The sequence below is a fragment of the Oncorhynchus clarkii genome, chromosome 2 (assembly GCF_045791955.1).
Source record: "Oncorhynchus clarkii lewisi isolate Uvic-CL-2024 chromosome 2, UVic_Ocla_1.0, whole genome shotgun sequence".
In the NCBI taxonomy this organism is placed as follows: Eukaryota; Metazoa; Chordata; class Actinopteri; order Salmoniformes; family Salmonidae; genus Oncorhynchus; species Oncorhynchus clarkii.
Window position 1 is genome coordinate 52,235,593 of NC_092148.1, and position 72,089 is coordinate 52,307,681.

Sequence of the window (72,089 nt, forward strand, 5' to 3'; positions counted from 1 at the left end):
CGTGTTCCAACTGCATGCATGCCTGAGAATGTTGTTTATTGTTTATTGATGGGGATGACTATCAACATTATTTTTCATACCTGGAGGCAATTATTCAGTCACCATCATGTCCTTTGCTACAGCCCTCACATTCGTGTGAGGTAGGTGATCTGCAATTCAAATCAATTAGACAATTAGAAGATGCTCAAATGCACAACAATGATTGAGCATTGTCGCATCTGCAAAACGTCACAATAATATGCTTGGTCTCAACTGTGTCTACGGGCAACAAATTCCCCTTTTATAGTTGAAGGGAGAGATTTTGAAAAATAATTCCTCTCTTTTTATAGTGCAAATTTATAATTGCAGGCCATCTGACAAAGATCCACACATTTATAGGTAATTTGTGTGTGGGCAATTATCAATTACCATGACAAAACCTTAGCTCACATGAAAACCCACATGTTTCCCAGCTAGCACATAATGTCCTGAGAACCATGTTTCTTAGAGCTTGGTGAGAATGTTGTTGTCCTATTGTTATTTGTATATAACCTTCCCACAACTTTCTGGGAATGGTGCAGGATAGTTGCTTGGCTTAGGAACATTCCAAGCACATTTAAGGAACTTGACAGTTTTTTTTTTTTTTTTTACATTGGATAAAAGCAGAGACACAGTGCTACAATATGGTATATCATACACTGCATTTGAGGAACAATGGGAAAGTAATTCTGCTTTGAAAGTTGATAAACATGAAAACTCACTTTTGAGATAATGGCCTTTGAAAGTTTTGGTACCTAGTGGAGAGCTCCTATTTGTCTACACCCATTCAGCATCATTCACACTCTCTTAAGATTTACTCTCACTCATCTCTTTAAGGGTTGATACAAGCACTCTGTCCTACAACAACAGTTATGCACCCAAGCTAACTGGCTAACATTGGCTAGCCGTCTAGCTACCTCCAGACATAAATGAGAGAACAGCTCACTAACCATTTTACTCACCATAGCATAGCTGGTTAGGCTGTTTTTATGTTATCCAGAGCGTTGGCGACTGAAAATGTGCTGCTGGCAACAATTTACACTTTTTTGCCAATGTTTACTGACACTGGCCATATTCAATGGGTGTTGAGCGTTCGTAAATTCGCCAGGTATTCTGCGGTTTGGTACACTGATACCAGAGTGCTCTTAAATCAGAGTAGATAGCCAGAGCGAATTTACCAGCTACTTCTATCAACAGTTATCGCAGTGACATTCTATTGAAATGGTTACTTGCATAGTGGAGTATTTTGTTTAGACACATAGCTAGCTAGGTAAACAATGAACAATAATCCCAACTCATGGCGTTACTACCCTGCATGAATCTGCAGGTAGCTAACCAACCAGATTACATTTTATAAAGCTAACGTTAGGCTATAACCAGCAAAGCAAATGGCACTGAGATACAAATAATAAGACCATATACATAACATGAGCCAGCCAGCTAACGTTAGCTAGCTAGCTAACAGTACACTTTAACTTGAAATGAAAATTACTTTCTGTCAGAATTAGAAATGTGTAATATCTGAAAATGTAGCTAGATAGACTTCTCCCTGTCATGGATGCCATGGTTTCCCTTAGTTTGAAGATGTAATCCGGAGACAGGTGTTTTCTCCATCTCCTTAGATATCATACTCGCTGATTTCAAAACTCGGTCCTCCAGAAAGTAGAGAGCAACACTTACACAATACATTAAAAAAGCTGCGTTAGACAGGATTATCTACACATACTGACTGACCAGCTCAAATATACAGAACTGTGCTATATGGCAGACCAATCCGAACTCATCTCTTGGCATGTCCAGCCAACTCATTATCTCAGCCAATCATGGCTAGCCGGAAGGTTGGTTTCTTTTCTGTCTAAACCAACTAGTCTCATAATTGAACAATTCTATTCGTATTTACAGGTGGCATACAAGTTTGTTTTTAAGACACATGAAAGTTCACATGTTCCAGAAGACATTTCTGCCAAAAAGGCATTTTGACACAAAAATAAGATTTACGTTCAAATGGCTCTCCTGTGAAGTAGTGACCCACAACATACGTCTAGTTTCCCGAAACGAGTCACATATATTGAAATGGCTTGCATTGAGCGGTATATCTGGTACCCAAGAGCACAGGAGTATATCGCTTCCACCTGTGTGAAGTAGGATGTGAAATCTGACACCACTTAGCATCTGCTGAGTCCCCAACACCTGGATGTTCCAGTTTTCAGGGGACATGGAAAGAGAGCCTGTGACTCAACTTCCACTTTTGGAACATAAGAAGGCTACACTCCATTTTAACTCCTCCACATCTACTGTATTGGTTGAACAGTGCAGATGAGAACCTCCACCAACAGTTTTTTTTATTCTTGTAAAGACCATTCTCTTGTCATTCACATATCTAATGTGAAACCAACGACATACTTTCCCACAACTTCAAAGGGACCAAATGTGCAAACTAGGTTGCACCTGAAATGAACAAACCTAAAGGTATCAGAAAAAAACACATGAAGAGATCTATTTTTACCATGCTTAGACAAAACTGGCAAAATGAGAAACATCACATCCACCACTATCTTCATCAATAAATTAAATTATTGATAAGTTATTGACATAAGCATATTCTAATTTTGTTTTCCCACAAGGCAATTGCATGTATCTGCTGTTGTTGATGCTAAATGTGTTCCAATTGTCATTATCTACTCATGGTTAGAAAGTCACTTGAATACAACTGTATGTTTTCGTGGTTTATCCATTACTGAATAAGCAACATAGATATACTTGCCTATCTCTCAACGTCTTCCTCATCTGTGCGAGGTGTGATTTTGTATGACTGAAAACGGTCTCTGTGCAACATTGAGGACCAAATGGTGTTTGGAATGTTTTTAAATCTACTCCCGTCTCCCCAATAGTGTAATAATGCCACTCTGGGGGTGACATCTTTCTGAAGTTTCTCTTCTCACTATCCCAGAGAGCAGAGTTTTATAAGTACTGCATGTGAGGGAGAAACTTAAAGCAGTGCTGTTTCCATACTGTTCCTTCTTGACATTGTGCCTGGTTGTTATCATTTGCCGTAATTCAGGGAGAGTAGCTGCATTAAAGGCCCAGTTGAGCAGTCCTCATTTCTGGGTAACAATACTGTTACTTACTATAATTGTTTTCAGTCTACATTGTAATAAAAATAATGTAACATTTTTGGGGGGCAAGCCATCATTTCTCCATGACTGTTAGAGGATGAATACTGTATATGTTGGGTGGGGCAGGAGTGGGGAGGGGAAACAATTGTCTATTTCGCTTACATAAATTGTGGACAACTAAGTTTCAGACAGCCCTGGTATAGAAGAAACAACGTTTGTAATTTTCACTGACAAATCTATAATTCACTTTTCTATGTGAATTTGGTCTGGTCACGAACAAAGCTACTTATTGCACCTTTAAACAACACCTTATGTTAAAGCAATTCTCAGCAAATTATGGGCTGCAGCCATTTTTCTGTCAATGTCAAATGTGCAAGGGAAAATTCACTTCATAACACTTTATCTTTCTGTTTTGTGACAGCATATATCATATCACATGAAGACAAATCAGTCGTTCATCTAAATGACTGTGGGAATTGCATTTGTTGTTTTATATCATCTTGTAAAATCTACGCAAGTGAAACACATAATTTAAAACACACACAGTATCTTCTAAGTGCTCAGGGATTATATGTGTGAAACAGCACGATTTGAAAAAGTAATTTCATGCATGGAGAGAAAGGGGAATTCAGGAGAATTGAGCAAGACTTGGCTCTCAATCTGTCATGGGGGAGTTGGGTATACTCTGCTAAAAGAGTCAGCGAGGTATTGTCCTGTCCTACTGCTAATGCCAGGGGCATCTTTGGGACTGTGTGTTGAATCCTAACCTGCCCTTCAGGCAGTAGCTCTGACCCAGTCATAAATCATCTGCAGGCAGCATTCCTCTGTGGACTGGTGAAGTCATCCCCACTGCTATCATCATGTCCATGGAGACCTTGTCCATTGTAACACCTGTCCACCTCAATCCCGGGGGGAGCCACACATTTCGACTCCAACTTTACCAAAAGTCACAGTCATTCAGGGACACAGAAACCTCATCCTTTCCTCATATAGTACACCTGACCTCACCCTTCCTATCACTTTATTATATCACCTATGGTAAAGACATGCGCAAACAGGAGACTCCCATACACAGCCACGTATTTACACATTCACATACAGTATACTATATGAATCATCTACAAAGTTTTGAGAATGACACAAATATTAATTTAATTAATTAAGTCTGCTGCCTCAGTTTGTATGATGGCAATTTGCATATACTCCAGAATTTTATGAGGAGTGATCAGATGAATTGCAATTAATTGCAAAGTCCCTCTTTGCAACACAAATGAACTGAATCCCTCCAAAAAAACATTTCCACTGCATTTCAGCCCTGCCACAAAAGGACCAGCTGACACCATGTCAGTGATTCTCTCGTTGATGAGGACAAGGATGGAGATTACTCTGTCATGCTGATTGAGTTTAAATAACAGACTGGACGCTTCAAAAGGAGGGTGGTGCTTGGAATCATTGTTCTTCCTCTACCGTCTCTTAAAGTTGATTCAGCTGTGGGATCGGGGCACCACCAGTACAGAGCTTGCTCAGGAATGGCAGCAGGCAGGCGTGAGTGCATCTACACGCACAGTGAGGCAAAGACTTTTGGAGGATGGCCTGGTGTCAAGAAGGGCAGCAAAGAAGACACTCTCTCCAGGAAAAACATCAGGGACAGACTGATATTCTACAAAAGTACAGGGATTGGACTGCTGAGGACTGGGGTAAAGTCATTTTCTCTGATGAATCCCTTTCCGATTGTTTGGGGCATCCGGAAAACGGCTTGTCCGGAGAAGACAGGTGAGCTCTACCATCAGTCCTGTGTCATGCCAACAGTAAAGCATCCTGAGACCAATCATGTGTGGGGTTGATTCTCAGACAAGGGAGTGGGCTCACTCACAATTATGCCTAAGAACACGGCCATGAATAAAGAATGGTACCAACACATCCTCCGAGCAACTTCTCCCAACCATCCAGGAACAATTTGGTGATGAAGCACCTTGCCATAAGGCAAAAGTGATAACAAAGTGTCTTGTGGAAAAAAACATTGATATTTTGGGTCCATGATCAGGAAAATCCCCAGACCTTAATCCCATTGAGAACTTGTGGTCAATCCTCAAGAGGTGGGTGGACAAACAAAACCCACAAATTCTGACAAACTCCAAGAATTGAATTTGCAAGAATGGGCTGCCATCAGTCAGGATGTGGCCCAGAAGTTAATTGACAGCATACCGGGGCGGATTCCAGAGGTCTTGAAAAAGAAGGGTCTACACTGCAAATATTGACTCTTTGCATCAACTTCATGTAATTGTCAATCAAATCCTTTGACACTTATGAAATGCTTGTAATTATACTTCAGTATTCCATAGTAACATCTGACAAAAATATCTAAAGACACTGACGCAGCAGACTTTGTGAAAATTAATATTTGTGTCATTCTCAAAACTTCTGGCCACGCCTGTACAGTGCCTTTTATAAAGTATTCACACCCCTTGACTTTCCACATTTTGTTGTGTTATGTCCTAAATTTAAAATGGATTAAATTGAGATATTTAGTCACTGGCCTGCACACAGTACCCCATGACGTCATAGTGGAATTATGTTTTTCAAAATGTTTACATGTTAATAAAGAATGAAAAGATGTCTTCAGTAAATAAGTAATGTCAAGCCTAAATAAGTTCAGGAACAGAAATTGCTTAACAAGTCACATAATAAATTGCATGTGTGCCATAATAACTTTTAACATAATTTTTGAATGACTACCTCATTGCTGTACCCTACACATACAATGATCTATAAGGTCCTTCAGTCGAGCAGTGCATTTCCAACACAAATTCTACCACACAGACCAGGGTTTTCCAATGTCTCGCAAAGAAAGGCACCTATTGGTGGATGGGTAAGAATAAAAAAACAGACATGGGATATACAGTACCAGTCAAAAGTTTGGACAAAGCCACTGATTCACGGGTTTTCTTAATTTTAAACTATTTTCTACATTGTAGAATAATAGTGAAGACATCAAAATTATGAAATAACAAATTTGCTTTCATGTAGTAAGAAAAAAAGTGTAAACATATAGTTTATATTTGAGATTCTTCAAAGTAGCGACCTTTTGCCTTGATGACAGCTTTGCACACTCTTGGCATTCTCTCAACCAGCTTCACCTGGAATTATTTTGCAACAGTCATGAAAGAGTTCCTACATATGCTGAGCACTTGTTGTCTGCTTTTCCTTCATTCTGCTGTCAATTCGGTTGGGTGATTGTGGAGGCCAGGTCATGCAGCACTACATCATTCTCATTCTTGGTCAAATACAGTGCCTTGCGAAAGTATTCGGCCCCCTTGAACTTTGCGACCTTTTGCCACATTTCAGGCTTCAAACATAAAGATATAAAACTGTATTTTTTTGTGAAGAATCAACAACAAATGGGACACAATCATGAAGTGGAACGACATTTATTGGATATTTCAAACTTTTTTAACAAATCAAAAACTGAAAAATTGGGCGTGCAAAATTATTCAGCCCCTTTACTTTCAGTGCAGCAAACTCTCTCCAGAAGTTCAGTGAGGATCTCTGAATGATCCAATGTTGACCTAAATGACTAATGATGATAAATACAATCCACCTGTGTGTAATCAAGTCTCCGTATAAATGCACCTGCACTGTGATAGTCTCAGAGGTCTGTTAAAAGCGCAGAGAGCATCATGAAGAACAAGGAACACACCAGGCAGGTCCGAGATACTGTTGTGAAGAAGTTTAAAGCCGGATTTGGATACAAAAAGATTTCCCAAGCTTTAAACATCCCAAGGAGCACTGTGCAAGCAATAATATTGAAATGGAAGGAGTATCAGACCACTGCAAATCTACCAAGACCTGGCCGTCCCTCTAAACTTTCAGCTCATACAAGGAGAAGACTGATCAGCGATGCAGCCAAGAGGCCCATGATCACTCTGGATGAACTGCAGAGATCTACAGCTGAGGTGGGAGACTCTGTCCATAGGACAACAATCAGTCGTATATTGCACAAATCTGGCCTTTATGGAAGAGTGGCAAGAAGAAAGCCATTCTTAAAGATATCCATAAAAAGTGTTGTTTAAAGTTTGCCACAAGCCACCTGGGAGACACACCAAACATGTGGAAGAAGGTGCTCTGGTCAGATGAAATCAAAATTGAACTTTTTGGCAACAATGCAAGACGTTATGTTTGGCGTAAAAGCAACACAGCTCATCACCCTGAACACACCATCCCCACTGTCAAACATGGTGGTGGCAGCATCATGGTTTGGGCCTGCTTTTCTTCAGCAGGGACAGGGAAGATGGTTAAAATTGATGGGAAGATGGATGGAGCCAAATACAGGACCATTCTGGAAGAAAACCTGATGGAGTCTGCAAAAGACCTGAGACTGGGACGGAGATTTGTCTTCCAACAAGACAATGATCCAAAACATAAAGCAAAATCTACAATGGAATGTTTCAAAAATAAACATATCCATGTGTTAGAATGGCCAAGTCAAAGTCCAGACCTGAATCCAATCGAGAATCTGTGGAAAGAACTGAAAACTGCTGTTCACAAATGCTCTCCATCCAACCTCACTGAGCTCGAGCTGTTTTGCAAGGAGGAATGGGAAGAAATTTCAGTCTCTCGATGTGCAAAACTGATAGAGACATACCCCAAGCGACTTACAGCTGTAATCGCAGCAAAAGGTGGCGCTACAAAGTATTAACTTAAGGGGGCTGAATAATTTTGCACGCCCAATTTTTCAGGTTTTGATTTGTTAAAAAAGTTTGAAATATCCAATAAATGTCGTTCCACTTCATGATTGTGTCCCACTTGTTGTTGATTCTTCACAAAAAAATACAGTTTTATATCTTTATGTTTGAAGCCTGAAATGTGGCAAAAGGTCGCAAAGTTCAAGGGGGCCGAATACTTTCGCAAGGCACTGTAGCCCTTACACAGCCTGGAGGTGTCTTGGGTCATTGTCCTGTTGAAAGACACATGATAGTCCCACTAAGCGCAAACCAGATGGGATGGAGAATTGCTGCAGAATGCTGTGGTAGCCATGCTGGTTAAGTATGCTGTGAATTCAAAATAAATCACTGACAGCGTCACCAGCAAAGCACACCCACACCATTACACCTCCTGCTCCATGCTTCACTGTGGGAACCACACATGCGGAGATCATCCGATGATTTACTCTGCGTCTCACAAAGACACAGTGAATGGAACCATAAATCTCCAATTTGGACTCGTCAGACCAAAGGACAGATTTCCATTGGTCTAATGTCCTTTGCTCGTGTTTCTTGGCCCAAGTAAGTCTCTTCTTATTATTGGTGTCATTTAGTAGTGTATTCTTTGCAGCAATTCGACCATGAAGGCCTGATTCACGTACTCTTTTGAACAGTTGAAGTTGAGATGTGTCTGTTACTTGAACTCTGTAAAGCATTAGTTTGGGCTGTAATTTATGAGGCTGGTAACTCTAATGAACTTATCCTATGCAGCAGAGGTAACTCTGGGTCTTTCTTTCCTGTGGCGCTCCAGTTTCTTCATAGCGCTTGATGGTTTTTGCGACTGCACTTGAATAAACTCTCAAGTTTTTCATATTTTTCTGGACTGACTGACCTTTATGTCTTTAAGTAATTATGGACTGTTGTTTCTCTTTGCATATTTGAGGTGTTCTTGCCATAATATGGACTTGGTCTTTTACCAAATAGAGACTATCTTCTGTATACCACCCCTACCTTTTTGGCTCAAATGCATTAAGAAGGAAATAAATTCACAAAACACCTGTTAATTGAAAAGCAATATATTTATATATATATATCAAATATCTTTGGATTTGTTTAACACTATTTTGCTTACTACATGATTCCATATGTGTTATTTCATAGTTTTGATGTCTTCACTATTATTCTACAATGTAGAAAATAAAGAAAAACCCTTGAATGAGTAGTTTTGACCAAACCTTTGACTGGTACTATATGTTTGAGTATGGTGAAGTTATTAATTACACTTGGATGGTGTATCAATACACCACCCAGTCACTACAAAGATGCAGGCGTCCTTCCTAACTTAGTTGCCAGAGAGGAAGAGATTTCCTCAGGGATTTCACCATGAGGCCAATGGCGACTTCAAAACCAGTTACTAATTTCTGTGATAGGATACAACTAAGGATGGATCAACAACATTGTAGTTACTCCACAATATTAACCTAACTGACAGAGTGAAAAGAAAGAAGTCTGTACAGAATAAAACATATTCCAGAAAATGCAACCTTTTTGCAAGAAGGCATCTAAATTGATGCTGCAAAACAAATGTGGCAAAGCAATTAACTTTTTGTCCTGAATACAAGGTGTTATGTTTGGGGCTAATCCAATGCAACACATTACTGAGTACCACTCTCCATATTTTCAAGCATAGTGGTAGCTGCAGCAAGTTATGGGTATGCTTGTAATTGTTAACAACTGTGTTGTTCAGGACAAAAATGAATGGAATGGAGCTAAGCACAGTCAAAATCCTAGAGGAAAAACTGGTTCAGTCTGCTTTCCACCAGACACTAGGAGATAAATTCATCTTTCAGCAGAACAATAACATAAAACATGAGGCCAAATCTAGAGTTGCTTACCAAGAACACAGTGAGTGGCCATTAAAGTTTTGACTTAAATCTGCTTGAAAATCTATGGCAAAACCTGAAAATGGTTGTCTAGCAGTGATCAACAACGGATTTGTTCACAACCAGTTAAGCCTTTGCCCCACCCATCTCTTTACGGATTCACGTGTGAGGCCATGTGCTAATCAACCAAAGATTTCAAGACATCATGAACCTTCTATTGTCGTCTGACATCAAACCTGTCGTTGTCATTATGAAAAAATATAAACCCAAAATCTACAGACTGCATGACTTCACCAATAAACAAAAATACAAAAATGTATTTAGTGTATGTCAATTTAGCAAATCAGGCAACTAAAAGCATCTTTCTAAACAATGTTTTGGTTTATTTCTATCTTGCTGGCTAGCCAGTTCAAATAATGACCATAACAAAATAGCTGACAATGTCAACTTGACAACTTTAGCTAATTTGTATGAATTATTACAGTATGAAAATAAAAGCAAAGCATTCCACAGGTGCAGGTCATGTTGTTCACATTACCATCTCTGATAAATACACACTATATCAAATAAAAACAACGTTTATTTTTCACATGCACAGGATACAGAATGTGTAAATGGAACAGTGAAATGGTTACTTGAATAGTGGAGTCTTTTGTTTAGACATGCAGCTAACCATAATCCCAACTCATAATGTTACTACCCTGCATGAAACTACAGGTAGCTAACCAACTAGGTTCAATGTTAGCTAGCTAACATTAGGCTATACATAGCAATGCAAATGGCTCTGAGATACAAATAATAGTACTGCACAGATCATACACGTAACATTATCTAGCTAACAGTATGCTTTAACTTTCTGGCAAAATTGGAAACATCTGTAGCTAGCTAGACTCGCTTACCCGTGTGTATGGATGAACACTTCTCCCTCTCTGTCACAGATGCCATGGTTGCCCTTGGTTTGATGATGTAATCCGGAGACTGGTGTTTTATACAACAGTCTTCTGTGTGTTTTCTATTCAACTTCCAGAATTTTCTCTATCTCCTTAGCGATCTGCTTCCACTTGGCATTCCACTGAGTTCAATACACAGTCTTCCAGAAAGTGGAGAGCCACTATTGCAGTTCTTTGTGATATTGTTCAGAAAAGCTGTGTTAGAATGGATTACCTACACATGCTGAGCAGAGCATGTTATAGACAGAAGCGTGCTACATGGCAGATCAATCCAAACTCATCTCTCAGAATGTGCATCCCATCCCTTATCTCAGTCAATCATGACTAGCAGGAACATTCTTGTCTTTTCCCGTGGCTAAACCAACAAGGCTCATATTTAACAATTTTATTCATATTTGCAGATGGCATACAAGTTTGTTATTAAGACACATGAAAGTTTACATGTTTATGTTCAAATTTCTCTCCTGTGAAGTAGTGATGCGCGACATACGCATAGTTTCCTGAAACAAGTCCCATTTTATGTAAGATTAAGAAAGTAAGATCTTCTGTCACATCAGGAGAGTGAGAAAGGCACAAATAGAAAATCGGATCCACTATGTAGATGTAGCAGATGTAGCCTATATAGAATTATATGTAACATTACAACATAACATGGATTCAATAAATGATTGAACTTCAAAATTAGCTACATAGCACAATTCGTTTGTAACCTTTATTTACACTACTCAATGCAATTTGAATAATACAATTCAAAGAAAGTATTGGGTTGGAATCTGTGCCCGCAAATAGTAATGCAATTATGACATATACATGTAAACTAAAGATGTGCTCTAAGCCAATACAACATCTACAAAACATTGACTTTGTGATAACTCATGGGAATTTGTCTGACTTTATTGAACAGATACCGGATTTGAACACCTATCCCCTAGACATGCGTGCCGGAGGCTGCATTACTACAGCTAGACCAGCCAGGTGACAGTCACAATGTTAAACAATGTTAAAAGTTGTACTGAGAGTCTGGTATCAATCATCAACCAGGGCTTTTTAATGACCATTGAATACTTGTCACTTTTGCCTATTTCCATTGTCATACAGGTGTCTGAACCATGAATAGAGCAAATAGGTTTCAGTGTCCCCTGTTACTTTGTACAATGATAATGGTAGACATTTGAAGCTATTACCACCAACTTCTTTTATAGTGTTGGAATTCCTTGAGGAGAGACCGAGCAATGTGAAAACCAGGTCCGGGCAACACAAGTCAGACCAGCCCTATCTCTGGCTGTCCAAAACAACAGGCATCATCACAGGAAGTCAGACCTCACAGGGAGGAAGTCCATCAATGCTGCTAGTTTATCACTTGACAGAGGAACTCTCTGGACACAAGAGGCAACGTCCATTTTACAACAACCCCATTTGAGAAACTCTGTGCTTCTGCGGAAGAAACAAAATTCACCTTATTCAAAGGCAACACATTTGAACCCTGCTCATGGGTACAGTAATAAAAATGCAGCGCAAAGCAGTCATTCATCAAAATGATTCGCTGGCTATTGCTTATCCTTTGAATATAATCAGCTATTATATATCTGCACAGTACATGGGTATGCAGTATGTACATATCCATTTGCTTTCGTTTCCGTTCGCTTATCTATGGTCCTGAGTGACACATCTCATTTGTTATTCAGGAATCAAGGGTGAAATGTTTTTATTTTATGTTCCTGACAGGGAACACATAATCTGGATTATGATTATCAGTCAGGTGCTGGCAACCCAGAGGACAATGTGGGAACATTGCGGCTCCATGAATTGAATCATCCTTCACCTTGGATGACGAGACATCCAGGAATAGAAGGGTTCGATCCACCTTTCTTCATGACATTCACATTTAATGCATCTCCTTGGCGTGAGCTTGTCTATGATGTCAGTTTGACAAATCTGTCAGTATCGACCGGCGGTAGAGGGTCCTTAGAGGAGTCGATTTGTGTAGAATAAGATGGATAAACATCATTCAGACACCCGTAGAGTGTATCATGTCACTGTTGGGTGATTTTAGTAGATGCGTAAGCATGCATCGAAGCCATTGACAAGAGACCTGAACAGAGAGTTCAGGTATAGTTAAGCAATACGGCTGGAGTATATGGCCAAAAAAACACTGTTAAAGGCTGTTCTTACGCACAACACAGTGCGGAGTGCCTGGATACAGTCCTTAGCCGTGGTAAATAGAACATACAGTATACCACAAATCCCAAGGGTTGCTAAGTAGTTGCAAAGTAGCAAAACGTTTGTAGGGAGTTGAAAAGTTGCTAATTACCTAAAATTGTCCGTGATGAGATTGGAACGTGTTTAATGTGCGTCTCACTCTTTTATCACTGGTCAAGAGTAGTATTGGCTATTCTAGCTCGTGATGTTGAGATTAGGGTATGAGGCAAGCTGAGAAGAAAGCATCTGAAGGATATCACCAAAATGTCCACCATAGAGCCTCATATTGACTCTCATGCCTCGTAATTCATCAACACTTCACAATCACCAATGATCTCTGAAGTATTTTCTCTATCAGCCACTGCCCTATAGACACAATAAAAGTCATGTCTCACTTGTCCACACTTCAGTCAGTATAGTTAGTGACCTTCTGCATGGTACATTAGCGGTGTCCTACGTCAGAGTCCAGCCCTGTGGGCTGGGAAGGGGAAAAGCCAAGCAGTGTAGTAACAGGATTACTGGAGCAAAGAGGAAGCTGGGGCTTTGTTGACCGACAGTTATTCTGGATTGCTGTTACCGAAACTGATTGATTTACATCGGTGGTGACCCGCCAGAGACACCTGAATGTGACCTTTTCACATCACTGGAAGTCACTTCACTGGAAGCCTGGAAATAGAGTGGGAAACAAAGACGTAGAGAGAGAGAGATGATCGAATAGTGAAGGTTGGGATACCGCGGAAAAAGACATGGAGAAGGAATGGGCAAGGGGGAAGGAGAGAAGACTAGAGTGAAAAAATTAAACAGAGAAGGCTGGAAATAGAATGAGAGACATGGGGATAAACACAGACGGGATGAAAGGAGGAGTATGCCGAATCTCCCCTCATGAATCGCTAGCGTTATGACAGGTGACAGGCAACGCTAACAATAGCCTGACTGGACAGACAGCCCAGCGTTAAAGACCGCCTCATGATAAATTACCCTCATCAGCCCTCTTCTCCGCCAGACCCTTTAGGTCAGCGCAACGTGACATTTTTCCTGTACTGTATATGCAAATACCTCCCGATCAATTAACAAATTGCTTTGCATTCCCACAGCTGCACATTGAGATTGCAAGAATCGATTGGGGAGCAAAACATAACATTACAGCCTACCAAGAGTCCAGGGTCATTGGGACAAAATGGAAACCAAACAAGTTCTCACTACGATAAACTCTCTTTTGTGGCTGCTTTGACATATCCAGCAAATACCAAGAAACTGCATACGATTCCATTTAGTTCAATTGACCAAAGAATTACATAAATTTAAGCACCAAAATAAATGTTAAGAACGTTTTCAGCTGGAAGGGGAAATAACGCAGAATCAGGCTATAAGGTTCTACCCAGATACAATGAGTTGGTTATGTGGTAAGGTGGTTAGAATGTGGGGAAGGCATGTTTTGGGACACACTGGAGTGGTATGAGGATTAGGAACAAATGATAAATTCATGCATAACATATTGTTCAACCAGAAGTGATCAAATTGTTCAACCAGAAGTGATTCTACCACAGAGGCCTGGAAATGCACCTTTGTCCATGCAGGTTCTCCCTCAAAGGGTATGGAATATGAGTGTGAAAATAAGAAATTAGATAGGTCTCCAATTAATGCAACTAAAGACACAGTTCTGAGAGAAGGACAACAAGAGATATTAATTTAAACGTGAGGTGAGAGAGAAGGTGAGACAGGGATATATGGGTGGGAAGCAGAGGGAGGGAGACTGTGTGTTTAGGAAAAACACAGATGTGGATATATATCACATTTATGTCTGTGGTAGGACATGGGTGCATATTGCATTCAGGAAGCATACGACAAGCCTTTGACAGAGGAGGGATCTAGCATTTGAATTATTCGGACTGCAGAGCTCACACATCACCAGCGAGAGAGCATCAACATGTCTCATACACACACTCATGTAATTACATCTAATTCAGGCCAAGGGAAAATATCACCAGCCCTCTAACCTGAAATTGCAATGCAGCAGAGTAATCCTACAGCTGGCTGCCTATGTTTGATAAGCAGAGTATTTAGGGATGGAAAACCTAGCGGCAGGAAGGTTTTATTTACCTGCATGCATCCAACATTAATCTCAATTCACTGAAAATAATGAAAGTCAAGGCACAATTTTTCATAAGAATTGGGACAGTGACAATTTTTGTTGATGTTTTGGCTCTGCACTAAAGATTTGAAATGAAACAATGACAATGCAGTTAAAGTGCAGACTGTCAGCTTTAATTTGAGGGTGTTTTCATCCATATCGGGTGAGCCTTCTAGAAATTACAGCACGTTTTTGCACATAGTCCTCCCATTTCAGGGGACCAAAAGTATTGCTACAAATTCACTTACATTACATGACCGAAAGTATGTGGACACCTAATTGTCGAACATCTCATTCCAAAATCAGGGGCATTAAAATGGAGTTGGTCCCCCTTTTGCTGCTATAACAGCCTCCACTCTTCTGGGATGGCTTTCCACTAGATGATGGGACATTGCTGCGGGTACTTTCTTCCATTCAGCCACAAGAGCATAAGTGAGGTAAGGCACTGATGTTGGGCGATTAGGCCTGGCTTGCAGTCGGTGTTCCAATTCATCCCAAAGATGTTCGATGGGGTTGAGGTCAGGACTCTGTGCAGGCAAGTCAAGTTCTTCCACACTGATTGCGGCAAACCATTTCTGTATGAACCTCACTTCGTGCACAGGGGCATTGTCATGCTGAAACTGGAAAGGGCCTTCCCCATACTGTTGCCACAAAGTTGGAAGCACAGAATCGTCTCAAATGTCATTGTATGCTGTATTGTTAAGATTTCCCTTTACTGGAACTAAGGGATCTAGCCTGAATTATGAAAAACAGCCCCAAACCTTTATTTCTCCTCCACCAAATGTTACAGTTGGCACTATGCATTGGAGCAGATAGCGTTCTCCTGGTAACCGCCAAAACCCAGATTCTTCTGTCGGACTGCCAGATGGTAAAGTGTGATTCTTCACTCCAGAGAACGCGTTTTCCCTGCTCCAGAGTCCAATAGCGGCGAGCTTTACACCACTCCAGTCGACGCTTGGCATTGCACATGATGATCTTAGGCTGCTCGACCATGGAAACCCATTTCATGAAGCTCCCGACTAATAGTTATTGTGCTGATGTTACTTCCAGAGGCAGTTTGGAACTCGGGAGTGAGTGTTGCAACCGAGGACAGACGATTTTTACGCGCTGCGCGCTTCATCACTCGGCCGTCCCGTTCTGTGAGCTTGTCTGGCCTACCACTTCACGGCCCAGCCGTGGTTGCTCCTAGACGTTTCCACTTCACAATAGCAGCACTTACAGTTGACCGGGGCAGCTCTAGCAGGGCAGAAAGTTGACGAACTGACTTGTTGAAAAAGTGGCATCCTATGATGTTGCCACTTTTTGAAAGTCACTGAGCTCTTTAGTAAGGCCATTCTACTGCCAATGTTTGTTTAAGGAGATTGCATACACCTGTCACCAACGGGTGTGGCTGAAATAGCCGAATCCACTTATTTTAAGGGGTGTCCACACACTTTTGTAGATATAGTGTATATTGATCCACTTTTGTTCCTACATTATCTTCTTCACATCACTGTTTATTTTCTTCGATCAGGCTAAGATCAACATGTGGTCTTGCATAAAACCACGGTCGCACATTTCCTATTGCCACAGATGGCCCTTCATCAAGGTCGCAGAGTCCATATTCAACCTTTTTCCTAATATCTGGACCAAAACCCCTCTTTTGATATTGTTCATATTTCCAGCAGTCTTCCAATACTGTCATTATAGACAGGCTAATTCTAAGAAAAGGGAGGCTAGTTGATTGAACACTGGTTTATTCAGCAATGGTGAGAAAGGATAAGCACAACTCTGAGAGAGGAGTTAAAGGAATAGTTCACAAAATCTAGACATGCATGTGATGCTTTTACTTAGGCTGTTGTTGATGAACCCAGATAGTTGTACATCTTCAGTTGTTTAGTTACTTTCAGCAGTATCTGGTTATCTTAGCATGCTAAGCTACATCCCCTTACATCAATAGTTTTATTCCCTGCAATGTGAGTATAGTGGGTACACTGTAAAAACATGAAACGGCATATAGATTCGCCAATAAGTGTTCTCATCTTAAACACAACCGTTTGAATGCACGATTAAACAAGACAGTCAGCTTATTCCAGTCAGTTGCCAACCATATATCCTAAGGGTTTTAAACAAGAGATTTTAAACAATAGTGTTTACTTTCCCATCTTTCTGTTTCGAGTGCATTTAGTTTAAAAATATGTGGGTGGGGCCTCACTATATTTTCCAGCATGCTTTGTTACTGGTTGAGTTTTAGAATAATTTGTTTAAATATCTATGTTTGCTCATGCACATTGATTGATTAATTTATCTTATACTGTACAGAGATAATAAATAAAACAATTATAAACCAATCCAATCTGTATGGGGTTGGACTTATTGCACCTGTTACTGAGATAGTTGTAGGTAGTCTTGTTTATGAAGTCCTTCACCATAGCAGTCATTCTGAGTGGAGGTTATGGATGATAAAACATTCTAAATTGTTGGATATCCTCCCTTTGGCTGGATTACGATAGGAATTACTACACAAACTAGTGTATTGTAACTAAAATGTTTAATTTAACCTTTATTTAACTAGACAGTTAAGAACAAATTCCTATTTACAATGATGGCCAAACCCGGACGACGATGGACCCATTGTGCGGGGCCCTATGGGACTCCCAATCAAGGCAAGTTGTGTAACAGTCTGAATTCAAAACCAGGGTGTCTGTAGTGACACCTCTAGCACTGAGATGCAGTGCCTTAGACCACTGTGCCACTCAGCAGCCCGAGTGTCCTTGAGCTAGGATGTTCAGACTATAAATTTGAGAGGAATTAGGCAATAACTAGAAGCATATTGAAGTGTATCCTTAGATGGTCTTAAAGGAAAATATTTAAATATGGGAAATATTTAAATATGGCTTTACACGCTACAGTCTTAAAACAACACTCATAGTGTTTGAGAACCTAAATGCCTGGTGCTTAATAAAAGGTGTTCATGGGTTTAAAAAGATTTACAGCAAATTAACATGTTCTGGTGTTTACAATCTTAACACTGACACATTTTCATTGAAATTCTAAATGCCTCGACTCAGAAAATTGTTTAGTTATGTGTTCAGATCCTAAACACTTGGTTTTACAGTGTATAGATGAACAACCAAATAAACAGTTGTTCACAAAATATTAAAATGTCTATATCTTTTTTTTTCATTAATTGACTTTCAAATCACTTATGGGCCGATTCAGATTCAGGAAATATGTGACTTTCCTATGCACTTCTTAGAATTTGGTTGTCACGCCCTGGCCTTAGTTATCTTTGTTTTCTCTATTATTTTGGTTAGGCCAGGGTGTGATATGGGTGATTTATGTGTTTTGTCTTGTCTAGGGTTTTTGTAGATTTATGGGGTTGTGTTCAGTTTAGGTGTCTAGGTAAGTCTATGGTTGCCTAGATTGGTTCTCAATCAGAGGCAGGTGTTTATTGTTGTCTCTGATTGGGAACCATATTTAGGCAGCCATATTCTTTGGGTATTTTGTGGGTGATTGTTTCCTGCACCAGATAGGGCTGTTTTGGTTTTCACGTTTATTGTTTTGTAGTTTGTTCGTTCATGTTTGAGTTTTCTTATTAAAGAACCATGAACTATAACCACGCTGTGTTTTGGTCCGCCTCTCCTTCCCAGGAAGATAACCGTGACATTGGTATTCAGACTTACCTTATTCAGTCGCGTAACAAGCTCTGCAGGTGTGGCTACCTTTCATGCTGTAAATACATTTCATTCAACTGCTGAAAACCCTCCCACTTGCTGGCCAACAGATTTTCTTCATTCAATAGGGGTTTTCAGTACATTTATCTTAAGCCATCTCTTTAAAAACAGTGTAGCTTTTAGTTCGACCGCCATCTAAATGCAGTACCAGTCAAAGGTTGGGACACACCTACTCATTTCTACATTGCAGAATAATAGTAAAGACATCAAAACTATGAAATAACACATACATGTAGCAACCAAAAAAGGGTTTAACAAATCAAAACATATTTTGGATTTTAGATTCTTCAAAGTAACCACCCTTTGCCATGATGACAGCTCTGCTTTGCCTTGATGACAGCTCTGGGATGGAGTGCTGCAGTCCAACTCATTTGGGTGTCTTTTCTTTGCAGCATTTTGACAACAAAGGCCTGATTCCCTCAGTCTCCTCTGAACAGTTGATTTTGAGATGTGTCTGTTACTTGAACTCTGTGAAGCATTTATTTGGGCTGCAAACACAGAGGCTGGTAACTCTAATGAACTTATCCTCTGCAGCAGAGGTAACTCTGGAGCTGTGTTCGAATACCCAAACCAACATACTGCATACTACATATATATACATACTATGAGTTCATTTTAGTATACAGTAAATTAATAGTATGCTTTCAGTTGAGCGTACTAGCCCTTCGCCTGTCTACCGGAAGTTGATGCTGTTGATATACAACATCTTGTTAGCTAGTTAAACATTTTACAACTTCAGGTGTGTTCTTAAATTCAATGTGGAGTGCCAGAGTGCCCTCGTATATTCAGAGCGTTGTCACAGTGTTCGTTTGTAAATTCAGAGCGTTTCGCTCTCGGAGCAGGGTTTATTTGAGTGTTCTGACCTTACAACAGCAGTCAAGCCCCCAAGCTAATGTTGGCTAGCTTGCTAGCTACTTCCAGACACAAATGAGACCACTCTGACCCTTTTACTCGCCCTAGCGAGGCAGTTTTCATGTTATCCAGTGCGTTGGTCACTGTAACTGTGTTCCTGGCAACAATTTAATAACGCTTTTTTTGCTGACGTTTACTGACACCGGACATATTCAACGGTGTTGAGCGCTCGTAAATTCATTATTTTGCGCTCTGAAATCGGAGTAGATAGCGAGAGCGAATTTACATAAACACCCGAATGTTAATTGCACAATGACATTTATCTAAGAATGATGGGGATAATCAAGTCAATAAACGTTGGGTCTATAGTAAATATACTGGCAAGTTTGATGTATAAGAGGTCAACTAACATTGGGTAGCTAGCTAACATACCGGTACATACGACTGTAATGATATGCTATGTGGTTCGTAAGGACAGCGTAGCTAACAAAATGTCAGCCAACATAACAAGTAAGGTAGCTTATTTGAAAAGTAATTACTTTATTACATTGTTCAACATTTTCTTAACATTTGCCATAATTATTTAAGGGAAAGAATTTGTATATACTATAGTTGTACTCGTTGGCTTCATATTTTCCACCATTTTCTTCAAATCTGAAAACGACGTGAAGCCACGCCCATTTCCTGAAGAATTGCATTATGAGCCCTAAGGTATGGAAATAGTGTCCTCTGCATGTATGCTTCATATTTTTGCAAATGTAGTACGACATCCAGGAACCTTTGTCATACTAACTATATCCATACTATGACTAATAAGCATACCATATACTCAATTCACATCACGGTTAGTATGAGTATTTGAACACTACTTGGGTCTTGCTTTCCATGAGAGCCACTTCGTCATAGTGCTTGATGGTTTTTACGACTGCACTTGAAGAAACTTTCAAAGTTCTTGAAATGTACTGACCTTCATGTCTTAAAGTAATAATATACTGTTGTTTCTCTTTGCTTATTTGAGCTGTTCTTGCCATAATATGGACTTGGTCTTTTACCAAATAGGGCTATCTTCTTGGTACCCCCCTAACTTGTCACAACACAACTGATTGGCTCAAACGCATTAAGGAAAGAAATTCCAGCAATTAACTTTTAACAAGGCACACCTGTTATTTAAAATGCATTCCAGGTGACTACCTCATGAAGCTGGCTGAGAGGCCAAGAGTGTTCAAAGCTGTTATTTCATAGTTTTAATTTATCTATTTTATTTTTAAGTTCTCATTTATAACTGAGATCTGGCCAAGATAAAGCAAATCAGTATATAAAGAAACGTACAGTCAGTAACACAATAGTAACACAATAGAAAAATCTATGCACAGTGTGTGCAAATGTAGAAGATAAGGGAGGTAAGACAATAAATAGGTCATAGAGGCGAAATAGTTACAATTTAGCATTAACACTGGAGTGATAGATGTGCAAGTAGATATACTGGGGTGCAAAAAGCAAAAAGATAAATAACAATATGGGATGAGGTGTTCTATTTACAGATTGGCTGTGTACAGGTACAGTGTCATTCTTTGTTGTGTATAATTATTTATCTCTATTGTACCATTTTGTAAACTCTAGATACTGTAACAGTAGCTGCTCTGACAGCTGATGCATAAAGTTAGTGAGGGAGATATATGTCTCCAACTTCAGTGATTTTTGCAATTCATCCCCGTCATTGGCAGCAGAGAACTGGAAGGAAAGGTGGTGTGGTGTGGAAAGGTGGTGTTGGCTTTGGGGGTGACCAGTTAAATATACCTGCGGGAGTGCTTACTACGGGTTGGTGTTGCTATGGTGACCAGTGAGCTGAGATAAGGCAGGGCTTTACCTAGCAAATACATATAGATGACCTGGATCCAGTGGGTTTGGCGACAAATATGAAGCGTGGGCCAGCCAACGAGAGCATACAGTTCGCAGTGGTTGGTAGTATATTGGGCTTTGGTGACAAAATGGATGGCACCTTGATGGACTACATCCAGTTTGCTGAGTAAAGTGTTGCAGGTTATTTTGTAAATGACATTGCCAAAGGCAAGGATCGGTAGGATAGTCAGTTTTACGAGGGTATGTTTGGCAGCATGAGTGAAGGAGGAATTGTTGCGAAAAAGGAAGCTGATTCTAGTTTTGATTTTGGATTGGAGATGCTTAATGTGAGTCTGGAATGAGAGTTTACAGTCTAACCAGGTATTTGCAGTTGTCCACATATTTTAAGTCAGAACCGTCCAGAGTAGTGATGCTAGTCCGGCGGGTGGGTGCAGGCAGCAATAGTTTGAAGAGCATACATTTAGTTTTACTAGCATTTAAAAGAAGTTGGAGGCCACGGAAGGAGTGCTGTATGGCATTGAAGCTCATTTGGAGGTTTGATAACAGTGTCCAAAGAAGGGTCAGATGTATACAGAATGGTGTCGACGCAACAGGTTAACTTTCCTAACTGACTGTGTATATTGATTCTTGACTTCCCTGAAAAGTTGCATATCGCGGGGGCTATTCAATGCCAATGCAGAACGCCACCGGATGTTTTTGTGCTGGTCAAGTCTGGGGTGAACCAAGGGCTATATCTGTTCTTTGTTCCAAATTTTTTGAATGGGGCATGCTTATTTAAGATGGTGAGGAAAGCACTTTTAAAGAGCAACCAGGCATCCTCTACTAACGGGATGAGGTCAATATCCATACCAGGATACCCGGGCCAGGTTGATTAGACAGGCCTGCTCGCTGAAGTGTTTTAGTGAGCGTTTGACAGTGATGAGAGGTGGTCGTTTGACCGCGGACTCATTACGAACGCAGGCCATGAGACAGTGATTGCTGAGATCCCAGTTGAAGACAGGAGAGGTGTATTTAGAGGGCAAGTTGGTCAGGATGATATCTATGAGGGTGCCCATGGTTACGGATTTAGAGTTGGACCTGGTAGGTTCCTTGATAATTTGTGTGAGATTGAGGGCATGTAGCTTAGATCGTAGGACGGCCGGGGTGTTAAGCATATCCCAGTTTAGGTCACCTAACAATACGAACTCTGATGATAGATGGGGGGCAATCAATTTACATATGGTGTCCAGGGTACAGCAGGGGGCTGAGTGGAGTTTATAACAAGCAGCAACTGTGAGAGACTTGCTTCTGGAAAGGTAGATTTTTAAAAGTCGAAGCTTGAATTGTGTGGGCACAGACCTGGATAGTATGACACAACTCTTCAGGAGATTGCAACTCCGCCGCCTTTTTCAGTTCTATCTTGTTGGAAAATGTTGTAGTTGGGAGATGGAAATTTCAGGATTTTTGGTGGCCTTCCTAAGCCAGGATTCAGACACGGCTAGTACATCAGGGTTGGCGGAATGTGCTAAAGCAGTGAATTAAACAAACTTGGGGAGATTTCCTGGGGAATAGGAGTGGTGCTGGGGGCTGCAGGGCCTGGGTTAACCTCTACATCATCAGAGGAATACTGGAGGAGTAGGACAAGGGTATGGCTAAAAGCTATTAGAACTGGTCATCTAGTGCGTTCAGAACAGAGAGTAAAAGGAGCGGATTTCTGGGCGTGGAAGAATAGATTCAAGGTACAGACAGGGGTATGGTAGGATGTGAGTACAATGGAGGTAAACCATGGCATTGAGTGACGATGAGAGACGTTTAGTCTCTAGAGGCACCAGTTAACCCAGGTGAGGTCACTTGTGTGGGGGGTGGGACAAAAGGGCTATCTAAGGCATATTGTGCAGAGCTGGGGGCTCTACAGTATTATATTGATATTAGGGAGAGGCATGTGTAGCCGAGTGATCATGGAGTCCATTGAGTAATAATAGGTGAGTCAGGGCGCCGTTCAGAAGTCGCTAGTACGCTAGGCGAGCTGGAGACAAGGCGATTCAGACAGCTAGCGGGCCGGGGCTAGCAGATGGGCCTTCGTCAACGTCGCAACGGAAGAGCTTGTTGTAACCACCTCGGACGTTTATGTCGGCAAACCAGTCGTGATGGATTGGCGGGGCTCCGTGTCAGCAATTGGTCTAGGCCAATTGGCAAAAGAGGTATTATAGCCCAATAATTAGCTGGTGGATCTCTTCAGCTAGCTGGGAGATGGGCCTAGCTCGAGGCTAGTTCAAGGCTAACTGGTGCTTGCTTCGGGACAGAGAAGTTAGCCTGGAGTAGCCACTCGGATTTCAGCTAGCTAGCTGCGATGATCCGGTGTAAAGGTTCAGAGCTTGCGATAGGAATTTGGAAATATGGTAAAGAAAAAGAAGTCCAATATGCTCTGGGTTGATATCGCTCTGTTTAGACTGGTCAGGTATTGACCGAGCTGAGGCTGGCTCAGTTAACAGTGAAGACCACTAGCAGTGGCTAACTGACTTCTAGCTAGTTAGCTGGCTAGCTTCTGATGGGGGTTCTGGTTCAAAAGTATAAAAATAGCAGATCCGTACCACATTGGATGAGGCGGGTTGCAGGAGAGTATATTCAGTCCGTAGATGGAAAGTGAGATTAAAATAAATACCGGAAAAAAACGAGGAAGACGATATTTACATAGGACGGGACAAGACAAAGCACACGGCTACGACTGCTACGCCATCTCGGATATATTTGATGTCTTCACTATTCAATTTTCGTTGTAGAAAATAGTAAAAATAAAGAAAAACCCTTGAATGAGTAGGTTTGTTTAAACTTTTGGTACTGTGTATTCATTTTCATCACCGTTTCAACACCAACTGGTAAATTTAGAAATACACTTATTTTGTAGATTATTTAGGTTTAGGAACATATTTATGAATCATAAAAACAGGTTGAGAGCCTTTATGCTCAAAATAAATAAAACAATTGTTTGATTCTGAAAATTGCTACATTCAGATCTTCAACCCATGGTAATGTTGGAAGATTAATATACATACAATTATAATAGTGAGCATAGTGTGCAGTAGTAGACTATATCCTCATCTATTTCCTTCACTAACCATGGAACTGTGTGATGACACAGCAAAGTATTGCACCATGTGTCAGGTTCAAACTGTTATGGCTTGGTCTGTGCTCTGCTCCTTAATGATTTAAATAACCCACATGTCTTCTTTTATATTATCAACTGTTACTAACGATCCAGAGCAACAACCACACGGCAGTGATGGCGTTTACAGAGGAAGCAAATGATGGCAAACAAAATAATGTAATTTATATTATCAACTGTTACTAATGATCCTCAGCAGCAACCACACGGCCGTGCAGTGTTTACAGAGGAAGCAAACGAAGGTAAACGAAACAATAATGTCGGCCCGGGATGGGCAACTCCAATCCTAGGCGAGTGGTGTCACACTTTTTCCCCATCCCTCGTAAACACAGCTGATTAAACTAATTGCATTCTGAAGTGAAGATCATGAATAGTTGCTCATTGGAGTCATGTGTGTTATCTGTGACTAGGGCAAAAGTTTGACACCAATCAGGCCCCCTAGGACTGGAGTTGCCCATCCCTGATGTAGGCCCCACAAACTCAACTCTGGACCCCGAAGCCAATTCCACTGTGTTTTTTAATTATTCCCCTCATTTCAGGGACTGATTTCGAACTGGGACACCAGGTGTGTGCAATTAATTATTAGGTAGAACAGAAAACCAGCAGGCTCTGGACCTCGTAGGGTAAGAGTTGAATACTCCTGATAGGCTATACCAAATAAAGGGAACTACTAGTCAATTGGCAGTTGAATATGTGTGGCTATTAGGCCTACTGGCTGTTCATACTGATATTGGATAATATTTAAAATGCTAGAAATATGAAACAGAGTGGTAGCCTACAACTTAAATTCTTCATAATGATCAACATTTCATAAACCTCAATGTGGCAAAGTTGATATGCTTCAGTTTTCTGCCATATGACTGGTTTCACATTTGTCTCCAGCGATAATAAGGTGAAATAGATCTAAAATAAGTGTAATTATATTTCGAATTCCCTCATTCAAATCGATGACTCATTTACCTAGCTCTTATCAAGTTGTAAATGTTATTTCTATTGGAAGGTTGGGGTCTGAATTCCTCCTTACTTAATAGACAGAGTTTAAATGGAATTGGCCCCAAGCTTGTATGCGATTGAATGCCACAAGTGATATTCGTCATCTGAAATAACTAGTGTTCAGTGACAGGATGAGTTAGAGAGTAGAGAGAGTGACATGGTGCGCAGGATCGGATACTATGACACCATCACCACCTAAAAATTATATTTCTAACTTGTACTATTGTCCAGGGGAATTGGAGATAATGAAACACACATGTTGAGAACAGATCACTCCTTCAAGTTGTAAATGAGATGTATTGGATACAGTAGGAATGACTACACTGAATATGCAGGTTTGGAGAAGTCTCAAGGTAAAAGGATGGAATATCATGGAAAGACTGACCTATCTATCAAGCACTTATCTTAACCCTGGTGGCTATAGGCCTAGACTTGAGAAAATATATTGATGATTCGGGATTATGGATGTACAGCAAGTGACCCAGGTGAACCAGTATTTCTAACAGTAATGTTTAATAATGGGGTCTCACTATTGACATCCTTCATATTAGAAAGTCAGTGATGAGAGTGCATAACCATAACGCAGATCTCTCAAATTCCGAAAGGGGAACATTGCAAGACACCGTTCCACATCAGGGTCAAACAATTTACATATTTATCTGTAAAATTACACTCCTCAAGAGGTCTGCTTCTTTTCTGAGGAAAAAAACTGCTAGAGAAAGAGTGCCAGAGTAAAATAGCGCGTATGCCCTCTAAACCCATGACAGAGAAAAAACACCACATTTTGAATGGGAGATTTGCTCATCGAATGCAATTCGAGTTTTTTTTCTCCATTCTGTGTCTCTCTCCCTTCATTCTCTGGCACTAAGTGAAGAACCCCCTTGGTTTATTGGTGCTGAGTCTGGCGAGAGGCAGATGGACATGGAATAAATGTATAAATGATTAAATTCACTCCCTCTTTAGAGAAGTTCACAGTGGATGCATGATGGAGTGAAGTGGAGGCCCCTCCACCGAGAGCTAGCGGGGCCAGCCTGTGTTAAAAGAGAAATATGTTGCTTTCAGCAGACAGTATGGTAATGTGAATTGATGTCATGCCATGTCATATTGCATATGGAAATCATTTTAATGAATAAATAAATAAAGTTTACATAGAGGGTCAGGAGAAGCCACTGGGTGGTCTGGCAGAGAGAGAAAAAAGATATGGAAATATGGCAACTAAAATGAGTGTTTGGGTGTTATTTCATCTCCCTTTGAGCAGGATAACACAAGGTCCCACTCTTTCACATGTCGCTTCCTGATGATACACTGCCAAAGTACTCAACATGCACTGAAGCTTCTGTCTTATTCCCTTTCATTTCTTAATTGAGATGTTTCTCATGAAATATAGGATGCACTGTGTTTTTGAGCAAGGTAAAACTATTCAACTGCATTCTGTGCACCATTTGATATCCTAGCTAACACAACTACCTTTTTGCTGAAAATCCAACTACTCTTGGATCTATGAGTTTCAATTAGTTTGATTTGTCCACAATTCGTAGTTAAGACCAAGCCATGTGATCTACTCCACACGGTGGCCCTGTCTGACCTATAAATGTGTCCCAGATCCAGGGGCGGACTGAAACAATAATTCAGGCCGGGAATTTGACTCCATCCCAGGCCACCCTGTTCACACAAACTACCAGACCTCTAATTGTGTAGGCTAACCCTATTTGTTGATGTAACAGGTACCAAACTAGTTATAAATTTGGACACTACGTTCATATGGGAAGAAAGTTATCCACATTACAAAATACAAACATTTGTATTATCAAAAAACTTCACACACACACATTCACGGAACTTGAACATAAGCTGCAACAATGTAAGTAAGTATAATACAAAAGCCGAAAAAGCACTCCTCTACAAAAAAAATGTAGAGTACAATGTTCCCTCACTGGTGCCCATAAAGCCAACAGCACACAATACACACATTTCATACACCGAGTCAATGAAATTGAACATTGGCTACATAACTGCAAGTATAATATGAAAGTCCAAAAATCATGCCTCTGTACAAAAGCTTTAATTCGCAGCAAATGTTCTTTGTCAGCCTGTTAAGGAAGAGTCATAACATAGCTACTTCAAAGTAACCAGTAAGTAATTACCACTAGTAACAATATAAGCTCAAAAAACCAGCCATGATTGTCGGCCATGTTTTCCAAGTCATACGCAGCTTCGTGTCTGTGTCCTCTGTAGCTAAGCCCACATTTACCAATAACTTTAACTACATCAATCACACATTCCATGACCTGCCTCCTCTTGCTGACCTGGTCTCGTTGAACTGACATTTGCTTATCACTCAGAAGGGTACAGATGCAACTTGTCTAAAATGTTATCTGTAGCGAGGCAGGTAGACGGTTGCTATGTGCGTCTCGGAGAGACCTGATGTAATTTTTGGTGCAGCGCACCCTCGTGCTGGGACACTGCAGCGATGAGTGAGGGTCACGCCTGATGCGTGGATTCTCCGTCAACTCATTCCTGCTTGCTATATTATTGCCGGTCAAGTTGACTATTCACCGCAGGCCAAAACGGCCCTCAGGTGCTCCCAACAGCCAGTCCACCATTGCTCAGGTCCCTCAAGCCTATTCGTTTGGAATGCTGCTATAGGCCACCACGTGCTAACATCCGTGCAATGGCTGATAATGTGTTTGATGTTAACAGAAAGGTCTATTTTCTGGGAAACCTGAATAAATACTAGTTTTCATCAAGCTGTCCCCTTACCGTAACCAGTGCCTATAAGAGTCTAAGCCTTATCTATGTATAGGGTCATACCAAGAATAATTTTGCTATTTGATTTAGAAATTTAAGACCCCTTGTAGTATGCCGAAAAATGTATTTAGCCTTCTATTAGCCCAAATAAACACATCTAATAACATATTCACCTCAGATAGTTTTTTTTACACGTATTTAACCCCTCATTTCTGGCACTAAACAGTCTCCATATCCAATGCCAGTCAAAAGTTAAGATACACCTACTCATTCCAGGGACATTCTTGAACAGGTACCGCTCTGGCACAAGGTAGCAGGTTTTCCCTTAAAAGGCACTGAGTGAAGCTTTATTAGCAGAATGTAGAAAGAAGTTACAGGATTTTGAGACAACTAAGAAAGGCAAGGCAAGCAAAATAGACTAGGATGATTTTAGGAATTGGGAAAAAGAAGCAGAGAGAAGGGCAGACAGGAAAGTTAAAGGAATAATGGTGAAAGAAAGTAAGAAGGAGAAACAGATGGAGGATGACGAGAGACGAAGGAGGAACAGGGATGATGATGATAATGAGTTTCCACCCCCCTATTACACCTCTGTATCCACTGCACCAGAACCTGCCCTGGTTGCCCAACAGCAGCCCGCTCCGCCGCCTCCCCCGCCTCAGCTCTACCCCCAATAAGATCTGATACAACAGTAGGAACAGCAGACCCCTTGGAGGGGCCCATGAGCAATTGGAATCCGTTCCATACATCGCCCACATTGACTACCGCCTCTGGTGTTGATGAACTCTGGGAACTTAGTCCACCGTCGACCCCAACCACACAGCTAAGTCCCTCACCCCCAATGGTCACGACTGGTTGTGGATTGAGGTAACATTCCCCAATCCACAACCTGCGGACGGGCCATGATGAATGGCACCCGCTCGTTGACATCCAGAAGACTTGGAGACAGGATGAAATGAATGACATTGCTAAAGAACTACCAGATCCTACAAAAGACGCTTGTGACTTTACCACACAGTTCTTCAAATTGGTGAGAGTGTACAAACCATCAGCGGCCGAGGTCACTCATATTTGCCTTATCAAGATGAGGTTGCAATGGGCAGACATGGATGGGGGATATGATGAAAATGACCTTTGGGGAGAACATGGAGCCTATTGGACTACACTAATAACATTACCTGCCTATGACCGATTGTGCAGCTATCCATAGTTTCACTCAGAAAGCAAAAGAGTAGCAGGCTCAAACCAATGACTAATGGCCACCGCAATGATGACTATGACAGCCTCTTGAAGGCTGCCCTAATGAATGGACTTTTACCAGATCTTGGTAAACAGGTTAAATTACCTGCATCAGCTTGGAAACTACCAGTCTAAAGATGGTCAATGAACACGCTGAGGCAGCAACTGTCTCAAGAAGACAAGATGAAACAGAGAATGGAAAAGGAAGGCGTGAAGTTACAAGCTGCTTTTTATCAAGGACAAGGCCAGCATCAGCAGGCTCAGGGAAGACCACAAAATGGTGGATAGAGAGGAAGAATAAAAAGTAGAGGCAGAGAAGAAAGTGCTGACTAGTGGGACGGGCAACAGCAATAACAGGACAGGATCTTTGCTTGTTACAACTGTAGAAAAGAGGGACATTTTGCTAGAAAGTTCCAAACCCAAGTGAACAGGTAAGCAGCAAATGGCAGTTGGAAGACGGGGCCCCCACCAGCAATAACACTCTACAAACCACAACCAGAATTAAGTGAGGTGGAGACAGTTGACCACTATGAACTTAGTAGACAGCTTGTAAAGATCTTTTCAAAACCCCATGAAATCCCAACAATTGTCATCCTCGTCTGTTGAATTTCTAGTTGATGTCTGTCATAAATTCTAAAACCATGTCTCACCCTCCCATGTCAAATCAATCAGTCAGCACAGTGGGGGCTTTGGGAGTAACTATGAAATAATTGCTCATGATGGTTAAATAAAGGTTAAAGGCTAAAATAAAAAAATATGTGCTTGACACAAATTCTCCCCCAGCACACATACATTGTCTGTACCCCTTTTCTGGACTGCGCCTGTTCAAAGAGGCGTGCGTGGTTTAGATAATGCCAAACCAACTAAACAGATGGTACCACAACCAGCTACAAAACAGCACATGATGACACTCATAGGAATGGCAGACTATTGCAGAGCCTGGCTACCTGATTATGCTGAAGTCACTCAACCGCTTTTTGATCACATTCACGGCCACAAGATGGTGATGAATGATGAGATAAAGTGGACTGCTTATCACTCAGAAGGGTACAGATGCAACTTGTCTAAAATGTTATCTGTAGCGAGGCAGGTAGACAGTTGCTATGTGCGCCTCGGAGAGACCTGATGTAATTTGCTTGCTATATTATTGCCTGTCAAGTTGACTATTCACCGCAGGACAACGTCTCATGTGACTCTTGACGATGATGGAGAACCCCACGATTGTGCTGTCCTTTGGACCAGGTGCCATGTTGATTGTCTCCACTCTCCAAATGGTTTCACTTCCTGTTTCTGCTGCAAATATGTTCTCTGTACAATATGTTTCTGACCTACAGTCTGGAGCAGGGCCTGGAGAAGTGAGACAGTGGGAAAAGAAGTGTTCCTTTGACACACAGATGTGTTCTTTGTATGACTAACAATGCCTATGTCAGCCCATTCAAGGCCTGAAGGACCTTTGAACACATAATGATGGATTTCATTGAATTAACTCCATGCCAGGGATATACGTACTGTCTGGTTGTGGTAGAGGCATTTCCTTGTAAACATGCCACAGCAATGGCTGTAAGCAAAGAACCAACTGAGAGAAATCATCCTCAGGTGGAGCCTGTCATCTAAATTGACTCCCATTTTGTAAGTAGCATGATTCAGAATATTTCTGAAAGTTTGCAGATTTACCCACGAACACATTGCAGCTATCATCTGGACAGTGGTGGTCTCGTAGAGAGAGTCTACCACAAGTTGAAAATTAAATTAAACAAACTGATGACTGAGACCGGGCTGCCATGGGTAACAGTAATGCCTTTGGCTCTGTACATGTGTTGACGTGCACATCGTACCTCTGGTTTAGCACCTCATGAGATATTCACAGGCAGACCCATGAGAATACTAAAAACTCCTTTCCCACAAAACATGTTGACATTGACGGGTTGCAAGGACAAATTGTAAGTTACTGTGCTGCATTTAACAAAGATCTGAAGTTTATTTTCCCAGGGTGAAAGCGGCCTTACCTGACCCAAAGGGAGGACCAGTCCACAGACTTCAGCCAGGTGATTGGGTGGTCGTTAAGGACCTCCGTAGGAAAACTAAGCACCAACAGTGCTGGACTTGTCCATTCCAGAAGCTTTTGACGACCCAGGCAGTGGTGAAGGTTGCAAAGGTGTCTATGTGGTTTCATAACAGCCACTGCAGGAAGGTGCCCCACAACCCAGGCGACGATGTATCAGCCGATGAATCATCGTAGGCGACCCCAGTGGCCATGGGAAGACCAGGACTGGTCTATGCATCATGTTTGTTGCTTTCATGGTCAGTCTTGTCATTGCAGCTGTTGTATGGGCCCTGGGAGGAGCAGAACAGCACAGAGTGAGAAGTGGCCACAATGCATCACCAGCATAGCCCCACTAACAGCCGCTCCAGCTCACGGCAGGCTCAGAGCGGCAAACAATAGCCGCCCCAATACCAAAAGAAGCAGGTGGTCAATGCATCCAATTGACGAGCATCACAGCCGAAATCCCCAGGGAAACACTTGGTGGTCACTGCTTAATATCACTTGTGGACGTGGGACGGTAGCATCCCAACTGGCTAACATCCAGTGAAATTGTGGAGCGCCAAATTCAAAAACAGAAATACTCATTATAAAAATTCAGAAAACATACAAGTGTTATACATCGGTTTAAATATTAACTTCTTATTGTTCTAACCACGGAACTGTACAAACAGTTACCAGCCAAGTAGAGGAGATACACAAGTCAGAAATAGCGATAAAATTAATCACTTACCTTTGATGATCTTCATATGGTGGCACTCATAAGACTCCCATTTACTAAAAAAAAATGTGTTTTGTTTGATAAAGTCCCTCTTTATATCCAAAAACCTCAGTTTTGTTCACGCTTTTGTTCAGTAATCCACAGGCTCAAAGGCAGTCACAAAAGGCAGAAAATCAGAAAAGTATCAGTAAAGTACGTAGAAACATGTCAAACGATGTTGATAATCAATACTCAGGTTGTTTTTAGTCATAATAATCAATGTCACCCTCCTCTGGTCATCGGTAGGACGGTGCAAAGTCTTAGTGGGAAGTACTGGTGGTCCACTTTGGCCAAGGACGTGAGGGTTTATGTTTCCTCCTGCTCGGTGTGCGCTCAGTGCAAGGCTACTTGGCACCTGCCCCGAGGGAAATTACAACCCCTTCCCGTTCCACAGCGGCCTTGGTTGCAAGTGGTTGCACCTGTCGGTGGACTTCCTGACCAATCTTCCTCCTTTACAACACCACAATCCTGGTCGTTGTGGATCGGTTTTCTAAGTCCTGTCGTCTCCTCCATTTGTTGCCCGGTCTCCCTTCTGCCTCCCTACGGCCCTACAGACTGCGGAGGCCCTGTTTACACACATCGTCCGGCACTACGGGGTGCCTGAGGACATAGTTTCTGATCGGGGTCCCCAGTTCACGTCATGGGTTTGGAAGGCATTCATGGAGCATCTGGGGGTGTCGGTCAGCCTTACCTCAGGTTTTCATCCCGAGAGTAATGGGCAGGTGGAGAGAGTAAACCAGGATGTGGGTAGGTTTCTGCGGTCGTATTGCCAGGACCGGCCAGGGGAGTGGACTACGTTCATTCCATGGGCAGAGACGGCCCAGAACTCACTCTGCCACTCCTCTACTATCTTATCGCCCTTCCAGTGTGTGTTGGGGTATCAGCCAGTTCTGGTACCATGGCATCAGAGCCAGACCGAAACTCCTGTGGTGGACCAATGGATGAGGCGCTCGAAGGAGACATGGGAGGCCGCCCACAGGTGCCTGAAACGGGCTGAAGGGTGGCAGAAGGCAAGCGCTGACCGTCACCGCAGTGAGGCCCCAGTGTTCGCACCGGGTCTGGCTCTCGACCGAAACCTGCCCCTCCGCCTGCCCTGCCGGAAGCTGGGTACACAATTTGTGGAGCCAAGATTGGCAAATTCGCCACTGGCGCCCTGTGCTCTTCACAGATGAAAGCAGGTTCACACTGAGCACATGTGACAGAGTCTGGAGACGCCGTAGAGAACGTTCTGCTGCCTGCAACATCCTCCAGCATGACTGGTTTGGCAGTGGGTCAGTCATGGTGTGGGGTGGTATTTCTTTGGGCGGCCACACAGCCCTCCATGGTCTCGCCAGAGGTAGCCTGACTGACATTAGGTACCAAGATGAGATCCTCAGACCCCTTGTGAGGCAATATGCTGGTGCGGTTGGCCCTGGGTTTCTCCTAATGCAAGACAATGCTAGACCTCATGTGGCTGGAGTGTGTCAGCAGTTCCTGCAAGAGGAATGCATTGATGCTATGGACTGGCCCGCCCGTTCCCCAGAACTGAATCCAATTGAGCACATCTGGGACATCATGTCTTCCTCCATCCACCAATGCCACGTTTCACCACAGACTGTCCAGGAGTTGGCGGATGCTTTAGTCCAGGTCTGGGAGGAGATCCCTCAGGAGACCACCCGCCACCTCATCAGGAGCATGCCCAGGCATTGTAGGGAGGTCAGACAGGCACGTGGAGGCCACACACACTACTGAGCCTCATTTTGACTTGTTTTAAGGACATTACATCAAAGTTGGATCAGCCTGTAGTGTGTTTTTCCACTTTAATTTTGAGTGTGACTCCAAATCCAGACCTCCATAGGTTAAGAAATTTGATTTCCTTTGATAATTTTTGTGTGATTTTGTTGTCAGCACATTCAACTATGTAAAGAAAAAAGTATTTAATAAGAATATTTCATTCATACGAATACAGTGCCTTGCGAAAGTATTCGGCCCCCTTGAACTTTGCAACCTTTTTCCACATTTCAGGCTTCAAACATAAAGATATAAAACTGTATTTTTTTGTGAAGAATCAACAACAACTGGGACACAATCATGAAGTGGAACGACATTTATTGGATATTTCAAACTTTTTTAACAAATCAAAAACTGAAAAATTGGGCGTGCAAAATTATTCAGCCCCTTTACTTTCAGTGCAGCAAACTCTCTCCAGAAGTTCAGTGAGGATCTCTGAATGATCCAATGTTGACCTAAATGACTAATGATGATAAATACAATCCACCTGTGTGTAATCAAGTCTCCGTATAAATGCACCTGCACTGTGATAGTCTCAGAGGTCCGTTAAAAGCGCAGAGAGCATCATGAAGAACAAGGAACACACCAGGCAGGTCCGAGATACTGTTGTGAAGAAGTTTAAAGCCGGATTTGGATACAAAAAGATTTCCCAAGCTTTAAACATCCCAAGGAGCACTGTGCAAGCGATAATATTGAAATGGAAGGAGTATCAGACCACTGCAAATCTACCAAGACCTGGCCGTCCCTCTAAACTTTCAGCTCATACAAGGAGAAGACTGATCAGAGATGCAGCCAAGAGGCCCATGATCACTCTGGATGAACTGCAGAGATCTACAGCTGAGGTGGGAGACTCTGTCCATAGGACAACAATCAGTCGTATATTGCACAAATCTGGCCTTTAAGGAAGAGTGGCAAGAAGAAAGCCATTTCTTAAAGATATCCATAAAAAGTGTCATTTAAAGTTTGCCACAAGCCACCTGGGAGACACACCAAACATGTGGAAGAAGGTGCTCTAGTCAGATGAAACCAAAATTGAACTTTTTGGCAACAATGCAAAACGTTATGTTTGGCATAAAAGCAACACAGCTGAACACACCATCCCCACTGTCAAACATGGTGGTGGCAGCATCATGGTTTGGGCCTGCTTTTCTTCAGCAGGGACAGGGAAGATGGTTAAAATTGATGGGAAGATGGATGGAGCCAAATACAGGACCATTCTGGAAGAAAACCTGATGGAGTCTGCAAAAGACCTGAGACTGGGACGGAGATTTGTCTTCCAACAAGACAAAGCAAAATCTACAATGGAATGGTTAAAAAATAAACATATCCAGGTGTTAGAATGGCCAAGTCAAAGTCCAGACCTGAATCCAATCGAGAATCTGTGGAAAGAACTGAAAACTGCTGTTCACAAATGCTCTCCATCCAACCTCACTGAGCTCGAGCTGTTTTGCAAGGAGGAATGGGAAAAAATGTCAGTCTCTCGATGTGCAAAACTGATAGAGACATACCCCAAGCGACTTACAGCTGTAATCGCAGCAAAAGGTGGCGCTACCAAGTATTAACTTAAGGGGGCTTAATAATTTTGCACGCCCAATTTTTCAGTTTTTGATTTTTTTTTAAAGTTTGAAATATCCAATAAATGTCGTTCCACTTCATGATTGTGTCCCACTTGTTGTTGATTCTTCACAAAAAAATACAGTTTTATATCTTTATGTTTGAAGCCTGAAATGTGGCAAAAGGTCGCAAAGTTCAAGGGGGCCGAATACTTTCGCAAGGCACTGTATATATATATATATATATATGATTTTTTTTATCAATATTTATTTATTTTTTTCTTCATTTTTTGGGGGGTGGGGGGTGTTAGAATGCCATTTTGGTATTTTGTATATAGTTATTTGTTTCAAAATGTATACCTTCAACAATTTGGTCACTTGGGTACATTTGGGCTACTTGTGTGGGACACCTGGGTGTCTTCATGATAAATGTCATGTAGCACTCATTTTGGAAGTTATCATTCTGAAACTTTGCACAAGTACTGTTGCCCTCTTATTTTTTCACTGAAATTGTCCCCATCCTATCTGAATGTTTGTTTTATCTTGTTCATTTTAAAGATGATGATACAAAAATAAAATGAAAAAACAACGTTTATTTTCATTGTTTTATCTAAACCAGATCTATTGCGTTATTCTCCTACATTCAATTCACATTTACACAAACTTCAGATTGTTTTCTTTCAAATGGTACCAAGAATATGCATATCCTTGGTTATGTGCCTGAGCTACAGGCTGTTAGATTTGGGTATGTCTTCAGGCGGAAATTGCACCAAGTAGGGGGTAGCTCAAAGAGGTTAAAATAAGGGCTGTGTTTTGGCGTGACATTTTGATAACCTTGTAAATCTCTTAAGGACAAGGTGACGTTTGTAAATATATTCGCCTGTTTTTCCCCCAAAGAATGAAATGCTAAAGTAGCTATCAAAGAACTACAAATTCCATGATGATTTGGACGAGACTGCCAAATCGAGGCAAAGTTAAGAATCTCTTGATTAAACCTATCTAGTCCTACTGTAATTCTTCTGACGTCAAATCTCGCACACCCTCATAATTCTCTGCAGCTGCCACCAAAATCTCTATTTATGCAACTTACAGTCATGGCCAAAAGTTTTGAGAATGACACATTAATTTTCACAAAGTCTGCTGCCTCAGTTTGTATGATGGCAATTTGTATATACTCCAGAATGTTATGAATAGTGATCAGATGAATAAGCCAGTGACTCAGTGACCCAGTGGGGAGAGGGGAACCGGCCAGGCAGAGACAGCAAGGGTGGTTCGTTGCTCCAGTGCCTTTCCGTTCACCTTCCCACTCCTGGGCCAGACTACACTCAATCATAGGACCGACTGAAGAGATGAGTCTTCAATAAAGACTTAAAGGTTGAGACCGAGTCTGCGTCTCTCACATGGGTAGGCAGACCATTCCATAAAAATTTAGCTCTATAGGAGAAAGCCCTGCCTCCAGCTGTTTGCTTAGAAATTCTAGTGACAATTAGGAGGACTGTGTCTTGTGACCATAGCGTACGTATAGGTATGTACGGCAGGACCTAATCGGAAAGATATGTAGGAGCAAGCCCATGTAATGCTTTGTAGATTAGCAGTAAAACCTTGAAATCAGCCCTTGCCTTAACAGGAAGCCCGTGTAGGGAGGCTAGCACTGGAGTAATATTATCTTATCAGGACTTTAGCAGCCGTATTTAGCACCAACGGATGTTTATTTTGTGCTTTATCCGGGTAGCCGGAAAGTATAGCATTGCAGTACTCTAACTTAGAAGTAACCAAAGCATAGATACATTTTTTTGCATCTTTTATGGACAGAACATTTCTGATTTTTGCAATGTTTCGTAGATGGAAAAGAAACTGTCCTTGAAACAGTCTTGATATGTTCGTCAAAAGAGAGATCAGGGTCCAGAGTAATGCCGAGGTCCTTCACAGTTTTATTTGAGACAACTGTTCAACCATCAAGATTAATTGTCAGATTCAACAGAAGATCTCTTTGTTTCTTGGGTCCTAGAACAAGCATCTCTGTTTTGTCCGAGTTTAAAAGTAAAACGTTTGCAGCCATCCACTTCCTTATATCTGAAACACAGGCTTCCAGCGAGGGCAATTTTGTGGCTTCACCATGTTTCATTGAAATGTACAGCTGTGTGTCATCCGCATAGCAGTGAAAGTTAACATTATGTTTTCGGATGACATCCCCAAGAGGTAAAATATATAGTGAAAACAATAGTGGTCCTAAAACAGAACCTTGAGGAACACCGAAATTTACAGTTGATTTGTCAGAGGACAAACCATCCACAGAGACAAACTGATATCTGTCTGATAGATAAGATCTAAACCAGGTCAGAACTTGTCCGTGTAGACCAATTTGGGTTTCCATTCTCTCCAAACGAATGTGGTGATTGATGGTATCAAAAGCAGCACTAAGGTTTAGGAGCACGAGGACAGATGCAGAGCATCGGTCTGACGCCATTAAAAGGTCATTTGCGACCTTCTCAAGTGTAGTCTCAGTGGTATGATGGGGTCTAAAACCAGACTGAAGCATTTCGTATACATTGTTTGTCTTCAGGAAGGCAGCTTTTTCAAAAATTTTTTAGAGGAATGGGAGATTCGATTACAGGCCGATTTAGTTTTTTATACATTTTCTGGGTCAAGGAAGCAGCTCTTTCATTAGTTTAGTTGGAATAGGGTCCAGTATGCAGCTTGAAGGTTTAGAGGCCATGATTATTTACATCATTGAGTCAAGAGAGTGTCTAACTTGATCCTAGGTCCTGGCAGAGTTGTGCAGACTCAGGACAACTGAGCTTTGGTAGAATACGCACATTTAAGGAGGAATCTGTCATTTGCTTTCTAATGAAAACAGGATTAAATGTCAGGAATTGTGAAAAATTTAGTCAAAATTTATATGGCTAAGGTGTATGTAAACTTCCAACTTCACCTGTACATTTTATGGACACAGTCTATTTTACTTGTTTTGTAACTCTTGTCCTTCCTCAACTTCTCCCATATATTCATGATTTTTTGTACCATATCTTTCAAACTGTGCTCTTTCAAAAAAGTTCTAAACCGTTATAAGTTTTACAAGCACAGTATGTTTTACATTTTATCTTGTTATTAGTTGTTATTAGTTCCAACTTTCAGCTCCATTCAACCCCTCCCATCTATCTCTTAACACCATCCATATTGGATTTCTATTTGCAATATATTTTTCAACTGTACTGTGATGTTTCACAAAAGTTCTGAACCTTTATATTCTCATTGTTTCTACAGATTGTAAATTGAAAAATAAACATTTTTGGTAAATATATTATTATATTATTGATCGATTGACTATGACTTTTCAGATCGCCCAGTTGTGCTCTCTGCAGGGTTAGCTCCATGTAAATATTGCAGATCTTCAGACATTCTTGGACCTGTGAAAACAACTTACATATGGACAGTACCAAAACAAATTATCTAATGATTCTGCCTCTTTGCAGCAAAATCTGCAGAGCTGTGAAGGTTGTCTTTCTTAATGGGAGCATCAAAAAAAAAGTGTACTTTTTTATTTAACTAGGAAAGTCAGTTAAGAACAAATTCTTATTTTCAATGACAGCCTAGGAACAGTGGGTTAAATGCCTTGGTCAGGGGCAAAATGACTGATTTGTAACTTGTCAGCTCAGGGATTTGATCTTGCAACACTCTAACCACTAGGCTACCTGCTGTCCCACACTTAATTGCCTAAATCAGTCTCTCCTTTGTTTTTAATTCTCTCTCGCTTTTTCTTTTGACCTCAGTATATTCAGGAGTGCATGTTAAGCAAACTTTCTTTAACAATTGATACAGGGGATGCATAAAGCCCAGACAAATGGGGAGGTATGTAGTTCATCCATCACACACAAAGAAGACTCATTGTTTGCAGATTTTAACCTATAGGCGTTATTCTCTCCTTTTGCTGTAAGACCCACAAATCATGCCTAGACAGGGGGACCTGTGCAGGAAGGCGAGGGATGGGGATGAGCTCTGAACTTTTTCAATAAAAGAAAAAAGGAAAGAGAGGTTTATATATTTTATACCATTTTAGAAAGAAGGGAGTTTGTAAACAGTGGCACAGTTTACTGGTGTTTTGTTCGTATTGACTTCACTTAACTAGTAATTGTCAATGGAGCTCCTCTCAATTGATTGCCTAATATATTTTTTTCTAAATGGAAGAGAGGGAGAATTAGCAAATTCATGCCAGTAGTAACGAAGAGAGGTAATGCAATGCAAAAAAAGAAAGTTGGATAAAAAAAATGTCTGACTGTCAATAGAGTATGAGATGTCCGTTACCTTTTGTATGTTTCTATTTAATCGTGAAGTTCCAACTTTTGTTCCAAATCTCTTTTGTTATGTACTGTAGATTACTATTGTTCACTTTTAAGTCCCACAGCAAGGTGCTTTTCACCATTGTTTATTTTTTAACTGTTTGCAGTCAATAATATTTGTGGGCACTGAGACAGTTAAGGGATTTTAGCTGGTTCCCTTTTGGTTGTTTTTAGCTCGGCTCCTATTGCATGAAGTTGTTTTGTTATGATGAGTACGCGATCAAACACTTTTGTCTGCTGGAAGCTTTGTCTATGCTGAGCAGTCACCGCCTTATTTACATGACGCCCTGCTTGTCAGAAAGAGCCTTTGAGCCACTCCAGTGTGATGGGAACTCTAATCATTTTGGGGTGTGGCACATTAAACCACATTAGGCTGAGTTCACAGTCCCCAGAGGAACTATATTAAACACAGAACTATGAGTTTCACAACATGCTCTCCAAAGAGGCCAAAAATGAAAACAAAACGTCAAAAAGTCTAGCTCTGCATGGTGTCTAACTGGTACTTTCGAGCAATGTCGGGAACCGGTAAAGGCACTGCTGCAGAGAGTGTAGTCTATTGAAGAGCGGAGTGGTGGAGTAACCTACTTGGAAACGGCATTGGGAAAATATAGAGAACTGCAAGAAGTACAGAGAGATCCAAAAAGAGTGCCCCAAGACTCAGAGTTTGCACGTTGAGCAGTGAGATTGATTAACCATGGTGCAACTCTTTCTTCATTGACATAAAAATGTATTTGCCTGAATGCTTCTGCTTTGGCAGAAGGGGAAACTTTTTGTTTCTGCAGAACTGCACTGATTTCCAGATTACTAATTTAAGGAAAACCTGTAGGGTGTTTTTCTTAATGTTTATGTAGCTTTTGTCCCTTTATACATCTTATCAAATGGCTACCCAGACTACTTGCATTGCCCCCCCCCTCTTTTACGCTGCTGCTACTCTCTGTTATTATCTATGCAAAAGTCACTTTAATAACTCTACCCACATGTACAGTGGGGCGAACAAGTATTTGATACACTGCCGATTTTGCAGGTTTTCCTACTTACAAAGCATGTAGAGGTCTGTAATTTTTTCATCATAGGTACACTTCAACTGTGAGAGACGGAATCTAAAACAAAATCCAGAAAATCACATTGTATGATTTTTAAGTGATTCATTTCCATTTTATTGCATGACATAAGTATTTGATACATCAGAAAAGCAGAACTTCATATTTGGTACAGAGATCATACCTTTCCTGTAGTTCTTGACCAGGTTTGCACACACTGCAGCAGGGATTTTGGCCCACTCATCCATACAGACCTTATCCAGATCCTTCAGGTTTTGGGGCTGTCGCTGGGCAATACGGACTTTCAGCTCCCTCCAAAGATTTTCTATTGGGTTCAGGAATGGAGACTGGCTAGGCCACTCCAGGACCTTGAGATGCTTCTTACGGAGCTACTCCTTAGTTGCCCTGGCTGTGTGTTTTGGGTCGTTGTCATGCTGGAAGACCCAGCCACGACCCATCTTCAATGCTCTTACTGAGGGAAGGAGGTTGTTGGCCAAGATCTCGCGATACATGGCCCCATCCATCCTCCCCTCAGTACGTTGCAGTCGTCCTGTCCCCTTTGCAGAAAAGCATCCCCAAAGAATGATGTTTCCACCTCCATGTTTCACGGTTGGAATGGTGTTCTTGGGGTTGCACTCATTCTTCTTCTTCCTCCAAACAGGGAGAGTGGAGTTTAGACCAAAAAGCTCTATTTTTGTCTCATCAGACCACACAACCTTCTCCCATTCCTCCTCTGGATCATCCAGATGGTCATTGGCAAACTTCGTACGGGCCTGGACATGCGCTGGCTTGAGCAGGGGGACCTTGCGTGCGCTGCAGGATTTTAATCCATGACGGCGTAGTGTGTTACTAATGGTTTTCTTTGAGACTGTGGTCCCAGCTCTCTCAGGTCATTGACCAGGTCCTGCCATGTAGTTCTGGGCTGATCACTCACCTTCCTCATGATCATTGATGCCCCATGAGGTGAGATCTTGCATGGAGCCCCAGACCGAGGGTGATTGACCGTCATCTTGAACTTCTTCCATTTTCTAATAATTGCGCCAACAGTTGTTGCCTTCTCACCAAGCTGCTTGCCTATTGTCCTGTAGCCCATCCCAGCCTTGTGCAAGTCTACAATTTTATCCCTGATGTCCTTACACAGCTCTCTGGTCTTGGCCATTGTGGAGAGGTTGGAGTCTGTTTGATTGAGTGTGTGGACAGGTGTCTTGTATGCAGGTAACGAGTTCAAACAGGTGCAGTTAATACAGGTAATGAGTGGAAAAGTAGGAGGGCTTCTTAAAGAAAAACTAACAGGTCTGTGAGAGCCGGAATTCTTACTGGTTGGTAGGTGATCAAATACTTATGTCATGCAATAAAATGCAAATTAATTACTTAAACATCATACAATGTGATTTTCTGGATTTTTGTTTCAGATTCCGTCTCTCACAGTTGAAGTGTACCTATGATAAAAATTACAGACCTCTACATGCATGGTAAGTAGGAAAACCTGCAAAATCGGCAGTGTATCAAATACTTGTTCTCCCCACTGTATATATTACCTCAATTACGTTGACTAACAGTTGCCCCCGCACATTGACTCTGTACCTTTACCCCCTGTATATAGCCTCACTATTGTTTTTTTACTGCTGCTCTTTAATTATTTGTTGCTTTATTTCTTGTGCATGTGACAAATATAATTGTATTTGCTTTACCTTACTGTAGGTACAGTTGAAGTCGGAAGTTTACATAGACCTTAGCCAAATATATTTTAACTCAGTTTTTCACAATTCCTAACATTTAATCGTAGTAAAAATTCCCTGTCTTTGATCAGTTAGGATCACAACTTTATTTTAAGAATATGAAATGTCAGAATAATTGTAGAGAGAATGATTTATTTCAGCTTTCATTTCTTTCATCACATTCCCAGTGGGTCAGAAGTTTACATACACTCAATAAGTATTTAGTATCATTGCCTTTAAATTGTTTAATAACTTGGGTCAAACATTTTGGGTAGCCTTCCACAAGCTTCTCACAAAGAGTTGGGTGAATTTTGACCCATTCCTCCTGACAGAGCTGGTGTAACTGAGTCAGGGTTGTAGGCCTCCTTGCTCACGCTTTTTCAGGTCTGCCCACACATTTTCTAGAAGCTTGAGGTCAGGTCTTTGTGATGGCCACTCCAATACATTGACTTTGATGTCCTTAAGCCATTTTGCCACAACTTTGGAAGTATGCTTTGGGTCATTGTCCATTTGGAAGACCTATTTGCGACCAAGCTTTAACTTCCTGACTGATGTCTTGAAATGTTGCTTCAATATATCCACATATTTTCCTTCATCATTAAACCACATATTTTGTGACGTGCGCCAGACACTCCTGCAGCAAAGCACCCCCACAACATGATGCTGCCACCCCCGTGCTTCACGGTTGGGATGGTGTTCTTCAGCTTGCAAGCCCAATTTTTCCTCCAAAACAATGGCATTATGGCCAAACAGTTCTATTTTTCTTTCATCAGACCAGAGGAGATTTATCCCAAAAATACGATCTTTGTCCCAATGTGCAGTTGCAAACCATATGGTGGTTTTGGAGCAGTGGCTTCTTCCTTGCTGAGCAGCCTTTCTGTTTATGTCGATATAGGACTCGTTTTACTGTGGATATAGATACTTTTGTACCTGTTTCCTCCAGCATCTTCACAAGGTCCTTTGCTGTTGTTCTGGGATTGATTTGCACTTTTCACACCAAAGTACTTTCATCTCTAGGAGACAGAAGGCGTCTCTTTCCTGAGCGGTATGCCGGCTGCGTGGTCCCATGGTGTTTATACTTGCGTACTATTTTTTTGTACAGATGAGCGTGGTACCTTCAGGCATTTGTAAAATGCTCCCAAGGATGAACCAGACTTCTGGAGGTCTACAATTGTTTTCTTAGGTCTTGGTTGATTTCTTTTGCTTTTCCCATGATGTCAAATCAAATCAAATCAAATGTTATTTGTCACGTACACATGGTTAGCAGATGTTAATGCGAGTGTAGCGAAATGCTTGTGCTTCTAGTTCCGACAATACAGTAATAACCATTGTGTAATCTAACCTAACAATTTCACAACAACTACCTTATACACACAAGTGTAAAGGGATGAAGAATATGCACATAAAGATATATGAATGAATAATTGAACAGAACGGCATAGACAAGATGCAGTAGATGGTATCGAGTACAGTATTAACATATGAGATGAGTAATGTAGGGTCTGTAAACATATAAAAGTGGCATTGTTTAAAGTGGCTAGTGATACATGTATTACATAAAGATGGCAAGATGCAGTAGATGGTATAGAGTACAGTATATACATATGAGATGAGTAATGTAGGGTATGTAAACATTATATTAGGTGGCATTGTTTAAAGCGGCTAGTGATACATTTTTCAAATACATTTTTCCATAATTAAAATGGCTGGAGTTGAGTCAGTGTGTTGGCAGCAGCCACTCAATGTTAGTGGTGGCTGTTTAACAGTCTGATGGCCTTGAGATAGAAGCTGTTTTTCAGTCTCTCTGTCCCTGCTTCGATGCACCTGTACTGACCTCGCCTTCTGGATGATAGCGGGGTGAAAAGGCGGGGTGAACAGACCTCACTACCCTCTGGAGAGCCTTACGGTTGTGGGGGGAGCAGTTGCTGTACCAGGCGGTGAAAAGTTTGTGAGTGCTTTTGGTGACAAGCCACATTTCTTCAGCCTGCTGAGGTTGAAGTGGCGCTGCTTCGCCTTCTTCACCAAACCGTCTGTGTGGGTGGATCAATTCAGTTTGTCCGTGATGTGTACGCCGAGGAACTTAAAACTTACTACCCGCTCCACTACTGTCCCGTCGATGTGGATAGGGGGGTGCTCCCTCTGCTGTTTCCTGATCATCTCCTTTGTTTTGTTGACGTTGAGGTCAATTTCCTGACACCACACTCCGAGGGCCCTCACCTCCTCCCTGTAGGCCATCTCGTCGTTGTTGGTAATCAAGCCTACCACTGTAGTGTCGTCTGCAAACTTGATGATTGAGTTGGAGGCATGCATGGCCATGCAGTCGTAGGTGAACAGGGGGTACAGGAGAGAGCTCAGAATGCACCCTTGGGGGGCCCCAGTGTTGAGGATCAGCGGGGTGGAGATGTTGTTAGCTACCCACAAGCAAGCAAAGAGGCCCTGAGTTTGAAGGCAGGCCTTGAAATACATCCACGGGTATTCCTCCAATTGACTCAAATGAGCTTCTAAAGCAATGACATATTTTTCTGGAATTTTCCAAGCTGTTTAAAGGCACAGTCAACTTACTGTTTTTTCTTACCCACTGGAATTGTGATACAGTGAATTTTAGTGAAATAATCTGTCTGTAAACAATTGTTGGAAAAATGACTTGTGTCATGCACGAAGTAGATGTTCTAAACATCTTGCCAAAACTATAGTTTGTTAACAAGAAATGTGTGGAGTGGTTGAAAAAAGAGTTTTAATGACTCCAACCAAAGTGTATGTAAACTTCTGACTTCAACTGTATAGTTGCACAACTACAAGACTATCATCACTAAAGGTATTACTTTGCCTCCCCAGTGTCTGTCTTTAGACTGTGGTCAGAGCATTCACAGCTAAACTTCCACTCAAAGGGTCAGCCATTACATGTAAACTTAGTATCAAAACTGTCCAATAAAACGTTGTTAAAAACTTCTTAGGGCTGCAATCCCGTTAACGGGATCGATATGACAACAGCCAGTGAAAGTGCAGGGAGCCAAATTCAAAACAATAGAAATCTCATAATTAAAATTCCTCAAACATACATGTATCTTATACCGTTTTAAAGGTAATATTGTTGTTAATCCCACCACAGTGTCCGATTTCAAATAGGCTATACAGCGAAATCATCAACGATTATGTTAGGTCACCACCAAGCCACAGAAAAACACAGCCATTTTTCCAGCCAAAGATAGGAGTCACAAAAAGCACAAATAGAGAGAAAATTAAAATCACTAACCTTTGATGATCTTCATCAGATGACACTCATAGGACTTCATGTTCCACAATACATGTATGTTTTGTTTGATTAAGTTCACATTTCAATCAAAAAAATCTAAGTTAACATTGGCGCTCACTAGTTCCAAAAACATCCAATTGATTTTGCATAGCCACATCAATTTTACAGATATACTCATCATAAATGTTGATGAAAATACAAGTGTTACACATGGAATTATAAATATACCTCTCCTACATGCAACCCCTGTGTCAGATTTAAAAAAACAAACCATGCAATAATCTGAGACGGCGCTCCGAAAATACTATTTTCCACCATGTTGGAGTGAACAGAAACCAGAAATCACATTATAAATATTCCCTTACCTTTGATGATCTTCATCAGAATGCACTCCCAGGAATCCTCGTACCAAGATAAATGTTTGATTTGTTCGATAATGTCCATTTATAAATGTCCAAGTAGCTACTTTTGTTAGGGTGTTTAGTACACAAATCCAAATGCTTGTGTAGGACTAAAAGTTCAAAAAGTTATATTACAGGTCGTAGAAACATTTCAAACTAAGTATAGAATCAATCTTTAGGATGTTTTTATCATAAATCTTCAATAACGTTCCAACCGGAGAATTCCATTGTCTGTAGAAAAGCCATGGAACGCAGGTCGCTCTCATGTGAAATGCGCAAGACCAGGACCTGGCTCTCTGCCAGACCACTGACTCAAAGAGCTCTCATCCGGCCCCACATCACAGTACAAGCCTCAATCATGTTTATAAAGACGGTTAACATCTATTGGAAGCCCTAGGAAGTGCAACATAACCAATATCCCACTGTGTATTCAATAGGGCTGAGTTCAAAAACTACAAACCTCAGATTTCCCACTTCCTGTTTGGATTTTTTCTCAGGTTTTTGCCTGCCATGTGAGTTATGTTATACTCACAGACATCATTCAAACAGTTTTATAAACTTCAGAGTGTTTTTTAAAACTAATAATATGCATATATTAGCAACTGGGACTGAGGAGCAGGCCATTTACTCTGGGCACCTCTGAGCACCTTATTCATCCAAGCTACTCAATACTGCCCCTGCAGCCATACGACTTTTTAAAGTAGAATTTCTCTCTAATTACAGAACCATTACTCTAAATCACAGCAGAATCCTTTCTTTTGTTATGGCATTGATTGTATAATCCTTCTTATGAAGTATAGACAGTGTGAGTATGCATGCACTTTAGTGCTTGTGTGATCTGACAGTGTGTGAACGCTCACTGTAGCCTTGTGGAGAATACACAGTAGGCGTTATGGAATTCATTATGCAATTTCCAGACATCTTCCTGACAAAGGCATTAATCTAATGTCACATGTTTTAGCTCTGGAGGAGCAATGATTAGCCATACAAGAATCTTTCACTGTACCAAGAGAACAGAGCTGAGAACAGAGCTGAATCGCTTTACAGTACAAGACTTATTGTTGAGAGAGAGAGAGTGGGAGAATTTTCTATTTAGCGAAATAATGAGAAGAGCATGAAATAATGCAAAGGCCAAATACTTTATCTGCCCACAGATGAAACAAACTCCAGAGACTAGTGTTCACCGTTGAGAATTGATGAAAGAAAACGGTGTAATATGCAATGCTAGGTCAATGAAAATATTTTTCTATGGTTGATGTTTTTTCACTACACATTGAGTACATTTATATTAATGTAGTTTACTATACAGGACTTATTACTGAACAATAGTGCATGCAACATTCAAATAATTGATATGTATGTCAATAAACATTAACAGAAGGAGATTATGTTCATGGATGATTATTCATTAATAGATATATTACGTTTAAATTCCTGTAGGCTATCAAGGTATGTAGATAATTTACATACCATCATGAAAAGCAATTATTTATTAAATTTGCAGAATACATTAACTGGAATTTGATATGATTTGCTGAGCCCTTTGAGCAGTGTAACGATTTTCTTGTGGCGAAGGAGAGGCGGACCAAAATGCAGCGTGGTTTCTATTCATGGTTCTTTAATAAAGACTCTACACATGAACAGACGAACAAAACAAGAAATGTGAAAAACCTAAACAGCCCTATCTGGTGCAAACACAGAGACAGGAACAATCACCCACAAACACACAGTGAAACCCAGGGTACCTAAGTATGATTCTCAATCAGAGACAACTAATGACACCTGCCTCTGATTGAGAACCATACTAGGCCGAAACATAGAAATACCCAAATCATAGAAAAACAAACAGACTGCCCACCCCAACTCACGCCCTGACCATACTAAATAATGACAAAACAAAGGAAATAAAGGTCAGAACATGACAGTACCCCCCCCCCCCCCCCAAAGGTGCGGACTCCGGCCGCAAAACCTTAACCTATAGGGGAGGGTCTGGGTGGGCATCTGTCCGCGATGGCGGCGCGGGACGTGGACCCCACTTCACCATCGTCTTTGTCCGCCTTATTGTCTGCTTCCGTGGCCTCCTAACCACGGTGACCCTTCTAAATGAAACCACTGGACTGAGGGGCAGCTCTGGACAGAGGGGCGGAAGCTCTGGGCAGAGGGGCGGAAGCTCTGGGCAGAGGGGCGGAAGCTCTGGGCAGAGGGGCGGAAGCTCTGGGCAGAGGGGCGGAAGCTCTGGGCAGAGGGGCGGGGGCTCTGGGCAGAGGCTCTTGGCTGAGGGGCAGGGGCTCTTGGCTGAGGGGCTCTGGCGCCTCTGGGCTGAGGGGCTCTGGCGCCTCTGGGCTGCGGGGCTCTGGCGCCTCTGGGCTGAGTGGTGGCACTGGCGGCCCCTGGCTGACTGGCGGCCCCTGGCTGACTGGCGGCACTGGCGGCCCCTGGCTGACTGGCGGCACTGGCGGCCCCTTGCAGACTGGCGGCATTGGCGGCCCCTTGCAGACTGGCGGCACTGGCGGCTCCTTGCAGACTGGCGGCACTGGGCAGACGGGTGGCTCAGGCGTCGCTGGGCAGACGGGTGGCTCAGGCGGCGCTGGGCAGACGGGTAGCTCAGGCGACGCTGGGCAGACGGGTAGCTCAGATGGCGCTGGGCAGACGGGAAGCTCCGGCAACGCTGGAGAGGAAGGCTCTGACAGCGCTGGACTGAGTAGCTGTGGGAGCTCTGGTTGCGCCGAACAGGCGGGAGATTCCGGCTGCGCTGGAGAGAAGGAAGGCTCTAGCAGCGCTGGACAGGCGGGAGACTCCGGCAGTGCTGGAGAGGCGAGGCGCACTGTAGACCTGATGCGTGGTGCTGGCACTGGTGGTACTGGGCCGAGGACACGCACAGGAAGCCTGGTGCGGGGAGCTGCCACCGGAGGGCTGGTGTGTGGAGGTGGTACTGGATAGACCGGACCGTGCAGGCGCACTGGAGCTCTTGAGCACCGAGCCTGCCCAACCTTTCCCGGTTGAATGCTCCCGGTCGCCCTGCCAGTGCGGCGAGGTGGAATAGCCCGCACTGGGCTATGCAGGCGAACCGGGGACACCGTGCGCAAGGCTGGTGCCATGTAAGCCGGCCCAAGGAGACGCACTGGGGACCAGATGCGTAGAGCCGGCTTCATGGCACTTGGCTCGATGCTCACTCTAGCCCGGCCGACACGCGGAGCTGGTATGTATCGCACCAGGCTATGCACCCGCACTGGGGACACCGTGCGCTCCACAGCATAACACGGTGCCTGCCCGGTCTCTCTCGCCCCCCGGTAAGCACAGGAAGTTGGCGCAGGTCTCCTACCTGGCTTTGCCACACTTCCTGTGTGCCCCCCCCAATACATTTTTGTGGCTGACTTTCGGGCTTCCATCCACGCCGCTGTGCTGCCTCCTCATACCAGCGCCTCTCTGCCTTCGCCGCCTCCAGCTCTTCTTTGGGGCGGCGATATTCTCCAGGCTGTGCCCAGGGTCCTTTTCCTTCCAATTCTTCCTCCCATGTCCATTCCTCCTCCTGCTGCCACTTCTCCTGCTGCACCTTGGGACGGCGACACTCCCCTGGTTTTGCCCAGGGTCCTCTCCCGTCGAGGATTTCTTCATCACGCTGCTCCTGCTGCTGCCCGTTGTTACCATGCCGCTTGGTCCTGTTGTGGTGGGTGATTCTGTAACGGTTTTCTTGTGGTGAAGGAGAGGCGGACCAAAATGCAGTGTGGTTTCTATTCATGGTTCTTTAATAAAGACTCTACACATGAACAGACTAACAAAACAAGAAATGTGAAAAACCTAAACAGACCTATCTGGTGCAAACACAGAGACAGGAACAATCACCCACAAACACACAGTGAAACCCAGGCTACCTAAGTATGATTCTCAATCAGAGACAACTAACGACACCTGCCTCTGATTGAGAACCATACTAGGCCGAAACATGGAAATACCCAAATCATAGAAAAACAAACAGACTGCCCACCCCAACTCACACCCTGACCATACTAAATAATGACAAAACAAAGGAAATAAAGGTCAGAACGTGACAAGCATATTCACAGTACATTATTTGACATAATATGGTGCCTGACTTTACTCTATTAATTTCAATGTAGACATTGCTGATGTGTTCACTTCCCTGGGATAGCCTAATGCCATATACTGTAGCTAAAGCAGTTTATTTCTACACAGCAAATTATCCAGTGTTAAATCAGCACTGACAGTGTTCAATTTAACACTGCTCCAGTGACTATATGGGTCGTACTTGCCAGTGATAAATGAATACACTGCTTAGTGTAAAGCCCTTATTTGCATCTTTCCCAAAGTCAATTGTAGAGTTACCATCGATGACTGTATTTGTTAGTGACAGATACATTGTTGTTGCATTAATCCATTGTCAGTCCTGTGGCCTTCATTTTTATTTTTTTATTTCACCTTTATTTAACCAGGTAGGCTAGTTGAGAACAAGTACTCACTTGCAACTGCGACCTGGCCAAGATAAAGCAAAGCAGTGTGACACAGACAACAACACAGAGTTACACATGGAGTAAACAATAAACAAGCCAATAACACAATAAACAAATGAATGACACAGTAGAAAAAAGAAAGTATATATATAGTGTGTGCAAAAGACATGAGGAGGTAGGCAATAAATAGACCATAGGAGCGAATAGTTACAATTTAGCAGATTAACACTGGAGTGATAAATGAGCAGATGATGGTGTGCAAAAGAGCAGAAAAGTAAATAAAATATAAACCAAATTAGGTGTTGGCTTTGGGGATGATCAGTGAGATATACCTGCTGGAACGTATGCTATGGGTGGGTGTTGTTATCGTGACCAGCATAAACTTATAGATGACCTGGAGTGAGTGGGTCTGGCGACGAATATGTAGCGAGGGCCAGCCGACTAGAGCATACAGGTCGCAGTGCTGGGTGGTATAAGGTGATTTGGTAACAAAACGGATGGCACTGTGATAGACTGCATCCAGTTTGCTGAGTAGAGTGTTGGAAGCTATTTTGTAGATGACATCGCCGAAGTCGAGGATCGGTAGGATAGTCAGTTTTACTAGGGTAAGTTTGGTGTGTGAAGGAGGCTTTGTTGCGAAATAGAAAGCCGATTCTAGATTTGATTTTTGATTGGAGATAATATGAGTCTGGAAGGAGAGTTTACAGTCTAGCCAGACACCTAGGTATTTGTAGTTGTCCACATATTCTAGGTCGGAACCGTCCAGGTTGGTGATTTTAGTCGGGCAGGCGGATGTGGGCAGCGAAAGGTTGAAAAGCATGCATTTGGTTTTACTAGCGTTTAAGAGCAGTTGGAGGCCACGGAAGGAGTGTTGTATGGCATTGAAGCTCGTTTGGAGGTTACTTAGCACAGTGTCCAAGGAAGGGCCAGAAGTATACAGAATGGTGTCATCTGCGTAGAGGTGGATCAGGGAATCACCCGCAACAAGAGCGACATCATTGATTTATACAGAGAAAAGATTCTGCCCGAGAATTGAACCCTGTGGTGCCCCCATAGAGACTGCCAGAGGTCCGGACAACATGCCCTCCGATTTTACACACTGAACTCTGTCTGCAAAGTAGTTGGTGAAACAGGTGAGGCAGTCATTAGAAAAACCAAGGGTATTGAGTCTGCCGATAAGAATACGGTGATTGACAGAGTCGAAAGCCTTAGCCAGGTCGATGAAGACGGCTGCACAGTACTGTCATTTAGTACCTTGAGCGTGGCTGAGGTGCACCCGTGATCGGCTCGGAAGCCGGATTGTACAGCGGAGAAGGTATGGTGGGATTCTAAATGGTCAGTGATCTGTTTATTAACTAGTCTTTCGAAGACTTTAGATAGGCAGGGCAGGTTAGAAATAAGTCTGTAACAGTTTGGGTCTAGGGTGTCACCCCCTTTGAAGAGGGGGATGAACACGGCAGCTTTCCAATCTTTAGGGATCTCGGACGATACGATAGAGAGGTTGAACAGGCTGGTAATAGGGGTTGCAACAATGGCGGCGGATAGTTTTAGAAAGAGAGGGTCCAGATTGTCTAGCCTAGCTGATTTGTACGGGTCCAGGTTTTGCAGCTCTTTCAGAACATCTGCTGTCTGGATTTGGGTGAAGGAGAAGCTGGGGAGGCTTGGGCGAGTAGCTGCGGGGGGGCGGAGCTGTTGGCCTGGGTTGGAGTAGCCAGGAGGAAGGCATGGCCAGCCGTTGAGAAAGGCTTATTGAAATTTTAGATTATCATGGATTCATCAGTGGCGACCGTGTTACCTAGCCTCAGGGCAGCTGGGAGGAGGTGCTCTAGTTGTCCATGGACTTTACAGTGTCCCAAAATCTTTTGGAGTTAGAGCTACAGGATGTGAATTTCTGCTTGAAAAAGCTAGCCTTTGCTTTCCTGACTGACTGTGTGCATTGGTTCCTGACTTCCCTGGACAGGACTATTCGATGCTATTGCAGTCCGCCACATGATGTGGGGATGAGGTCAATATGCTTCCAGGATACCCAGGCCAGGTCGATAAGAAAGGCCTGGTCGCAGAGGTGTTTTAGGGAGTGTTTGACAGTGATGAGGGGTGGTCGTTTGACCGCGGACCCATAGCAGATACAGGCAATGAGGCAGTGATCGCTGAGATCCTGATTGAAGACAGCGGAGATGTATTTGGAGGGCATGTTGGTCAGGATAATGTCAATGAGGGTGCCCATGATAACGGATTTAGGGTTGTACCTGGTGGGTTCCTTGATGATTTCTGTGAGATTGAGGGCATCTAGCTTAGATTGTAGGATTGCCGGGGTGTTAAGCATATCCCAGTTTAGGTCACCTAACAGAACGAACTCTGAAGCTAGATGGGGGGGGCGATCAATTGACAAATGGTGTCCAGGGCACAGCAGGGAGCAGAGGGGGGTCGATAGCAGGCGGCAACAGTGAGAGACTTATTTCAGAAGAGGTTGATTTTTAAAATTAGAAGTTCAAACTGCTTGGGTATAGACCTGGAGGTTAATGCAACCGCTGTGTCAGATTAAAAAAAAAGATTTACGGAAAAAGCAAACCATGCCATAATCTGAGTACGGCGCTCAGAGACCCAACAAGCCAAAAAGATATCCGCCATATTGTGCAGTCAACAGAAGTCAGAAACAACATTATAAATATTCACTTATCTTTGATGATCTTTATCAGAATGCACTCCCAGGAATCCCAGTTCCACAATAAATGTTTGATTTGTTCGATAATGTCCATAATATTTGTCCAAATAGCTACTTTTGTTAGTGCGTTTTGTAAACAAATCCAAAGTCACGAAGCGCGTTCACTAGGAGCAGACAAAATGTCAAAAAGTTATATTACAGTCCGTAGAAACATGTCAAACGAAGTATAGAATCAATCTTTAGGATCTTTAGGATGTTTCTCTTGGTGTTAGGGGGCAGTTTTCTTTTTGAAAAAAAACGTTCCCGTTTTAGACGGGATATTTTGTCAGGAAAATATGCTCGAATATGCATATAATTGACATCTTTGGATAGAAAACACTCTAACGTTTCCAAAACTGTAAAATTATTGTCTGTGAGTATAAGAGAAGTGATGTTGCAGGCAAAAGCCTGAGAAAAATCCAATCCGGAAGTGCCCCAGGTTTTGAAAGCGCTGTGTTCCAATGACTCCCTATTCAGCTGTGAATGTACCATCAACGAGCTTACGCTTTCTACGTATTCCCTCGAAAGTGTCTACAGCATTGTGATGTAGTTTTACGCATTTCTATTGAAGAATAGCCGTAGGCAGCCACATGTAAGTGGTCACATGGTGGCTCCGAGAGAGATTCCCAAGTAAAAAACAGAGGTAGCCATTATTCCAATCGGTCCTATTGAAAAACGAATTGTCCCGACGGATATATTATCGAATAGATATTAGAAAAACACATTGAGGATAGATTCTAAACAACGTTTGCCATGTTTCTGTCGATATTATGGAGCTAATTTGGAATATTTTTCGGCGTTGTGGTGACCACAATTTCCGGGCGATTTCTCAGCCAAACGTGAAGAACAAACGGAGCTATTTCGCCTACAAAAATAATATTTTGGGAAAAAAATGAACTTTGGCTGTCTACCTGGGAGTCTCGTGAGTGAAAACATCTGAAGTTCATCAAAGGTAAAGGATTTAATTTGATTGCTTTTCTGATTTCCGTGACAAGGTTGCCTGCTGCTAGCAAGGCATAATGCTATGCTATGATAAACTTACACAAATGCTTGTCTAGCGTTGGCTGTAAAGCATATATTTCACTTGTGATTTTCATGAATAGGAAGATTTTCTAGGAAGATTTATGTCCGTTGCGTTATGCTAATTAGTGTCAGATGATGACAACGGTCCCGTTCACGGGATGGGGTGTCACTACAGGTTAACATAAATCTTCAATAATGTTCCAACCGGAGAATTCCTTTGTCTGTAGAAGAGCAATGAGCTACCTATCATGTGATTGCGCGTGACCAGCTCCTGGCAATCTGCCAGACCACTGACTCAAAGAGCCCTTATGTAGAAGTAGAAGCCAGTAGAAGCCTCAAACAAGTTTCTAAAGACGGTTGACATCTGGTGGAAGCCTTAGGAAGTGCAACATGACCAATATCCCACTGTGTCTTCAATAGGGAATGAGTTGAAAATCGACCAACCTCAGATTCCCCACCTCTTGGTTGGATTTTTTCTCAGGTTTTTGCCTGCCATATGAGTTCTGTTATACTCACAGATATCATTCAAACACTTTTATAAACTTCAGAGTGTTTGCTATCCAAATATACTAGTAATATGTATATATTAGCAACTGGGACTGAGGAGCAGGCAGTTTACTCTGAGCACACCTCTGGGCCTCTTATTCATCCAAGCTACTCAATACTGCCCCCAGCCATAAGAAGTTTTAAAGTCGTTGGCAATATCAGTGGGCATTTTGATGAATGAGCCTTCTGATTCAATTAATGATGGAGCTGTGTGTTCTTTTTTCCCCAAAATGTAATTTAAGGTGCCCCGAAGCTTTTTACTATGATTCTTTATATCATATTATAGTTTATTTTTTATTTAGTTTAGTCACATGATTTCTTAAATTGCAGTATATTTTCCAATCAGTTGGGCTGCCAGACTTATTTGCCATATCTTTTGCCTCATCCCTTTCAACCATACCATTTTTCAATTCCTCATCAATCCAAGGTGATTTTAAAGTTTCAACAGTCATTTTCTTAATGGTTGCATGCTTTTTAGTAACTCTAATAAGCCATTTCATAAATGTGTCAAGTATTATGACAACTCATTGTTACAGTGGTAGAGATTAACTGAGCTGGTCTTGGATCATTGAAAAGTCATTGTTTCAACGTAGCCTTGAGAGTCCAGGAGCCAACATGATTTGTATGGACTCTGTCCTTCCTGTAGAGCAGTTTCTGTTTCCAGAAGGTGTCAAAGTTCTCTATGAAAATGACTCCAGCAGAGCTACAGTAATATTTTAGACAGATGTGTAATGCCAGCAGTCCGCTGAGTCTTTCACACCCACAGCCCAACGATGGTACTGGACCTGAAATTATTAGCCGTTTTTTGGACTATTGTAATGCTAAAAAAAGTTATTTAAAATCAATTTTCAAATATTCCGAGCTATCCCTCCTAGGAGTTGGAGGCCAAGTCATCTGATTAGGCACTCCATCACTCTCCTTCATTGTCAAAAAGCCCTTACACAGCCTGGAAGTGTGTTGGGTCATTGTCCTGTTGAAAAACAAGTGATATTCCCACTAAGCCCAAACCAGATGAGATGGCATATCGCTACAGAATGCTGTGGTAGCTATGCCGGTTAAGAGTGCCTTGAATTCTAAATAAATCACAGACAGTGTGAGCAGCAAAGCACTCCTACACCATAACTCCTCCTCCATGCTTCACGGTGGGAACCACACATGCTGAGATCATCAATTCACCTACTCTGCTTCTCACAAAGACACAGCAGTTGGAACCAAAAATCTCAAATTTGGACTCATCATACCAAAGGACAGATTTCCACCGGTTGAATGTCCATTGCTTGTGTTTTTTTGTCCAAGCAAGTCTCTTCTTATTATTGGTGTCCGTTAGAGGTGGTTTCTTTGCAGCAATTCGACCGTGAAGGCCTGATTCACGCAGACTCCTCTGAACAGTCGATGTTGAGATGTGTCTGTTACTTGAACTCTGTGAATCATTTATTTGGGCTGTAATTTCTGAGGCTGGTAAGTCTATTGAACTTATCCTTTCCAGTAGAGGTAAATCTGGGTCTTCCTTTCCTTTGAAGGTCCTCATGTGAGCCAGTTTCATCATTGCACTTGATAGTTTGCGAGTGTACTTGAAGAAACTTTAAAAGTTCTTGAAATTTTTGGAATCGACTGACCTTCATCTCTTAAACGAATCATGGACTATCATTTCTCTTTGCTCATTTGAGCAGTTCTTGCCATAATATGGACTTGGTCTTTTACCAAATGGGGCTATCTTTGCATACCACCCTTACCTTGTCACAATGCAACTGATTTGCTCAAGCACATTATGAAGGAAAGAAATTCCACAAATTAACTTTTAACAAGGCTGTTGTTAATTGAAATGCATTCCAGGTGACTTCCTCATGAAGTTGGTTGAAGAGTCTGCAAAGCTGTCTGGCAAAGGGTGGCTACTTTGAAGAATCTCAAATCTAAAATAGATTTTGATTTGTTCAATTAACACTTTTTTGGTTTCTACATGATTCCATATGTGTTGTTTCATAGTGTTGATGTCTTCACTATTGTTCTATAATGTAGAATATAGTACAAATAAATGAAAAAACCTTGAATGAGTAGATGTATCCAATCTTTTGACTGGTACTGTAAATGGAAAACCAGCTAACACAGTGACCGGGAGGACTGAGTAGCCCTTTCTCTATGCAGCTAATACCAGTTGCAATTTCAAACAAGTTCAGAGTGGAGCTGTCTCTAAGGACTTGGAAAACTGCTTTTGATGTGTGATATTTTTAAAGCTGGCAAATGCCCATGGGTTTGGATAAAACTGTAGCTATCAATCACATCTCATGGTTGAAATATATAAGATTTTGCTAAAATGGTTTGCAGCGAACATCATCTTCACTTGTAGCTCAGTTGGAACACTTGAATCTTTCTCCTCACGTACATTTTTGGTTAGAGAAAACATATTCATTAGTTATTTAAAGCGGTCCTGGAGGATCCATCCTCTCTTGATACATTTTAGGGCAATATGTCAATGTGGTGACAAATGTAGGGAAAACTCGACTTCATTATTCTCTGGATGAACGACCATTAACACACTTAAAGGGGTGGGTTTCAGCTAGTCATTTTAACTTGTGGTGTATGAATTATTATATTGCTGAGAAGTACATTTATTTTGTGTGTTTTGTTGCCCGGAAGCTATTTCTAATGGCTCCGTTTCAGGACTGGTTGGGCCTTGATGAATGTTGGCTAATCTCTGAAGTCAACTATGGTGTTTGCGATAATTTATCACATCTTTTAAAGGATCTCCTAGTGGGAATATTAACAAGCACACTGCCATGGTTAAAGTCTTTAGGAATATTAGAAGTTCTCTTTCCTCTGGCATCTGATGAAGAACTCCAGCTGAGGTTAGATAACACTCACCTTTTTAGTAAGTTTTAGATTTTCACTCTGATGAAAACGCCCTCGGAACAGTTATTTTTGTCAAAAATAGAGGGCTATGAATTGCGATGCTTTGCTGTAGCACAAATAAGGCACATAGAAAATAGATGGGAGAAATGCTTGGTTTTGATTCATTACAGCTTTATTAAGTCAAGAATCGAGTACACAGCTTTTAAAAGTAACTCATAATAGTAATTAAATAATTTATATAAATAATGTAAGAGAAGTGGTATAATAATATCTTAAATTGATAAAGGCATTAGAGGCAGATCTATGCAAGGTTTGATATTATTGATCATGATGTGTCACACTGTTAATTCCAGTATTGTTGTTGCATTATAATTTGATATAATGTCCACACAAATGAATGACTCCAAACTAATGTAAGCCATGCATTGATATTGTACAATGTTTCAAGTGTTTAAAGTGGATGACATACTTCTACACAGTGGTCCCATCCTAAAGTATAATTAAAAACTACAATGACATTCAATTTAACCCGAATATACACTACATGACCAAAAGTATATGGACACCTGCTTGTCAAACATCTCATTCCAAAATCATGGGCATTAATATGGAGTTGGTCCCACCTTTGCTGCTATAACAGCCTTCTTGGAAGGTTTTCCACTAGATGTTGGAACATTGCTGCTGGGACTTCAATTCAGCCACAAGAGCATCAGTGAGGTCGGGCGCTGATGTTGGGCGATTAGGCCTGGCTCGCAGTCGCCGTTCCAATTCATCCCAAAGGTGTTCAATGGGGTTGAGGTCAGGACTCTGTGCAGGCCAGTCAAGTTCTTCCACACCGATCTCGACAAACCATATCTGTATGTGTTACGCCCCTGAAAACAGGGGAGAAATAATCACGAGAGTGATACGGTGTTGTATTCTCAATTCAACGTTTAGTGTAATGAGAAAAGACCGCGATTTTCCCCAGGAATATGGGTGGAGACCAGAGCAATCGATCTCCGGCTCATAGATTAAGAGCATTTCGTAGATCACAGATGAACACTTTTAGGCACCACAAAATAAAGTAATCAATATAACGTTTACACATTACTCTCACAATTCGTACCCTTTGACAGATTTTAACTTTAACACATTTATATGAATGTTATCAATCGCTATCAACTAATACTGAATGCATCTTTTTAACCTTAGATGTTTTAAGATCCTCACATACTATAAACTTACTAATACTTTTTAATGTATAACAGGCTATGAATATTTCCTTTAACCTGTCACATATGGACCTTGCTTTGTGCACGGGGGCATTGTCATGCTGAAACAGGAAAGGGCCTTCCCCAAACTGTTGCCTCATTGTATTTTGTAGGGTTAAGATTTCACTTCACAAGAACTAAGGGGCTTAGCCGAACCATGAAAAACAGCCCCAGACCATTATTCCTCTTCCACCAAACTTGACAGTTGCCACTGTGCATTGGGGCAGGTAGCATTCTCATGAAGTCCGCCAAGTCTAATGCCGGTGACCTTTAAAGCACTCCAGCTGAAGCTTGGCATTGCACATGGTGATCTTAGGCTTGTATGCAGCTGCTTGTTAATTTCATGAAGCTCCAGACGAACAGTTATTGTGCTGTCTTTGATTCCAGTGGCAGTTTGGAACTTGGTAGTGAGTTTTGCAACTGAGGACAGATGATTTTTACTTGCTATGCGCTTCAGCACACGACGGTCACGTTCTGTGAGCTTGTGTGGCCTACCACTTCGCAGCTGAGCCGTTGTTGCTCGTAGACATTTCCACTTCACAATAACAGCACTTACAGTTGACCGGGGCAGCTCTAGCACGGCCAAAATTTTACAAACTGACTTGTTGAAAAAGGTGGTATCCTATGACGGTGCCACATTGGAAGTCACTGAGATCTTCAGTAAGGCCAGTCTACTGCCAATGTTTGTATTTGGAGATTGCATGGCTTTGTGCTCGATTTTATACACCTGTCAGTGACGGGTGTGGCTGAAATAGCCAAATCCACTAATTTGAAGGGGTGTCCACATACTTTTGTGTAAATAGTGTACTAGAGCACATATGGTAAAGTAAGGTGTGTAGTGAGATGCCTCTGGACATGCTCTTATTTTAGCCATGTCATTGTGCCTGCTGAATGCTCACCTGGTTGAGGTGACTCACTGGTGCTTACTGTACTAGCCCTAGCCCCATTTCTGTGCCACACATACACACTGGCAGGACCTGCTCATGCGGTTTTGTTTTTAAACAGATTTTGGGACAGGGGCTGTGGCCATGAACCTGTCTATATGGCGTAAATAGAGACCGAGAGGGGCAGGGCGGGCGCTCACCTGATAGTGTGACATACACACACACACGCCCACACACAGTGGTGTTGTGCCAGAGTTGTGCCCCAGATGCTGCTAGGCCAGCAGCTTCTGAGTTTGGGCCTGCTGGGAATCAGTCTACAGCTCGGCCTAGTTAATAGGACACACTAAGCTTGGTGAGCATAACAAATGGGATGGCGCCGTTGTTCATCTGAAGTCCTTTTAATGATTGTAAAGATATACAATTATTTTTGGTTCCTTCAACCTATTCTATTCAATTTGTCTGAAATCAAATAACGAATTTGTCAGATCAGTGTGATTAAAAAAAAATTGAATGTCAGCTAAATTGCTTTCAACACCTCATGTGCATTGAACAGCGATGAAGGCAATGTAGCATTTGCAGCCTATTAGAAGAGTTGGAGGCATGGCTTATTGGGGTCGTAGCTTTCAAGTTGTTCTTTTTGCCTACCTGTCAGAGTGAAAGTAAATATGGTCTATTGTATACATCAATTAAACTTTAACTTGTACATGGCCAATATTTGTAGTCATACTTGCATAAGTGTATATGAACGCTGCAAAAAGCAGGCTGGTGCAGTTTTTACTGATGGGTATATGCTTTGGTTTATTCAACCTATTTAATTTGTCAGTAATTGGACAGATTAATGTACTGTAGATTTTTGAATTGAATAAAAGTTTTTAAATTGATTTCAACACCTCATGCACATGCCCATTGTATAGCGGTGGGGGCAGTGTAGTGGGGGCAGCCTATTAGAAGAGGAGCTGTAACTTATTTAGGGTGTAGCTTTCAGTTTGTTATTTTTACCCACCTGTCAGTGAATGTCATTCAAGTTGATCTGTTCTGTTGTATTCACCATGCAGAGTTTTTCTTGTACTCTGCCAGCACTGCATCCGTGATGATACTTGCATGAGTGCATGTGATTCTTAATTACATTAAATATTTTATTGTATTTATTTATTTTAACTGAAGGGGAAAAGTAAGTTCAGTGTTTAACGAAATAGGTTGCAATTTAAAATATTGGTTTGTTAGATTGCGCCATCTCCTCATTGGTTATACCCACGTGGGTGATTGAAAGACAAACTGTTTTGCCGGTTGTCGTGGTAATACTATGAAAGTTTAGATGCCGATCACCATATAAGGTCAAAGATGAAAAAGCCTGGAAGGAGGAGAGATGACTAGAAACGATTCGGTTGGCCGTTTTATGTGTGGAATAATTGTCGGAGTAGAGGACCTTGTGCATTTCAGGTAAAATAACAACTCAATGTTTATATCCCAGGATAAATTAGCAAGCAAGTGCAACCTAGCTAGCTAAATTGCCATACATGTTTAATACTTTTCGACCTGTCCCCAAATTAATGTCATTGGTTCAGAGTTTGTTTTGATATTTTAACCTGCGTGTCGTGATTGCGTTTGGTGTAGGGGGACAAAATACATTTATTCACGATGGCGCACGATGGCAGACGGTTTGGGTTCATTGTGTAGGCCTAAATTGTAAGGGTTGTAATTTGCATAGTATTTTTTTGTTTGTTGTTATTTATAATTGGAAATATGGATACAAAGAGGTTTGTAGTACAGTGTGTGTGGAAGGGGAAATTTGAGGTGTCTGTATGGAGAAAATTTGGACAATCCAATAAATATTTAGGCCCACTCTCAGTATTTTTTAGTTAGGTGTGATCAGTATTACATTTTACATTGTAGTAGACACTCTTATTAGAGTGACTTACAAAAGTGAGTGCATATGTTTTCATACTGGTCCCCTATGGGAATCAAACCCACAACCTTGGCATTGCAAGTGCCATGCGCTACCAAGTGAGCAACAAGTATTGTAGAGGACATTATTGACTTTGGATTACTGTGGTGAAGTTAATTAAGTGGAGCAGCATCATTGAAGGTCATATGAGGATGGGTGGACAACTTAAAAACCTCAAGTCTTTTAATCCGGCCTCTTGTCACTTCTGTCGGAAAAATAATGGTATTGCTCGGCATTGCCTGCACAGCGCTTGGTACATCATCAATGCAAAGATGCTCGTAGTGGGAGTGACCATAGAATTCTATGGGAGTGACCTTACTGAGTAAAGCGTTTGTTTCCATTTCATTTTAGCAAATAACATGACTGTGAGGCGTGGCTCTCGGCTTGTGGTGTGCTAGTGTAAAGAGGAGAGTTAAAACTTATTGGCGCACCCACCCCGTTAGCGGGATCATTTTCGTCAGCAACCGCTGAATAGCATAGCGCCACAGTCAAATAATATTACAAAAAAATATTCATATTCATGAAATCACAAGGGCAATATTGCAAAACACAGCTTAGCCTTTTGTTAATCCACCTGTCGTCTCAGATTTTGAAATTATGCTTTACAGCGAAAGCAATCCAAGCGTTTGTGTAAGTTTATCGATAGCACAACAAAACATTATGTACACTAAGCATTAAGTAGCTAGGTCACGAAAATCAGAAAAGCAATCAAATGAATCGTTTACCTTTGATGGTCTTCGGATGTTTTCACTCACGAGACTCCCAAATTATTTTTATACCCTAAATACCTCCATTTGTTTGTCGCGTTATGTTCAGAAATCCACAGGAAAGAGCGGTCACAACAACGCAGACGAAAATTCCAAATAATATCCATAGAAACATGTCAAACGTTTTTTATAATCAATCCTCAGGTTGTTTTTAAAATATATATCTTATAATATATCAACCTGGTGTGTAGGTTTTTCAATAACACCGGGAGAAACAATGGCTGCTTTACTCTGTAGCGCAAAAACTCACTCTGAGATCCCCACCTATCCACTTACGCAATGTGATCTTTCACACTCATTTTTAAAAATAAAAGCCTGAAACTATGTCTAAAGACTGTTGACACTTTAGGGAAGCCATAGAAAAAGGAATCTGGTTGATATCCCTTTAAATGGAGGATAGGCATGCATAGGAACAGAGAGGTTTCAAAATAAGAGGCACTTCCTGATTGGATTTTCCTCAGGTTTTCGCCTACAATATCAGTTATACTCACAGACAATATTTTTACAGTTTTGGAATCTTTAGAGTGTTTTCCATCCTAATCTGACAAATAGGCAGTTTCAAATGGGTACGTTTTTTTGCCAAAGAACAAAAATACTGCCCCCTACACGCAAGGGGAAGGTGTTATGAGAGATGATTGGTTGGTAGATTAAGCCAATTTATATGAGCCAGAAGTTTTTCGCGGTCTTTCTGTACTGACTAACTAAGGCCAAGTTTGACGCATTAATTCACCAGACTTTGCACATTTGGGCTGAAGTGTCTGGGAACAGGATTACCCTGAGTGTGACAGCATGCATCTGGCATGAGAACCTGAACACAAGCAAGCCGGGACACACTAAGTGTATGATTTGTGTCTGTGTCCAGCCAAGCTAGAGGCTATCTCACTCTGTATTAATATGACCATATTTCCTCCACGATACACTGTTTGGATATTTTGTTCTGAATAACAAAACAGACTAAATATTATGTATATATTACTAAATATTATCATAGATCAAAGGTGGTTTATTAAATTCTTCCATGTTTTTAGTAAATCATTGTTTAGTGTTTCCGGATCCAAATAGAATAAAAAAATATAGTCTTTTTTGGCAAATTTTTACCACAGTCAAAAACACAATTCTGCCTATAGTAATTTGATAAATAGGACCTTTATTTGAATCTATGTTTATCTGCAGACATAATAAGTTATCCATACAATCAGAGGGTGGATCACCTGCTGAGATGTAGCTCCCCATGTTCTCGCCTAAGATTGTACTTTTTTTCTTATACCAGACACAAAAGCAAAATTACCTTACTTTTGTGAGTTATAAGAATTGCTATACAAAGTCTGCCAATGGCATCAATGCTTGATAGAACTGCAATACAGAACTCTGATACACTCTCAATCTACACAGAGAGCTGTATTGATATGTATTCTCTGGATGGTAGTTATTCTTTGGCAAATCTAAAATAAGTATTTATTTGAATTCAGGTTCCTCTGGAGATGTAATATTAAGTAATACATATTACCAGAGGGTGGAGGGTGACCTGTAACAGTGATTTTGACCAGATAGACAGATCACCTGCCAAGATGGAACATTTACCCGCCTATGATTATATTTGTTATATACTAGGTATGACCATGTACAAAATCACAATGACCTTAGATGTATGCTAAGTTTCAGTCAAAACAGCTCATAAAAATCTGTCAGTAGCTAGGTTTCCATCCAATTGGCGACAGAATTTCATATGAATCTTCTAAAACCTGTATATAGAAAATATGTGCATTTTCTCACTAGTGTTGTGCTTCCACCAAACTGACTTGTTATGGAGAACAATCTGTGTGTGATGACATAATGCACACAAAATGTATTTTTCACTTCAGTTTTCGTGTGCCGAATACACATTTTAAAAATGTTACATCACATTTTCAGCTCTACCAATATTTTTGGCACAAACTGTTGCATTAAATAAAAAATGTGCCTACTCTGGTCTTGGCACTTTCTCTCTAGCCAACAGCTGGCAGATAGTGTGGCTAGGCTCTGCGGGTAGCTTAGTCTACATTAATAGTTTATTATGGATAAGAGCGATATTATTTTTGTTAGTCAAACGGCAGTCAAGCCACCAGAATAAGATACTTGACATTTATTGGAAAGAAGCATCATGCTCATACCGTTCACTTTCACCAGCCTGTGAAGTTCAGCATATCTTATTACATCTGTAGCCTAATAAACTGCATGGTTTCTCGAGTTGTAGTAGGAAGACCACACACCATGTCATCGCATGACTCAAAGTTTACTTCGATATGATGGTTATTATATCAATATTTGCGCCTATAGGCGTTTCCACCGCCAGTTCTCGCTTGATAGATTTTTACCAACACAAACAGATCCCACCCTGTCAAACAAACAAATTATCTTTCGGCATTTATGGTAACTGAACTAAATGACTATCGCCCTATATCACTCACTTCTGTCATCATTAAGTGCTTTGAGGCGAGTTAAGGATCATATCACCTCCAACATACCTGACACCCTAGACCCACTACAATTTGCATACCACACAAACAGATCCACGGATGATGCAATCGCCATCGCACTATACACTGCCTTATCCCATCTGGACAAAAGGAATACCTATGTAAGAAAGCTGTTCATTGACTACAGCTCAGCCTTCAACACCATAGTGCCCTCCAAGCTTATCACTAGGTCTGAACTCCACTCTGTGCAACTGGGTCCTGGACTTCCTAACAGGCTGATCCCAGGTGTTGAAGATAGGCAACAACACCTCCTCCACACTGATCCTCAACACTGTACTCCCCATTTACCCATGACTGCGTGGCCACGCACGTATCCAACACAATCATCCAGTTTGCAGACGACAGAACAGTGGCATGCTTGATTACTAACAGCGATGAGACAGCCTACAGGGAGGAGGTAATGGCACTGGCGGAGGGGTGGCAGAAAAATAACCTCTCCCTCAATGTTATCAAAACAAAGGAGCTGATAGTGGACTTCAGGAGACAGCAGTGAGAGCACACCCCCATCCACATCAACAGGGTCGCAGTGGAGAGGGTGAAAAGCTTCAAGTTCCTTGACGTGCACATCACTGACAGCCTGAAATGATCGTGGACGTTAGGAAACAGCAGAGAGAGCACCCCCCTATTCACATCGACGGGACAGCAGTAGAGAAGGTGGAAAGTTTTAAGTTTCTCAGCGTACACATCACAAACAAACTTAAATGGTCCACCCACACAGACAGTGTGGTGAAGAAGGCACAATACCGCCTCTTCAACCTCAGGAGGCTGAAGAAATGTGGCTTTGGCCCCCAAGACACTCACTATATTCTACAAATGCACTATTGAGAGCATCTTGTCGGGCTGTATCACTGCCTGGTACGGCAATTGCACCGTCCGCAACTGCAGGCCTCTCCAGAGGGTGGTTCGGTCAGCCCAACGAATCACCAGGAGCACACTGCCTGCCCTCCAGGACATCTACAGCACCCGGTGTCACAGGAAGGCCAAAAAGATCATCAAGGACCTCTAGTCTAAGATCCCTCCTAATGTGTTCTCCTACCTTTTTGATATTTATTTTGTACTAATTACCCTTTTTTTATTATTATACTATACTCAGTAATTGAATTATTTATTTTATACCACAATTGTTGCTCATCTTTATCAAGGGTGTTAATTTTGGAACCCAACTGTAAGCTTTCATATCAAATTGCATTTGTCACATGCGACTAACACAGCAGGTGAAACAGTGCTTACCTAACCAACAATGCAATTTTAAGAAAATACCTACATAATTTGTTCAAGAAAGAGATAACAAAAACAAATAATTAAAGAGCAGCAGTAAATAACATGTACTGGGCCGTACACACTGACCACTGTATTGCCTTGCGGTCGGAGGCCGAGCAGTTGCCATACCAGGCAGTGATGCAACCCGTCAGGATTCTCTCGATGGTGCAGCTGTAAAACCTTTCGAGGATCTGAGGACCCATGCCAAACCTATCTATTCCCTCCTTAGGGTGAAACATCTTAGCTTGCTTGGACCATGTTAGTTTGTTAGTGATGTGGAAGCCAAGGAACATGAAGCTCTCAACCTGCTCCACTTTTAATGCAACCATTCATGTGCTCGGTTCTCTTTTTCCTGTAGTCCACAATCATATTCTTTGTCTTGTTCACATTGAGGGAGAGGTTGTTGTCCTTCACCACACGGTCAGGTATTTGACCTCATCCCTATAGGCTCATCGTTGTCGTTAATCAGGCCTACCACTGTTGTGTCATCAGCAAACTTAATGATGGTGTTGGAGTTGTGCCTGGCTGTGCAGTCATGAGTGAACAGGGAGTACAGGAGGGGACTCAGCACACACCCCTGAGGGGCCACCATGTTGAGGATCAGTGTGGCGGATGTGTTGTTAGCTACCCTTACCACCTGGGGGCGGCCTGTCAGGAAGGCTAGGATACAGTTGCAGATGGAGGTGTTTAGTCCCAGGGTCCTTAGATTAGTGATGTGCTTTGAGGGCACTATGGTGTTGAACGCTGAGCTGTAGTCAATGAATAGCATTCTCACATAGGTGTTCCTTTTGTGTGCAATATTGAGTGCAATAGAGAGGGCAGTTTGGAGTGCAATAGAGACTGCATCATCTGTGGATCTGTTGGTGTGGTATGCAAATTGGAGTGGGTCTAGGGTTTCTGGGATAATAGTGTATGGCATGTTTTATTACGTCTGAAATGTGTTGACAACCAAGCAGTGGGATAGGTAATATTAATACAACCATTCACTTACAGCTATGAGGAATGAGACAGTTAATATTCAAACCTTACCTGATTATATTACTATGTATCAGGTCATGATTGCACAATTGCTTAAAAAAATATGCTACATAGTGTACCATATGTTTTTGTAGTATCTTTCTCATCATTCCTTCTTACCTCCCTTTCATTGTGCTTCATTAGATTTTAAAACAAACTCACAAAAACAGTGTTCCTAGTCTGAAAAATGTTGTCTATGCGGGGTAATGAAACCCATTAGACGATGTTTCCTGGTTGAAATAAAGCAAAACCCCTTTTGAATTCAACCACTCTTACCTTAAGCGCTTTCTGTTATACGGTATTAAAATCCACACTCACTTCATATTGCCATCACCTCTGTTGCTCTTTCATCACCTCTCTCGCTCTACACCCTCTCTTTCCCTCACTCTATTCCCCTCCCATCTCTCTCCTCTCCCTGCTCTGCAGGAAGCCCTAGTGAATCCTCACAGTAGCAGCTGCTCGGCTCTCTTTCGCTGCCCTTCACATTTCACTGTTCAGCTCGCAGTTATCAACACACGTTACCCAAACAAGGTGTGATCCTAATTAACTTGCAGTGCACTGTACAAACACACTGGGCCACATATGTGGGCCTCACAGCAGGAGTCAGCTGAAAACAGCCATAGGGCCTGATGGCCCCGGCTGAGGTTACAGGGAGATGGATATCTTAACTTTTTATGGCTGCAGGGGCAGTATTGAGTAGCTTGAATGAAAAGGTACCCATTGTAAACGGCCAGCTCCTCAGTCTCAGTTGCTAATAAATGCATATTATTATTAGTATTGGATAGAAAACACTCTGAAGTTTCCAAAACTGTCAAAAATATTGTCTGTGAGTATAACAAAACTGATATTGCAGGCGAAACCCTGAGGAAAATCAAAGCAGGAGGTGGCTTCTATTTTGAAAACTCCATGTTCCATAGCCTCCCTTTGCTCCATTTAAAGGGATATGAACCAGATTCATTTTTCCCATTGCTTCCTCAAGGTGTCAACAGTCTTCAGACATAGTTTCAGGCTTTTATTTTGAAAAATGAGCCAGAACGAAAACGTCGCATCAAGTGGTCACATGAGTTTTGCTCGCGCAACAGAGTTTGGATAGGTATTGCTTTTCCCTCTCCTACTGTGAAAGACATTTGCGGATGATATATTATCTATTATATATTTTAAAAACAACCTGAGGTTTGATTATAAAAACGTTTGACATGTTTCTGCGGACATTATGGAAACTATTTGGAATTTGTCTGCATTGTCGTGACCGCTCTTTCCTGTAAGTTTCTGAACATAACGCGACAAACAAACAGAGGTATTTTGGATCCAAAAATAATCTTTAAGGAACAAAAGGAACACTGGTTGTGTAACTGGGAGTCTCGTGAGTGAAAACATCCGAAGATCATCAAAGGTAAATGATTCATTTGATTGCTTTTCCGATTTTCTTGACCGAGCTACCTGATGCTAAGTGTACTTAATGTTTTATCGTGCGATCGATAAACTTACACAAACCCTTGGATTGCTTTCGCTGTAAAGCATAATTTCAAAATCTGACATGACAGGTGGATTAACAAAAGGCGTGTTTTCCTATATTGCACATGTGTCACGAACCGGCTCAAAGCCCTTAACAAAAGGGAGACAACGTGAAGATAAGGAGTAATAAAAAATGTATTTATTAAATAAATAAGTAAGTATAATATACAATGGTGTTTGTAATCAGTAATCAGTAGTGTAAGTGAGTGTTTTGCATGCATGAATGTGATAATGCAGGGTGTTGAAAAATGCTAAAGCAAACCACCAGGAAACACAACTAAATCTATAAAGGTGTCTGCATGGAGAGAGTCTCCTCTATGAATGGGGAAGTGGTGTATTTATCCTGGGACACACCGGGCCCAGGTGTTTCCCATGTAGCTGACGACCCTCCCAACTCTGCCTAACGGCATCCTAGTAAGGAAGCAAGGACAAAGAGAGAATACGGCAGACAGAGTGGGAGGGTCGTCACACTTGTGATTTCATGAATATAAATATTTATAGTAATATTTATTGTATGTAGCGCTATGCTACTCAGCGGTTGTTGATGACACTTATCCCAATATCGGGATTGCAGCCATAACTTAAGTAAGGTTGGATTAAGGCTGGAGCAAGCTATATGTGTGGACATTTAGTTTCACTCTTGCGGTCAGTCATAGGGTATGATGAGATAATCAAATTCTTTCAGCTTCAGGTTTCAGCTATTATTTTCAGTGGTTTTACTGCTCGCCAGGAGGTAGTCTGACTCTGGTAGACTTATGTTAACTCTTACCACCCTGACAGATCCACGGACGACACTATTGCATTGCACTGCACACTGCCCTCACCTGGACAAAATGCATATGTGAGGATGCTGTTCATCGACAACAACTCAGCCTTCAATACCATAATGCTGTATAAGCTCATTACAATGCTCAGGGCCTGGACTTTCTGACGGGCCGTCCCCAGGTGGTGAAGGTAGGCAACATTACCTACTCGACACTGATTCTCAACACGGGGGCCCCACAAGGGTTCATCCTCAGTCCCCTCCTGTATTCCCTGTATACCCACGACTGCATGGCCTCACACAGTTCCAACTTCGTCATCAAGTTCACTGACGACACAACAGTAGTAGGCCTGATTACCAACAACGACTAGACAGCCTACAGGGAGGAGGTAGGCATGCAGACGGTGTGGAGCCAGGTAAACAATCTCTCCCTCAACGTTAGCAAAACAAATGAGCTAGTTATGGACTTCTGGAGGAACCAGAAGGGGATGATGGAGTTGGAACTGTGTGAAGCCACGTGGAGATGGTCAATAACTCCAAATTCCTCGATCATAGACATCTCAGAGAAACTGAAATGGTATAACCATACGGACACCGTAATGAAGAAGGCACGACAGCGACTCTTCAACTTCAGGAGCACCATCAAACCGCATACTGTTGGGCTGCATCACAGCCTGGTACGGCAATTCCACCACGCAGACCACAAGGCTCTTCAGAGGGTGATACGTGCAGCTGAACGCACCACTGGGTGGATGTTGCCTGCCCTACAGAACACCTATAACACAGGAAGGCCAAGAAGATCTTCATGCATCAAGGACCCCAGCCACCCAAGCCATATCCTGTTATCCCCGCTTCAATCACACAGGCGTGGGCAGTACAGGAGCATCATGGCAAAAACTGAAAGACTGGCCAATAGTTTCTACACTCAGACAATCAGGCTGCTGAATAGCTACCACTAGTCTGCTACCTGCTCCAACCACCCCCCCCCCCACCCCCCCCACCCCTCCCCCCACACACACGCCCTCAACGGTCACTTACCTTACCTGCTGCTTACCCTATGGAAATTCTTTGTCCTGCTGCCCAGTAATGAGTCTGCACACATTTCCACCTGGCTACCCTTACCCCGGGCCAACATCTCAGCACCCCCTGCAGCAACTTGCCCAAGCCCCCCCTGCTTCTCCTTCATCCAAATCCAGACAGCTGATGTTCAGAAAGAGCTGCAAAATCTGGATCCCTACAAATCAGCTGGGCTAGACAATCTGGATCCTGTCTTTCTAAAATTATCCGCCAAAATTGTTGCAACCCCTATTACCAGCCTATTCAACCTTTGTTTTGTATCGTCTGAGTTCCCCAAGGATTGGAAAGCTGCTGCGGTCATCCCCCTCTTCAAAGGGGGAGACACTCTAGACCCAAACTGTTATAGACCTATATCCATCCTGCCCTGCCTTTTCTAAAATCTTTGAAAGCCAAATTAGCAAACAGATCACCAACCATTTCGAATCCCACCGTATCTTCTCCACTATGCAATCTAGTTTCCGAGCTGGTCATGGGTGCACCTCAGCCACACTCAAGGTCATTAACGATATCATAACCGCCATCGATAAAACACAGTACTGTGCAGCCGTCTTCATCTACCTGGCCAAGGCTTTCGGCTCTGTAAATAACTGCATTCTTATTGGCAGACTCAATAGCCTTGGCTTCTCAAATGACCGCCTCGCCTGGTTTACCAACTACTTCTCAAATGGAGTTCAGTGTGTAAAATCAGAGGACCTGTTGTCCGGACCTCTGACAGTCTCTATGGGGGTGCCACAGGGTTCAATTCTCAGGCCGACTCTTTGCTCTGTATATATCAATGATGTTGCTCTTGCTGCTGGTAATTCTCTGATCCACCTCTACACAGACAACACCATTCTGTGTACATCTAGCCCTTCTTTGGACACCGTGTTAACAAACCTCCAAACAAGCTTCAACGCAACACAACACTCCTTCCGTGGCCTCGAACTGCTTTTAAATATCAAAACAAAATCAAATGTATTTGTCACATACACATGGTTAGCAGATGTTAATGCGAGTGTAGCGAAATTCTTGTGCTTCTAGTTCTGACAATGCAGTAATAACCAACGAGTAATCTAACCTAACAATTCCAAAACTACTACCTTATACATACAA